This window comes from Cajanus cajan, chromosome 10 (genome assembly GCF_000230855.2).
Source record: "Cajanus cajan strain Asha chromosome 10, NIPB_CcT2T_4, whole genome shotgun sequence".
NCBI lineage: Eukaryota > Viridiplantae > Streptophyta > Magnoliopsida > Fabales > Fabaceae > Cajanus > Cajanus cajan.
In genome coordinates this window covers 17,739,028-17,811,116 of record NC_138526.1, presented here as the reverse complement: position 1 = coordinate 17,811,116, position 72,089 = coordinate 17,739,028, and the positions used below count along the sequence as shown (strand labels likewise).

The following is a 72,089-nucleotide window of genomic DNA, read 5'->3' as shown; positions in this document are numbered from 1 at the left end:
AACTTTTTGATGTCTATAAATAGCATGCTCGGGCACAGTTCTCAGGGCCACAAAAATTCGTCCAAAACTCCTTAGAGCTCGAAATTTCTCTCTCTCCCTCCTATTGTGTTTCTTGAGTTTTGTGAGGCATATTGTATTGTGAAGGATTGCCACAAAGCACCTAAAAATATCCATATTTGAAGATTCAATAGAGCTCATTCAAGAAGTATTTCAGTCAATTTTCTTCCCTTCCTTTTATTTCTTATCTTTGATAAATCTTGTTACAATAAAAGCAATCGTGTAGACATTTTAGGATCAATCGTGTAATTTAAATTTATAGCATGTAAATAAATATTAATAAAGGGATCTAATATTTAATTTATTAATTCTTATCACATTAACTTCATGATAGGTACCGATTGAGGGCGCTTTAGGGGTGCTTAATACCTTTCCTACATGTAACCGACCCCCGAACCCAATTCTGGTTATCAAGGCCATTATTGGATCTTTAAAAAGCTTTTCTTTTTCTAATGTTTTGAGTAAAACATTGGTGATTCCTGATAAAATATTTATATTAGCTTTTATGAAAAATGGGGTGTTACAATTTGTTGGAGAGAAAGATACACACTAGAAGGGGGTCGAATAATGTATATAAAAAAATTCACATTTTTACAGTGAGGCAGTGAAAAACATAAACAAATGAAGTATTGGAAGGTAATCAAACAAAGTGGTAAAACAAATGAAATTACATAAGTATTTTTATATTGGTTCATCTCTACCCAGAGACTATGTCCAGTCCTCAATCTAACTAGATTGAGTTTCACTATTTTTAACAAGATACAAGTATTCTTTACCAAGCCACTTCTGGCTAAAACAATGTATTCTTTCACCAAGTCTCTTTAGGCTTAAACCCAAATATTCTTTAAACAAGTTTCTTTAGGCTTAACTACTAAGTATTCTTTTAAACAAGTTTCTTCAAGCTTAACCCTTACAAATACAATTGATAAGAGTTACAAAAATAGCTTCATTTTTTCTACATGTGATGTTATACAAATACAACACAAAATTTCTACAAAGAACTAGATACAAGATTTTGAAAATAAGATCTTTTTTTTGTAGTTCTTCAGCTAACTTGATTGACGAAGACTTCTTGATGAATATTGTTCTTTTATGTACAATGTTTTTCTTCATGAAGGTTAAGTTTATTTCTTTCTGATATGCTCATCCTCCTTTGTAGTGTGAAGGCTTGATCCTTATATAATAACTTTGGAGAAGGTGATTGTTGTAGCAACGTTCAAATTTAAACGTTCATATTTCTTCATATGTTGTTTCGCCTATTTTTGTCACTGTTCTTAAAAAGTACTACTGGTGCATTTATTATGAGCATTAAATGCTTTTAAGGATGCGTGTACATCTTATTTGATCTAAACAACTACTTATCATCATTTCCTTCAACTTTTGAGTGTAGTAGAGAGTATCAGTGTAAAGCAGTTGTGGTTGGTGCAAAGTAGTCTTTTTCAATCTTTTTTCCGTGATATCTGAGATTGTGTTTTTTTTTTTGGAATTCACGAAGATTTCGTCTTCTTTTTTATTAATGTTCTTAGAGACTTTTTCGTTTAATCTGCGGAGGAATAATATATTAAATGAAATGTAATGCCAGTCATAACAATGTTCATTTAATGTTAGTTAGACGGATTGTATGCTTCGTTTGATTTCTTTCATCTTATAAATGATATGTATTATCTTCACATTTCGTTTGATCTATTTTATTTTCGAAGAATGGTGACTTTCATTTAAAGAAAGTCTTCTATTTGTTAACATTAAAACTTAAGGAATCGTTTGTTGTCTTAAAGACAAGATTTTTGATTTAACACAATTAACATTTCAAATCACTCAATATACACTTATCAATCAATATCTTCACAAACTATCGCAACAAGTTCTCTTAGGATTCCCCATAGGAACCTTAGATCATACAATTACAACTTAAAACATACAATTGATCATACATTCAAACAATTCATGTCATTAGGAACATGTAAGAAGAACAAGAGACAAAATAAATGCATTTGGGACAAACCCCTCATACATAAGCATACAACATACACAGGTGCATAGGATTAATGATTTAATTAATATGAACTATTTATAATGAGAAACTTGAATTGTTTTTATACTAATATAAATAGGTGCATAGGATTGTAATAATTTGGTTCAAGTAGAAGAGTGAAAGCAATCCTTAGAGAGTATTGTGAGAGATAAAGAATTCATTGAGAATTATTTTTTGTAGTTTTATTCATTTCTTAAAAATAGAGATACTTCCTTTCGTATAATTATATTTCTACATCAAATATGATTTTACCATAATAAAAATTAATTTGTACTATCTATACCAACAAAATGTGTAACACCCCAGTTTTCATACTTTTTATTGAGGGTGATTTAGTAATTTTCATAAAATTTATTTAGGGTATTTTAGTAGTCCAGAACGGGCCGTTCCAAACTATTAAAAAGTTTGATATTTAGTAGTCCAAAACGGGTTGTTCCCAAACTGGAACGGGTCATTCCAAACCACCAAAATATCCTATAACCCTAGTTGGGAATGAGCCATTACAAATATGGACGTTGTGACTTAAAACTCATCTCCGGAACAGGTCGTTCTGCTTTGAGAATGGGTCGTTCCAGATGTGAATTTTTCACATGATGAAAGGATCCAGAACGGGCCGTTCCGGATCTGAAACAGGTCGCTCTGGCTACTCCTAAAATCTATAAATAGAGCACTCTGACACTATTTTTGAACACACTCTCTAAAAACCAAGGAGAACCAAGAGAAGGAGATCAACCAGATTCTGCTTGGGGTGTGGGAGTAATTGTTGGGTAGTAGGATTGGCCCCCAGTCCCTTGCCTGATGCATGCTTCTAGAAACAGGCAAAATATGATTATTTTTTGTTTTGCTCTTTGAATGTTCTGTTGTGTTCCTTGTGTGATATAGAGTATAAATATGTAATTGATTTCGAAAATAGATAAGTTTTGATATAAATTAGAGTGTTTTGTGGGTTCTTGTGTGAAACCCTGTGAGGAATAATTATAAGTATCACTATGTGAAATATGAACAAATGACATGAGACATGATGTGAATGAGAATGTGAAACGTGATGAAATGAGATAAGATATGATTATGAGAATGTGAAATGTGATGAAATGAGATAAGCTATGACTATGAGAATGTGAAATGTGATGATATGAGACATGAAATTCCATGACAAGTGAAATGTTGAGTTAATGAAATAGTGAATGTGTGACATGCATATGTGCATATATGATCTATTCCAGGTGTGCCGCTTAGGCCGCATACTAGTGATGTAACAAGCTAACAAGGTGTACCTTAGGGTCACCAGTGATGTAACAAGCTAACAAGGTGTGTCTTAGGGTCACCAGTGATGTAACAAGCTAAGAAGGTGTACCTTAGGGTCACTAGTGATGTAACAAGCTAACAAGGTGTACCTTAGGGTTACTAGTGATGTAATAAGCTATGTGATGAAATGACTTATTCCAGGTGTGCCGCTTAGGCCGCATACCAGTGATGTAACAAGCTATGTGATGAAATGATGAGAAATGTGAAACTTTCGTATGATGCCACATGCATACATTTATGAGTCGAGTCCATGACATCATTGCATGATAAATGAGTGTGCATGTGATATTAATTGTGTATGTGTATTGTTTACATGTGACTTATGTTTATTGTGTGTGTGTGTGCTATCTAACCTTTATTTCTGCACTTGGAACCGAGTGAGATATTTCTCACTCTCTTGTTGTTCTTTATATGTGTTTAAATTGTGTTGCAGGTGATCATCAACATAATGATGTTGATGATGAGGCTTAGGCTTCAGTTGGGCATGCTTTGATAAGATATGTGACATCGGGGCTTAGCTAGGTTTAGCATTGAAGTTTCATTACTATTATTGTGTTTTGGAAAGATTGATATTTTATTTTTGTTATCATTTCCGCATTGGATTACGATTTGCGAAATATGAATGTGAACTCTCTATCTATGTGTTTTAAAACCTTATTTTTAAGAAAGTTTTATTTACTCAAGAATATACTTTATATTTATTGTGTATTATGTATGTGAGGTAGAGGGTGTCACAAAATGCATTTATTTTTTGGTAACTTATCACAAAAGAACTTCATAGTATTATTCTCTCATCAGATTTTCTAAAAAAAAATTTAATTATAACAAGTTAAAATTGTAATGAAATAATAAAATAGTAATTTTATTAATTATTTATTATGAAAAATTTTAAAATTATAACTTCGCCATCAACTCTGTTGCAATATTTTTTCTTTTTCTATATTATCTATATGTAATAACTTTTCTTCATAATATTATTTTTTCATGAGATTTTCTAAAACAGATATTAATTTATTTGCAGTATTATTTCTTTCCAAATAACTTCGAAGCATTTTTTTTCTATTATTACCGAAAAAAAAATTAAGTATAGGAAATTGAAATTGTAACATAGTAAAATAAAATCTTAATTATATTAAAGTGAATAATTTCACCATAAATTTTCATGCAATAATTTTTTTCTCTTTATTATCCATATATAATAATTCTTCTTCATAATATTATTGTCTCATGAAATTTACTAAAAAATTATTGTAGCAAATTAAAATTGTAATGACATAATAAAACATTGATTAAATTAATTATATTAATTATTTTTTATGAACAAGTTTTAAATGGATATAAATAATAAAATTAGGCTAATCTTTTCTCACAAAAGTCTCGTAAAGAATATTTCACATATAAGAAATTGTAATAGAAATTCATGTAATATAAATAAAAAAAAATTATGCTAAATTTTCTATCACAAAATTCAAGTAAAGAATATTTCACACATAATAAATTATTATGAAAATTTACTTAAAAATATTTAATTATAAAAAATTGAAATTGTAATAGTATAAATATTGTTGTAAAAGATTTGATCTAGATTTGATAACAACTGAATTATGATAATTTTAACCTTAAAGGACTTGTAACATTTTTAAAATGTTGTTATTAATATATAAAAATATTATTAAAAGTCTTTAGAGACAAGGTATACAATATTTGATAACATGTCACAAAAGTAAATTAATAACATTTATACATAATAAGCCAATATTTTTCAAATGTAAAAATTTCTTTTGTTTGTAGTGTCTTTTTGATAGCATGTACTGACATTTGTATGATTTTCTCACTCTTAGGGTTATATCCACTTCTACTCACTACTCGCACAATATCCACTCACTCTATTATTTTTAACTTATTTTATTTTTTAAAAATAATTAAAAGTATGCATTGTCTCTTTTTCTTTAGTTACAATAATGGTTAATGTTATTGTCATTTAAAATAGAATTTAATTTTAATTTATGTGTAAAACTAATAAATATGTTTAAAATTTATTATTCGTTAAATAATTATCCGTAAGTTAAATATTTAAGCAATTAAAAAAAATTGTAGCTCTCCTTTAATTGGTTTTTGGATCCGTTTTCATACATACAACTAGTATTTTAGTTTGTAAAATGCATAGGTTAAATGTTTATTATATATAGCTAAAAGTTAAAATAAATTATGTTTATAAATATATACCGTGTTTGCATAGATAATTTATATTTAAAATTTGAATAAATAGATATATTTAAATATATAAATTATGTTTTAGATTTATAATAAATAATTTATATTGTAACACACTATTATTTTATTTATTAATAATTTTTTAAATATTAAAATTTAATTTATAAATAATTATGATAAATAAAAATTGAATTATATATTTAGTTAAAAGAATTCCCAAAAATCTTTTTATTGAAAAAAAATACTACCTAAGAATACTTTCATACAAGATAATTGTTCATATTTTATATATAAAAATTGATTTTTGATTGAAACGCAATGTAAAATAATTTTCATATTCTTAATTGATAAATTATTTACTAGATTTTTTTTATATAAAAAGTCAATAACAAAAATTAAATTTATAACTCAATTTAAATTACTTATTATAAATTTGAAGTAAAATTTATATATATTAAATACATATATTTCTTTTTAAATTTTAGCTATAAAAAATAAGTATTTATCTTATACGACATATTAAGAAATAATTTATAACGTTTTTTTATATAGTTTGTTAATTTGGATCAGGTTGTATCACCTGTTTCAATAAGATTAGCTACTAGTTAATATATATATATATATATATATATATATATATATATATATATATATATATATATATATATATTTCATAAGTATTCTACAACTTCATTTTAAATTAATCTAATTTGATTAAAAGATAAATAAAATCTGATAAAAGATTTTTTATCCGAACTAATTTTGAATTTTTGATGACCCTGAAAAATTTTATTGCAAGGGATGGATAAGGAACAAAAGATGACATTTTTACATGTTTTGAAAAGTCTTTAAGACTTTCTTTTTGTTTTTTTTAATAAAAAAAGTGTTTTCAATATTCTTCGTCTTAATTTTTGTTCCCCTTTAAACCTTTTCAACTTCTCGCCTCCATTTGGTGGAGGCTGCTGTGGCTGCGGGTGATGCTGTATGTGGCGTAGTGGTGACATTGCCACAAAGTGGCTAATTGAATGGAATTTATTTTGTGTACAATACGTTGGAATTTTTACTTTGTATTGCTTAGTATATTGCTAATTGAATTTATAACTATTAGTTTAACATCCACAAATATTTTATTTTATATAATTAAGATTTCTAACAAATAAATATTATTGAATATATAAATTATATTGCAATTAAATTTAGAATAAATTATAGTGATATTTCTTGATGAGATCTCATGAAATGGCATAAATATTCTTTACTTTTTTCTATTTCTAAAATAAATTTATTTAATTTTTTTAAAAAAATATTATACTAACTAATATAAAATCAAAATAATAAAGTTAATTGATGTTAATTATATGAGAATAATTAATAATTAGGCGATGAAACAAGTTTTGAGTAGTATTTAATAATTAAAATATAAATTAAGGTGTTAAAATAAAAAATAAAAATTCAATCTATTTTAAGTTATAGAAATTAAAAAGGTTTATTTTAAATTTTAAAGACTAAAAAGTTAAGTGAATATAATTATTGAGATTCAAAAAATATTTCAATCAAATAATTATAAAGACAATATTTATTTTAATTTGTTAATGTATATGTGCCAAAAAAAAAATCACACTGATAATTTCATAGTTATTATATGCGAGTATCCAATTACAAGAGTTATGATGAATTTGATTGACGAAAATCACCATTCATATTACAGTCAATGTGTTTTGTTTCTAATATGATTTAAATGTGTAATTTTTATATGTTATGCATAAGTTTCTATAAGCTTTGAAAATGAAATAATTATTTATTAGATATTTTTATAAACTATCTTAAATATTTATTTAAAAAATACTTATAATATAATATAAATTTATATAAATTGTTGATATCCAAATATGACATAAATTACAGTACAAAAAAAATTGAACTCCACTTAAATAAAAAAGTAAAAATAAATACTTTAAATTAAAGAAAATAATTTTTGTATACTAATTTTGAACTCCACCTAAATAATTTTTGTATACTAATTTTGAACTCCACCATTATATAAGTGAATATTAATTTTTGTATTTCTTTTTTTGCAAATTTGTTGAATTTATTATATTACAATGTCTGTTCTAAAATATTCATTGAAAATTACCTATTTTTAATGTAATTTTTAAGCATAATTACACTATTTATCACCTAAATTTTATAATTTTATAACAGTTTTTGAATTTACATATTTTATTATCTAACTTTTAAAATTTTCATACTCCACTAATTGACACTCATGTTTTATAACATGATATATTATGTTATATAAATAATTCACGTCAATAATTAATATAATACATCAATAATTAATATATTACATTAATAATTAATTAAAAATATCTAATAATTAACTATCAAGTGATATATTAAATATGCAAAAAATTTGAAATTTTAGTAATAAAATATATAATTTAAAAATTAAGTGACAAAATTTATAAAATCATAGAATATGAATATCTAACTTTTATAATATTTATTTTTTATTTTATTTTTAAATAATTATTTAAATTATGAATTACTTCAGAAAACTACATCCTAAAGATACAATGAAACATGCACATATATGTTTATTTTTAATTTTTAGGATTCGACCTTTCCAAAGTAAGGAGGTATACTTTAAAGGATAAAATGCACTCATAATTATTGATTATAAAATTAATGATTAATATTTTGGTTTAAATATAATTTTCATTCCTATAATTTATTATTTTTTCACTTTTGTCCCTATATTTTTTTTTATTTCATCCCTAAACTTTTATAATGTTTCAAAAATAGTCTTTCGATGACATATTACCTAGTACAAGACCTATCACAAGGGCAATGTTAAGCAGGATACAAGAAGAGTGAGACGATTTTTAATCAAACAAAATATATAGTCTATTTCATATACATTAAATATTTATCATTTATTACGACTAATGACAAAGTTCACTTTGAATGTTTCACTCCTTAACAAATCGAATCAAAAGATTGTCTCAAAACTTACATATCTGTTAAAGAGAAGAACCATACTTTCCACTAGAATCAAATCCTTGAAATCACGAAAAAAAGTAGATAAAGTCACTACTATAGCTTTTTTGTGCTGACATTGTTTCTACAAAGCTTCATTTGGTATAGAAAGTTGATAAGTAGCCTCCTTGATCAAATAAGAGGTACTATTTGGTGAAATGCGTTTAATGCTCACATTAAATATGTCAAATGGTTACCTACCACCATAAAGGAAGATTATGAAGACAGATAAAACAAACTTGTGAGTTAGGTTCAAAGTGTTGCAATGATCATCTTCTTTGAGTGAATATATAAGAAGATTCAAAGCTCAATATAACACCCTAGTTTTCATACCTTATATTAATAATATTTTAGAAATTATTTTTCACGTTTAATGTATTTATTTTAAAGTTTTTGATATTATTTAATTAGTTATATGAGCTCTACTTTTAATTATGTGACACGATTTTATGAAATGTATTTTATTATTAATAATATGTTTAAGTTATCTTATAAAAGGGATAAGATATGTTTAATATTATTATTTTATGGAAGGAAAAGAAGGGCGTGTTAGTCTTTTGTTTATTATTATTATTATTATTATTATTATTATTATTATTATTATTATTATTATTATTTTAAGAAGGGAGTTATCAGAAGTTACGTTACGCTTCATTCTCCTGACTTTACTTATTCATTTTCTTTCTACGCTCTCTAAAGACCAAGGAGAACCCAGCAACGGAGACAAACCCGATTTCGCTCGTGCTTCATCTTCTGTTCATCAAGGTAAGGAGGAAGTGAGAAATCTCGCTCAGGGGTGTGGGAATAATTGTTAGGTAGCAGGATTGGCCCCCAATCCCTTGCCTGATGCATGCTTCTAAGAACAGACAAAATATGAATGTTTTCTATTTTGATGTATGAGTTTTCTGTTGTGTTCCTTGTTGGATGTGATGTGTGAATATGTGTTTAATTTTGAAATTAGATAAGTTTTGATATGAATTAGAGTGCTCTGTGGGTTCCCATGGGAAACCCTATGAGAAACAATTAGGGGTATGATCTTTTGACAAGATTTAAGGTATTTTATGTAAAATTGAGTATGGATTTATGTTCTAGGTGTTATTTGGAGGATTTTTACGATTGATTTATATGATTACATGTTTGTTGTGAAAAATCGTCTGATTTCAAAGTGTAGGTTCGCACTAAGTGCGCTGGGCGTAGTTCTTTGTGTCGAGCACAAATTCATAGTTTCCTAGGAAAGTTGCGCCAGGTGCAAGAAAATTGAGCTGGGTGCAAGAAAGTTGCGCCGGGCGTAGGAAAGTTTTGTTGGGTATAGGAAAGTCACATCGAACGTGTGTGAAGCTACGCTAGGCGGAATTCTTCGCTTTAGGTGCAACATTAAATTCGCCTGGCGCGCTTAGGGTGTGTCAAGCATGATGCTCCGCTTTTGGTGCGACATTTAATGCGCCGAGCGCGAGTTGGGGCACGCCGGGCGTGACCCCTATGATGTTTTACATGCTTTATGTCTTGTTTGATGGTGCAAATTGTGTCGGAATTGTCTTATTACTGTGATTACATGAGTGATGTGTTTTATGAGACATGATGTGAAATACGTGTTATTGTGAACACTATGACTATGAGAATGTGAAACGTGATGAAATGAGATAAGGCATGAAGTCCATGACAAGTAAAGTGATGAGTCCATGAAGTGTGAATGTGTGTGACATGCATCATGTGCATCTAGGTGACGGGTACGATATGGAGTACACCGTTAGGGAAGGCCCTCCTTGTGTAACAGCTCGGGGGAGTCCTAAGGGATAGTGCGGTTTAGATGTCTTGATTCCGCCCGTTTGTGAGCACGAGACGTATCTTGCACAGCTTCGCTATCCCAACCAGACCCTAGCAGTACATCCTTCTAGTTGAGAGTGTATGGGTAGCTCCCTACATGTGCTCCTAGACTATCTTAGGTGTGTTGTTTAGGCAGCACACCAGTGATATGTGATTGGCGCCACATGCATGCATTTATGAGTCGAGTCCCTGACATCATTGCATGATAAATGAGTGTGCACGTGATATTGATTGTGTATGTGTATTGTTCATTTGTGATTTGTGCTTGTGACTTGTATTATGTTTGTTATGTGTGTTACCTAACCTTTATTTCTGCACCTGAACCTAAGTGAGATGTTTCTCACTCCCTTGTTGGTCTTTGTATGTTTTTAAATTGTGTTGTAGGTGATCATCAGCATGAAAATGTTGGTGATGAGACTTAGGTTTTAGTTAGGTGTGCTCTGATAGGATATGTGACATTGAGGCGTAACTAGGCTTAGTTTAGGATTTCATTATTGTTATTTTAATTTGGTTTGAAAAAAACTCATGTTTCATTTTCTTATAAATTCCGCATTTGACCATGATTTAAGTTTACGAATGTAAATTCTCTACTCTTATGTTAGTGGAACCATTGTTTTAATTCTAAAGATTTTATTTAACCCAAGAAGATGTTTTTATAATTATTATATGTAGATTGGGGTAGAGGGTGTCATACTCAACAAAGACAGAACATACAATTTACAAGAGAGACACCAAATGTAATTGATACATATACATTTGTATAGAAAAACTCTTTGAAAATCTATTCTTTCTTATATACATTCATTGCTCTATAATTGGTTGTATAACGTTTAAGTGAGACAAACACAACATTTGAGTAACCTTTATAACCATTGTTATAAGGTTGAACTTGATGAGGTTTGTCTGTAAAAGAATACTTATTTTGAGCCCAGAGAGACTTGACTATAAAAGAATACTTGGTTGTTGAGTTTGGAGAGGTTTGTCTGTAGAAGAATACTTGTTTTAGACTTGGAGAGACTTAATTGTAAAATAATACTTGGTTGTTAAACCTGGAGAGAGACTTGTTGTTAAAGAATACTTAACTAGTTGTTTGAAGAGGCAAGTCAAAGAATACTTAAGGTTGAGTTAAAAGTAGTTTGCTAAAAGAATACTTGTATCTTTGTTTAAAAATAGTGAAACTCAATTTGGTTGGATTGAGAATTAGACATAGTCTTAGTAGTTGAGGCGAACCAGTATAAAAATACTCAATGTTTCATTCAACTGTTCTTCTTACTTCATTTGACTAACGTTATTACTTCATTGTAGAAAACATGCGAGTTTTTGTCACCAACCCCCACTTTACCATGGAAGAATTCATCCTCCCACTTAATTACTTTCCCATCATGTAGGAGCTCATGCATCACTGGAGCATCCACCACTTTGCTAGCACTATCAGTCTACCACCAATGTTGCCTCCTTCAAGGCTAAGAAGAGTTGTGGTGGTTGGCTCAAGATCATCAATACCTTCGCCACCTACTGCGATCGCTATAATAGTGACGAGTGAGACACCTCATTAGAGAAAGGAGGTCAGTGATTTAGCTCAGCCACCAACAATAGTCAAGAGGAGACATTCCATATTTTGGATTCGATACACGTGAAGGGTATGACAAAGTGATAACTATGAAATATATTTTTAAATTTTATCTAAAAAATTAAAATCAATTTACTTACAATAGTGAAATAGAATATAACGAATATAATATATATTCCTCATAAACTATTTTTGAAACATTATAAAAAGTTATAGATGAAATAACAACAAAATAATTTACAACTAAAAATAAAATAAAAAAAGATAAATTACAAAAACAAAAGATATATTCAAACTTAAAATTTATGTAAAATCAAATTCTTTCAAAATAAAATATAAACTTAATTACATTATCTATTTGACTAGTGAAATTCGTGGGAGCTAAATCCGATTTTGTATTTATACAAACCAATGTTTGGCATGTAGGTAATTTTAACTTGGAAGTCTGATCCATATAAATATAATAAGGTGGCACTGAAACGGCATGCAAATACTGCCAGGGACAGTTACGTCCTCCTCACTTGAGCCTCTGCCACGTATTTCCAAAGGCACCACAGCACACCGCACCACACCACTGTACTTGCTTTTCTCTCTCTCTTTCCAATTCCCATTCCGCATTTTGTCTCACTGCAAAATGAACCCTCACAGCCTCATGGCTTCTGCAGCCATAAACATAGGGTTAGCATTCGTAATTCTCTCGCTCTTCTCCGTCCTCAAGAAGCAACCTTCCAACGCTTCCATCTACTACGCTCGCCCTCTCGCTCGCCGCCTCCACGTCCCTTTCCACTCTCCCTCCTCGCCGCTGCACCGCTTCCTCCCCTCCCTCGCCTGGGTTTCTCGCGCCTTCCGCGTCACCGAAGACCAGATCCTCGACGCTCATGGACTCGACGCTCTTGTCATCATCAGGCTCTTCAAATTCGGGTCAGTTCCCGGTTTCTCTCTCTCTCTCTCCCTTTTTCTGCTCTTTCATTCTTAATTACCGTTATTGAATAATTCAAAAAGATGTTGAAATATGAACTGTTAATTTTTTAGGTAAATGTCCAGCCAGTGTTAAAGGATTTGCAAGTGGCGTTAAATAATTTAATTTTGTCTCGGATAAAATATTTCATAGCAAGTTTTACCGCGATTAGTAAAACTTGTTATTACTTCCTCTTATGAACAAACTAAAATTTTTGTAATATAAGTAAATTTTTATTAACTTTATATTTAATGTTTTTATTTTAAAAATATTTTTTTAGATTAAATGTGATTACTATTTTCAATAAATACTTTTAAGGATAGTTTAGAAAGTAAAATTTAATTTTTATATAAAATTAAATGAATTTAACTATTTTTTTTTTAAATATGTGTGAATTTATGTAATTATGTTTATATACGAGTGCACAGGCAGTATTATCTTATTTTAAAATGGCTTATATGGACCCATAAAGGTGGTTGCGGCACAACTGGTTAAGTACTCCTACTAGCTAGGACATGGTCTCGAATATGAGTTTTCTTGTATTTTATATCATTTTATGTAAACCTGTGTTGAAGATAGGGTAAATTATTGTTAATTCCTCCGAAAATTCTGAAATAGATCAATAGTTAGCTCTAAGCCTCTAATCTTGTTTGGATAGGCTTTACCATACTCTAAACATTTCTATTACCCAAAAAAGGAAGAATGACTTATATGGGATTAGTATTTGGTGCACATAGTTAGAGATAATACTTTAGCAGGAAAGAAAAAGTGGCTTAAATGTATTTTTAATTTAGTAAATCTGACCTATTTATTTTCTTTTTGAATTTTTTTTCTGGTATTTTAATTTACAATTTTAATGTTTTAAATATTAACATTAATTCAATCTTTAGTTAGTGAAATGTTGAGATAATATGTATAAAGACATATTCAAACTTTATTGGTCGTTTGGACCAATAACAAAAATACATTCAATATTTGCAACACTTTGTTGTATTAATGTATTGTCAATTTGTTATGGTAGTCTTTTTTTTTTTTTTTTTTTTTTTTCCATTTATTTGTCGGGATTAAATTGATGCCATCGCAGTTTAAACTCATGACTTGTACTACTCAAAGTCTTCACCACTAGACTAACTTGTCATGTTTCATGCTAACAACTGCCATGTTAGCTTTTCTACAAAATATTAAATATTAAATCTATAGATGAACCTGAATTCCACAATTAAAATAGCGGATACTAAATTCATGAAGTAAAAGACTAAAAATACAATTAAGTCTAAATAAAAGCATATAAAAATAAATTGTTATTTTAAAATCAATTTTAACCTAAATTAATTTTATAAAATCTATTTCATTAAAAATGTAAAATGTCCATTTTTTTTACTGGTAATGCCAAAAATGCTTCAGCTTTTCCTTTTGTTTACGGTAACAAGTAACTAAGTATTATCGTGCTGTTTTCATCTATACCTATATATTTGAAGTGATTTTTAAAAAAAATCAAATTGGGATTTTCTTTGAAAGTAAAGGAGGCCTTGATATTTATTAAAAAATACAAAAACATAAGTCGAGGTATAATATAATTTCTAACATTGAAATTGATAGTAAAATATGCTAAATTTAAAAAAAAAAAAATTGATTTGTAAAAATTAAAAAGGGAAAGAACAGAGGTTTATCCTATGGAATATGGGGAGGATTCATGAAGTATTCACTGTTCTACATCCATGATGTTAAATTATATGCAATTATGTGACATGCCTTGCTTAATTTTACTATTCTATCCTTATTTTTATTTATTAACTTTTGGGTTTGCAGCCTTAAGTTTTTTGCGGTGTGTTCTCTTGTTGGGTTGGTGGTTCTTCTCCCGATTAATTATGGTTCCCAGGAGGTTCAAAATGGAAGCTACTTTACAATGGATTCTTTTACAATATCTAATGTTAGAAGAGGATCTAAAAGGTGAGGCTGTTTCGGAAGATTTACAATATCTAATGCTAGAGTTGTATGCAGTACTTTGATTTCTCACTCCCCTCCTATAGATGTCTGTCAATTTAAGAAATAGTTTCTGTGAATTGGGTATGATAATTTTGAATCATTATCTTCAAGCACACAAGTTTAATGGATGTGTTTAAACTTCAAATCATAGCAAAGCTAATAAAAAAATGATTTTTCTGTGGGAAAAGAATAACATTAATGAAAATTAAATGGAACGATTTGATTAGAAAAATATTCAATTTTGTTCAGCACTAATAACAATTTAGTATTCTTTGGTTAAAATAAAAATAAAAATTTAGTATTCAACCACTCTGTTCCCCATGTGATTTTTGCTTTTTTTAGTTAACTTCTTTTTTCCCTTTTAGTTTCAACTTTAGGAAATTTCCTACCAAAAAAGTGTTCAATTTTCCTTACTAATGCTCTTCTGTTTGATAATTCACAGCATGGCCTAAGTATTTCTAGGAACACAGTTTAGCTTAAATTTCTGGGACTTTTTTGCCCAAGCTCTGGATATAAATATCCGCCTGTTATGGATTATATTTCCAATTTATGATTTATAATTGTTAATAAACCATTTTTTCTTGTTAATGTATCCTAAATTTGAAATACATTCATGAATCACCAGGATATCCGAATTTGTAAGTCTCCCATACATGTTACTGATTCTTTGGTAAAATGGGTAGGAAAAATGTTTATTTTTGAGTCTTTAGTGGATGTTATGCAAGCTAAAGAGACATGGCTAAGAGAAGGTTTTTGAATTAAAGATCCAACATCGACTAATATTACAAGAAAATATATTTGTAGAGGCAACTCTCACTTAATGCTAGCTATTGTGGTTGAACTAGACCCAACCTCAAATTCTAAAATGGTTTGAGAGACTATTGTAGTGGTTGTTGTTAAGTCTATTGAATTACTTATAAATGTTTAGTTCTACAAACTTCATACTTAAGATGTCTAGTTCAACTCAGTGTGAGAGGTGTGTGTTAGAAATTCCAAGTGATATGGTCAACAAATTGTGTACATAAGTAGGGGGTAACCTCACTTCATGAGCTAACTTTTGGAGTTGAGTTAGGCCGAGACCAAAATTCTCATAAATTCCATGGGCCATTTCTTTTGTGCTAGCAAATTTGGTTTCTTCCATTATGGCACTAATTGATTTCAAAGTCTCTGCATAATTTCTATTTTGTTTATTAGAAAAGGAGAAATAAACTGTTTATCCCAAATAACCTAATAGATGAAGTGAGATTGATTGCCTCATTGGACAGCTGTTCAATCATCATTGGTTTGTAGTCTTGTTATCATACCGGAGATGAACACTTAATTGCAATATAATACTTGCATTTAGAAAAACTTTCAATCAAAACATTTTTAAAACTTTGTTATGGTGATGTATTTTTATTGCACACGTTTGAAGCTGAATTCCCCACGTTTCAAGCAGATAGTTTTCAAATGTACAGTATTGATGTTTGATTTATTTTGTTGCGCCAAAACATTTTTAAAACTTTGTTATGGTGATGTATTGCCTGCGTTTGAAGCTGAATTTCCCATGTTTCCAGCAGATAGTTTTCAAACGTACAGTATTGATGTTTGATATATTTTCTTGTGCCAATACAGAGGTGAGAGGTTTTTGGAGCCTCTGAATCTTTTCTTCTTTGATATATTGTGGAATCTCTTTAAATAACCTTAAATCCTGGACAAGGTAGCAGGTCATTATTTATTGGCTGTTTTATTGCACAATTTTTTTTTAGTCTTGTTGTAGTATTTGTGATTTAGCCCAAATGTTATTCTGACTGTCACTTTTAAGTGATACACATAGCATTAAAACTGATCTAGTTTTTATGATTTTCTAACAGGCTCTGGGTGCATTTTGCATGCTTGTGTTTTATATCTTTTTATGGGATGTTCCTACTGTACAAGGTGAAGTTTGGCATTGTTGTCAAAAAACGCTTATTAGAATCATTGTATATTTTTTTCCTAACAATAATGCTCAGAGACATGGTTGTAGTTTTAGAGCATTAGACTAACCTTGTTGCTCAGCAAAGCTACTGTTTAATCAAATTAATGTTATTATTGCCTCCATGCATAATCAGGAATACAATGAAATATTGATTCGAAGGATTCAGCAAATTCAAAAGTTAAAGGATAGACCTGATCAATTTACTATCCTAGTTCGTGAAATTCCATTATGCATGGAACACAAGGTTCACTGTGTTGATCATTTCTTCAGTAAACACTATCCAAACACTTACTATTGCTATCAAATGGTATACAACACTGAGGATCTTGAGGAGTCAGTGGTAAGTTATGCAATTATGCCCTATTACAATTTACCATTAAGATTCTTTTGCGTGATGTTTATGTGCTACTTGATAGCAATTTATCCTTATTTGCTACATGTTAATCTTGAGCATTGGATAAACAAATTGTAAAAGAGTATTATTTCAGATGCTCCTATTGAAGATTCTACATCGACTAAAGACATGATCATACTAGTGTATATAAGTAAGAGACGACCTTTAACTTACTAGCCAGTTTTGTAAAGTTGAGTTAAGCTCCAGACTACTTTCTTAAGAGCTCCTACTTCCCAATTTCGTGTTTTATAAATCATATACTTAGTTTTGGGAAATCATGATGCTTTTTTTTCTTTTCTTTTTAATCAGGGTTAGTAAAAAAACTAAAACACTCACCCCACCAGGATTTACTAGGGGGATAACATATGTCCTGTCACTGAGAGAAACAGAATACTTCTAGAGTTCTAGTGGCCTCAGCTATGTAGAACATAGGCAATTTATCGAAGGAAGCTTTAGTGACATTGATAGTTCTGTAACGTCTGCTGTGACAATTAATAGCTTTTTTTGTCAAATTTCCATAAATTATATAATTCAAATTCTGATTTATACAAAAGTAGATGGTGATCCGGGCATTACATGAGTGGAATTTAATATTAATATATTAATATATGCCTAAATAAATTTATAATTATAGTGCAAAAATTGTCTCCTTTTATATCTTTTCTTCACTTTTCTTCTTAAAACAATATAATGGGTGTAACAATATTATAATTTGGGTCATATAGATGAAATAACCCTAAATTATTTGATAAAAATGTGTCAAGTAATAATACATTGTCATTTCTCTTTTAGAGTTATATAGGTAAAATGCAGTGAAATTTAGATTAGGCAGCCAAATTTTCACCATTTTAAACATGAAATTTTTTTTCTTCTTTCACGAGGCACTCCATCTTGTCTCTTTTCATGTCATCTACAAAATCATGTATGTAACAATGCAAGTCCGAGGCACATATTTAATTATATTTTTGTTGTTTGTGAGACACTAAATGTTCTCAACTTTGGCCTTTCCTTATTACATGACAACTTTTTCCCATGTGTATTCCAAAAAGTGCATACTCCCATCCCATAATCTGATTCAGTAGAGCATTTATCTGCAGACTTTAGTCAAATTTTATTGTATTTTTTTCACCATTTAAAAAAAAATGTAGTGTTGTTTTTATCCATCGAAATTATAATTACAATACTAAGATTTGAATGCAGGATTTTGTGTATAATACAACTCCCCTCTACTAGGTAGGCCGACCCTAGTGGTTTAAAAATGTAGTTTCAGTACATGTTACGAATATTATTTTTATTTCGAGTAATAAAAAATGTTAGATTAATGTAGTTGAAAAGTTATTATAAGACTATCATGTACACATTTTATTCAAATGGATGTTTGCAAATTAAGTTTTAAAAAGGAAAAATAAAAGTTAAAGATTGAAAAGTCAGTGAAGGAATGATTTAAACTTCCTATTAGACAAAAGAAAAGTTTATAATGCCATCCATTCAACTGTAAGAAAAGGGGTTATAAAAGTTTTTAACGTAATTGTAATGAGTTACGAAAGAGTTTTAATCTTAAATTAAAGTCATTGAGTAGGTAAAAGTTGAGAAATAAAGAGACATATAAATGGAGGAAGCAGAGAATGACACATCAGCAAAATTTGTGATGTCGCATCGTATAACTATAGCTGTATTGTTTTACATGTGTTGACATGTAGTTCTGTTGCTCAACTTTTATAAATAAATAGATAGAAGATAGATAGATGGATAAATAGATTAGAATAACATAACTTCTTCCAACAAAATCTCCATATTTTGAATTTTGCAAACCAGACAGTACTTTTATTTGGATCTATAATATAAATGTATCAAGATGAAATATGTTGAACCTAATTTTTAAGTGGCAAGATATTATTTTCCTGTGTCTAACATAGTAATGATTATAAAACACTTCATCCCTCAAGACCTTGAGATTTATGGCTGTGCATTTTTCACCGGCTACCTTTCTTTTGAACATATATTTACATGAGATAAGTGTATTAATTGTCCTCAAAATACATACACTCTTTTTACATGTAATGATTTAATGGAGCATTTTCCTGAAGTAATGGAATAAATTATCTTCTTATTCAGTCATGGCAGGAACACTGATGTTAAGCATTTGTTCAAAGCATCAGAGAAGAAAAAATTAGTTTGATTTTTCGTGTGTAATGGATCCTCTCACAGATATTGTTACATGTAGAACCAAGCAAAGTCCCTTGCAAGAAAAATAGAGGACTTGAGAGAGAGTTCTATGGCCAAGAAACGTAAGAACAAGTTGCCACTCTTAGGTTTATTACATCAAGAGACTTCAAAAACTGCTTTTCTTGAGGAAAAGCTTGAAGCACTTTGTCACAAGATTCATCAATTACAATGCAAAGACATGCTCCAGAGAAAGGTAAAAGTTTAATGTGTGATGGTCATTTGAGCACTTTCAAGAGGAATTTATCATGTAGAAATACACCCTTCTAATTGTACTAATGTGTTTTCATATCTTATGTTAGAAGTATTATGAAACTGCTATATTCTTTTTCATGGAAAAAAAAATAGATGAGTCATGAGTCACCTCTTATAATTTTCTTTTAATTTTTAAGCTTAGGCAAGCTTATGCAAAATAGAAAGGAAAACAAGAAATGTGGATCAAGTTAAGAATTAAGATTTGGTTACTGATGAAGATGTCAAAGAAAGATGGGAGAATTACTTTTATAAGCTTTTCAATGACGAACAAGGTTTAACTTAAACATGAAAGAGCCAGAAATCTAAAAAAAGAGCAAAATTTGGATTACTGTTGTAGAATTCAGGTTGGAGAGGTAAAAGAAGCCTTTAAGAGGATAGATAATGGTAAAACTGTTAGTCTAGAGGGTATTCCTATTGAAGTTTGGAAGTGTATAGGAGAAGAAAATATATTATTTTGGTCTCATTTAGGAAAGCATTCCAGAAATGGGAAAATAAGGATATGAAAGCCAAATTTAAATCACGGTGGCTGATATTCTTGGGTTGAAACTTGAAAATAAGGTGCTTTGTTTTTTGGTAATATAAACCAGGTTTTTACATTGCTCTTCCAATACATAGGAGAGCAACAGGAGTAAACACGAGTAGTGAAGGCGGGACTATGCCCTTCCCCCAAAAGGAAAATCAGTGCCTTCTATTATAAATTTTTCTGCTCACAATTTATCAATTAAAGTAATATTCAGAAAGGACTATTTTGAGAAATATAATATTAAGTAAGTCATGCAAATATAAAGGAAAGTAAGCAATGTTCAAGAAGATTTAGTTTGTAAAGATTCATGGTGGTCTGAGGGATTCACATTTCTGTGCTATGCACTTGGTGTACTATTTTAGCATTTGGATGTTTCAAAAGAAAATATCCTCCGTACATATCTAGGAATATTAATTTCTAAGACAAATGAAAGGTGGCTTTTAGCTATTAGAATTCTATGTATGCGAGACAGAGAATTGAGATAAACTGTATATTTTGTATTATGTCAATGGAGTACATCAAGCCTAGTATATATAGGCAATTGGATTCTGTTCCGATAAACCTGAACCCTAACAGAAACTTGTCAGAATTAAAAACAGAAGAAAGAAAGATACAACACAGCATGTCCATTGAAGTAATTTGGGCCACCATGAATTAAGCTAACTAAAAAGAATACAATCAATTATTTTATTGTAACATGCCTCCCTCAAGCTATAGGTGGTTGAGCAAGATTTTGAAGAACACATTCAGCTTGTTCTGAAGATATTTAAACCATGTAGGAAAGTGAGCCTTAATTAGGATATTTGCACATAGTTCATCAGATGGTATGTGTAGGACTTTAAGGCTGTTGTTGATGACTTTCTCTAGAAGAAAGAAGTTATCTACTTCCATGTGTTTGGTTCTTGCATGGAGAATAAGATTGTGGGATTAAACAATTGTACTCAGGTTATCACAATATATAGTAGGGGTTAAAGGAACATACACCACCCGGAAACATAGCTTCGAGTGTCAAGACAACTTGCCCAATCCGCATCACTATAAGTGTCAGAATCCCTGGAAATATGCTGAAGATAATATTTTCTAGTATAGATTTAATTACATTTAACAATTAGGAGGATAGGCTGAATATTTTTTTTGTATTTATTGTACAGGATCATTGACCTTGAATTATAGGAATAGACTGTGTCTATCGTAAATTGGGGTTTCCTTAATTAAGTTATTTGTATTCTATTTAAGAGTAATTGCTCTGCCATGAATAAAATAAGAAACAGTTTTTTGTAACATGGTATATCAGCGCTCCAAAATTCTTGGGAGCTTGTGTAATCTTTTGCGTAGCCTGCATAGCTACAAATCCCTATCTTTCTTTTGCTGTATTTAGCTTTTGAACTTCTTCTAGAGCTTGGTCTTTTTGGTGGGTGATTTCTCTAAGCTGCTTGAGCCTTTTTCCTCCCTTTGTTGAAAGTTGAAAATGGTGGCAACTCTTTCTTGGGTTATTTCCCACCAAACCTGGACCTCATATTGGGCCATAGATAGGCTTCTTTGTGCATGTTTTGTTTCCTGTGCTTGCTCGTGGAGCTTGACTTCGAGTTGTGTTACCTTTGACAAAGCTTTCGTGAGTTGCTTATGTGAATCAACTCTTGGAGTCTTCATTGACTGTGTATTACAGTTGACGCATTCATCCTTCAATCATTCGATCTCCATGTCCTTCTTCCTGCACTACCTTTGTAGACTATTGATGTTAAGTTTGGATGCCTCATCCTTTTCTTCTAGGGCCATTACATGGGCTTCCAAAACTTCTATCTTCTTAGTCAAGGTATCGACTTGTTTCTCGTGTTGGTTCACCGGTTTGGTTTTGTCCTTGACTCCTCTTTCACTTCTCCATTGGTGGTAATCGTTTGAAGAAGCTATTCGAGGTCTACCAAGTTTGTCGTCTCTAGAGTAGAATGACTTGTTTCAAGCTTCCTTGATGGTGTCTATCCATTGATTGGAGGAGTAAAAGAAACAAACCCCTTTGAGGTCTCTCGGATTTGGCAAAGTCTGCATCCTCCCAAGCTGTCTTAATGCTAGTGTCGAAGAGTAGGCTATGCATCCTCTTAATCCCATCAAAGGTATGTTAGGAAACGTGCCACATTGGATAAGTACTTGACTTGGACGAAACCATGGACACATTCATGTGAAAGAGTCTTTGGTGTAATCTTCCAATTTGGCTTTCCAAGCCATGGCGTATTTCCTTGACAAGGGGATTCTAGGAAAATTTCTCAATGGGTCGGGTAGCCTTTCCATATGTCCCTTGGTGAAGAAATGGGTACATGCCCAAACATAAAGTAGCGGGCTACAACATCTCATTTATTTTCTTGATTTCTGACTATAGAAGTTCACAGTAATTAGGGTGTCAGCAAGAATGGTAGGCACGAGACTCTTCAGGTGTGCATTCAAGGCAAAAAAGGCGTCAATTGTGATTTGGTCTATTACCTTCTCATGAAATGGAAAAAGTATTATCCCAAACATGATTAAGGCGAGTGTCTTATTGAAGTGCATCCAATCCTCTTGCTCAGATAGGAGGGAAATGTGGCCTTCAAGTATAGAGAGTTTCCATCCTTTGATTGTCTCATTGCCCTCTAGAATGGATAAATGAAGGGGTAGTTTGATTATTTCAACTACCTTATCTGAGGATATACGTCCTTCAATCCCTTCGGATTTGGGCCATCTGATCATTATGTCGTATTCCTCAATGGTGGGTACTAAGTCAAAGTATGGGAACTGAAAACAACGAAGTGCCGACTTCCAGAAGTGTACAAAAAATCTTATAAGGCGGGGTTAACAGAAATCTTCAATAGGTCAAGGATTCTTCCACAATGTTTCTCGAAATCCGCCTTGACCTCTCTTGGCATTAAGACGCACAAGCTGTTGACTCTTGACATTGCATAATTTAGAATATTCACTTTCCTCAATGGTCCATGCATGCAATTATCTATGCCTTCCATATCTAAAGAAAATGAATGCTCGATTAATTACTACCCTAGGAGAAATGCATGACATGTGGTTTTCTGCCTAAGTATTATCATGTTTTAGCTAAGGGTTATGATGCATATACATTTTTTGAAATAAACTAATCTATATGATGCTTTTTGATAATGTCAGGGTACATAGAAGGGTGTTAGTTTTATTAGTATCGTTCATTTGCCTATAATCCTTATCTGTTTGAAATGAACAAAACACATAACAAATGCAACATACATATGCTCAAGCAACGTATACCTGTGAACGGTCACATTCAAATTTATGGACTGTGTTCCCTGTCAAAGAAAGTGCTTAGTATAGGAAGGTATTAGGCACTGATATTTTACTCAAAACATCAAAAAAAGAAAAAAGGTTTTTGCAAATCCATTATGGCCTTCATAATCAGAATTGAGTTCGGGAGTCGATTACGTGTAAAAAAGGTATTAGGCATCCTATAATGCCGTAAATTGGTATCTTATGATGAAATTAACATAATAAAGAATAATAATTTGAATATTTAATCCCCTTTATTAATGATTATTTACCTATCGATTTTACACGTTTGAGACTAAAAATCTATATGTTTGCTTTTTATTGTGGCAATATAATATGGATAAAAGCGATAAAAGAAGAAGGGAAGAATTTGATGAAAATACCTCCGAAGCAAATTTTATAAAATTCCTTCAATGATGGTTTGTAGGTGTGTTTTGACAGCCTTCTCACTAATAAATATCCTCCCAAACTCTAGAGGTACAAAAGGGAGAGAGAGAATTCCTTAACTATACAGTCTAAAATAGGCAAAATTTTCGGTCCAACTTCGCTCTTTTTGCATTGTGCACGAGGCATCTATTTATAGGCCTAAAATCTAACTGGAATGGTTGTTCTGGTCATTAGAACGGGGCGTTCCAGATTAGTTTGTTATGGCCAAAATTTTGAATTTGGAACGGTCTGTTTCGAAATTGGAATGGTTTGAAATGGACTATTCCAGATTATTATTTTGCTCATAACAACCTAAGTCAGAACGGCCCGTTTTAAATTTGAAACGACCTGTTTTGACCTAGGGTTTTTAGGTCTTTTTGATGATTTGGAACAGTCATTTCCAGTTTAGAAATAGCATGTTCCGAGCTCCTATTTCAACCCTTTGTGCTTTTGAGTCTCTTAATGCTGTTCTGGTCTGTCCAAGTGTCATAGGCCTTCAAAGTCTTTTTGTCTTGTTTTGGATACTCAGGGCGAAATTGGGTGTCTATAAGTCCCAACATATTGGATAAGTTATTAGGTCCTAAAGGGGGGGCTTTTTCACCAGCCATGGATGAACAAAGTAAAATAAACAATAGGAAAGAGACAAAGAACTCCGGTCTACATTAAAGAGGAAGGATATGGATGACACCACCCCTTGGAATGGGCTGGGGGGTTGTTGACGAACCTTTTTGGGTGGTCGCCGGCGAGCGGGTCTTGCTGGAGATGGGCGCGTGTCCTACAGTCGGAAAACGGGATGAACTGTGGCAATACGTGGGGATGTTTCTGGCTGTGTGACTCACAGCATTGTGATCGCCGACGATGGATGCTTCTTCCTGGCTCACTGCTAACTTCAACGGCGGTAGTGGCGGCAGCGGTGGAGAGGGTGGCAGCTACTCTAATTTTTTTGATTTTGGAATAGCGGAAATAGTGATCCCAAGATCAAGTGAAAAGAGAGGGTTTTATTAATTTTTTTCACACAAATTACATTCTTCTCTTACCCAATTATAGAGATACATTTGTTCTTAAAATAGGTAATTATGAAAATAAACAAAAATTATGGAAATAATAAAAGATTATAAAATAATATTAAATCTCTTTAAGATATTCTTATTTACAACAATATCATTATAATAACTTGGGTATCTTAGCAGTTATGTTTGCCTGATATATGAAAGTTTTATTCATTGTCTGATTGCAAAAGCTGAAAACAAAGTATCTTTGAATTTTCTCTTTCATTAGGAGTTGCCTGTTGCTTTCGTAACATTCAAGTCTCGTTCGGGTGCTGCAGCAGCAGCTCATTTGCAACAGCATTCACACCCACTTCTTTGGATCACTGAACTTGCCCCAGAACCAAGGGATGTTTCATGGAGGAATATGAGAGTATCCTACAGAGCAGTTCCACTTTATAAACTATGTGTTCTCATTGCAGCATCACTGCTTACAGTTTTCTTTGCCATACCAGTTACTGCTGTTCAAGGAATAGCCAAATATGAGAAACTAAAGAAATGGTTTCCTCCAGCCATGGCTGTGCAACTGATGTGAGAATCATGTGCCCTTTTGATAATTAATAAACATAAAACATTTTCTCGGACTTTTATTCCATTTTGGTTAAATATCGAACTATTGCATACATTTTATTTATTTTATAGTTCAATAAATTATTGGGAGTTTTGATGCAGGTATGATTGGAGAAAATACTTGTGAACTGGCAAAACATAAAGTGAATATTGCTTATATGTAACATGTTTTTTCTCTCACTGATTATTATGAAATATGAATCTTCAATTGGCTTCTATTTGAATTGTTGACTCTAACATATGAATAAGATAATTAAGGTGTATAAATAAGGGGAACCTGTCCTTCCTGATGCCTCTCTTCCTAGTACATCGGTATAAATATTCAATGAACACATTTTCACGTTTCTATCGAATTTCTTCCTTAACTCCTATTTCTACATAGAATTTCTTTATTCTACAAGTTCTCTCATGATTGGTGAGGACAATAGTAAAACTATTAACAAAAGGAAGGATATGTAAATGGAAAATGCTGTATACCAAAATAGTTTTCAGAATGAGTTGACATTTTTTCAATTCGATTTATCCAACAACCATCTGTGAATCTTGACATATTATGGCTGGATCTTGTCAGGTTTTCCAATTATGTAGCACTACTCTATGCAAAAAGATTCCAGAATCTTTAAAGAAAATTTTCCTGTAACTTCACAATCAATTAATATATAAAAGTAAATTAAGTTGGAGCGTATGATGAAGAAATTGAAAGGTTTTGTCATTATTGAAAAGATCAAAGAAAATTTACAAATAATTTTGTATACAAGCATGCATCTCTTCATTTATGTTTCAGGTCTTATACTATGTAATATATTGACTAGATTCTTGATGTAGAAAATAGAGTTTACTTATCTTTTTTCTGACATACAGTTTATTGCTCATTTATCAGACCAGGATTAAGCTCTGTAGTGACAGGTTACCTTCCGAGTGCTGTACTCAAAGGATTTATATATATTGTGCCGTTTACAATGTTTGCTATGGCTAAAATAGCTGGATGTATAGCAAGAAGTAAGGAGGAGATCAAAGCCTGCAACATGGTTTTCTACTTTCTGGTTGGAAATGTGTTCTTATGGAGTGTGTTATCAGGATCACTTCTTGATTTAATTGGAAACTTTATTAGTCATCCCAAAAATTTTCCAGGTCTTCTTGCCAGAGCAGTCTCTGCCCAAGTATGTTGTTTTCATTTCTGTTACTCCGACATATTCTGTCTAACTTGCTTCTTAACCTTATTTCTTCCCTTCGTAATGCTTTTGAATAATGTTGAATATTGAAGCTTTAAGGCTGTTTCTATCAATGACTAAGGCACATTTTCAAGAATTATTTTATCTTCCAATAATTTTTCCTAATTTGCTTACATTTGGATAGTCTTCTAATGAGTTAAACTTTTCTCTACTTGTTCCAGGCAGATTTCTTTGTGACATATATCTTGACTGATGGTCTGTCTGGGTTTTCTTTGGAGGTTCTCCAGCCTGGCCTACTAATTTGGGATTTTTTAAAGTCTTGTATTTATGGCTGTCAACGAGAGAAAACTCCTTACCTTTATTCATTGCCTTATTTTAGAATAATCCCTTTAGTCTCTCTCTCATTTCTAATTGGCATTGTATATGCAGTAGTGGCGCCATTGTTGCTCCCATTTCTAATCGTTTACTTCTGTTTAGGCTATGTTGTCTATGTCAACCAGGTGAGTTTATCAGTATCTTCAAACATCCATTTCTTGTGTTCTATAAAACAAATTCACAGGCTCACATAAATGCTCTTTTACAGATTCTTTAATGTGTATTCTGTGTCAGTCTACAATTGTTCACACTGAAAAAAATGCATCTGAATGAAAGTTAGATTGTATCATGCAAGTTGGTAATAGATTCTATACATGCAATTGTTGAAACTTGAAACCTGTACAAGTTTCTTTTTTTGTACTTAAGAAATCTCATTATTTAGAGTTTGATTCAGCAGTCAGATCTCCCTTTTGATGAAGTATGAAAAGGCATCCATTAGCAAGGGAAAATCTGCAATTAACACACACACTGGCACTACCTATTTTGTTTTCTATGAATGTTGTCTTAAGCAGTATAAAACTTATCTTTGCAGATTCAAGATGTGTATGAAACTACTTACGAAACATGTGGACAATATTGGCCACACATTCATCACTACATTCTCCTTGCAATCATTTTCATGCAGATTACCATGATTGGTTTATTTGGGCTGAAGCTAAAACCAGCTGCTTCTATATCGACGATTCCATTAATTTTGTTCACATGGATGTTTAATGAGTACTGCAAGATGCGTTTTCTCCCTTCGTTTCATCATTATTTTATTAAGGTACACTTCCAACTCACAATTAACAATGAGGACAAGGCTATATATACAATGGTTTAAAATAAGGCAAATTCTAACGAGTGCCCCTTGGTTGAGCAGCCAAAACAAAAGTAGAAAAAATTTATTAAAAAATGTTATTAATACATCCCGACATAAAAAAAAAAAAAAAAAAAAAACATTATTGATTTCATAACCAGTTCTGTTAAGGGCATTGGTTAGCAAAAACCCTTTAAGATGACAAATTTTAATGAGTTTTTTGAAATTGATCATTACATGTATGAATATGATGTACATATTGTGTTATTATTTATATATGAAGGGAATTGCTAGATCTTACTGAAGTTGTATTTAATGTTACGGTTAGGATGCTGCTGAAAATGATGAACTTGATGAAAAGTATGGTCTATTGGAGTTGAATTGCGAGAATGCAATCAATGCCTATTGTCCACCAGGTTTACGATCGGTGAATTTCATGGCATCAGAATCCAGCACCACACCATTAGTTTCTTCGTGATCTTTCATTTTGCATTTATGTTTTATTTATTCTCATTAAAGGAAAGAACAATTAAGGTATAAAGAGAAATGCTAAAGATTATGGTCAATTCAAGGAATATCAGGAAAATGTGTTAGAATCCATGCATTAAATTTTCCTTATCAAATTTTAGCTATTGTGCTTGTTTGGATTTATTTATTTAAGAAAAACAACTGTTTTCTTTTTGTGACAATTTTTGAAAATTTTCAACCAAACATGGGAGCTTAGCTTGACTTGCATAAAATGGGTTTGGTTAATCATTGTCCAGGGGAAAATTACCTGATGAGTTAGTTTAGTTAGCTATTTAGGTTGAATTAGATCCAACTTAACTTTTAAGATAATGCTCTTGTGGTAACGTTAGCAAAACTTTGAATTAGGTTGGTTAAGGATAATGATTATTAATTAGTAGAGCAAACATATACATATGCATACCTTTTGTTCACAAAACTATCTTGTCATAAATAAGCTAGAAATGAATGGAACGTTAAATTTTTCCTAAGAAATTCAGTGTGCATAAGTTAGAATTTAGAACTAATAGAAATTTGACAGTAGCAGTAGAAGTTAGTCAAGTTACAAATAATGTTGGTCATGTTAGTTCTTAAACATGCATTGGATCCTTTCGTCGATTGACATTGGTGGACATTAATGCGATTTATATATTCTTAAGAACTGGCACGTTCGTTGTTGGGGGGGATATTTTGTCCTAAAGGTTATGCATTATTGTAATCTAATTACAAAACACTATATGGTAAATATGTTGTTTTTTGCGAAACTAATTTAATAGTCACTATATATGGTAAATATGTTGTTTTTTGTGAAACTAATTTAAAAGTCATGCTAACAATGATTTTTAATTAACCTAGCATAACCATTAAAACTAATGTAATGTATTTGGTTGCTATGTAAACTTTACGTAATCCCATATTTCAAAGTTTAAAATCTTTATCCTCAAAAAAGAGAAAAATTTAAATCTTTACCTTGGACTGAGTTTATGGATGACGAGTGACCTATATGATATTTATAATAATTTTGTAATTTGTGGCCATACATATATCTAGATAAAGGTACCACGTATACCACCAAGCCCATTGATAAGCTAATGTGAGATTATTTTATCTTAACCAGGGGGAATATATGTGGTTTTGACAAAAAAGAAAGTAGATAAGATAAATTCCATACTCATTTGAAGAAATCTACATACATTACTTTCATTTTTTTTGAATGAAATATAGAAAAGTTGTGTTTTAGGGCTTGTTCTGATAGAACGTGACTTCAAGATAATAAGTTTTAGTTGTTAAGTTCTATTTTTGATATAGATATGTTTATTTTATAATTTAGTATTGGGTTTATAAAAAGAATTTTTATGCACTTTAGAGTGTCAAATCTTATTTATTGTTTTTTAGCTTTTCCTAAATAAAAACGTTTAAATTTAGTTTTGTTGTGAGGTGATAATCTTTACTTTATACTTTAAAAAACATTTAAAAAATTCTACAAGTTTTCTTTTAATTTTGCAAATATATTTATTGATATTAATTAATTAATTAATTAATCAGCAATCAAACTGCAATTAATTAGTAGATTTAAAAGATAATTGAGATTATGAACATTAAATGACCAAGCAACGAAATTAATTTTCCAGCCTTTTGAATTTAGTAGAGCTATTTTTTTGTTTTTTTTTTTTAAATTAATCTTTTAAATAGCTAAATAGGGGTTGTTTTTGGAGAAAAGATTTTCAATGAATGACTAAAAATCAAAAATAATAATAAGGATGGAATTGTTGGCTTTTAAGTCGAGCATCAACTAATAATTGAATAAGGGTAAAGTGATTCAACATATAGGTAAGTCATAATCTTGGGAAGGACTGTTTTTTAAATCTCAATATAAATTTACAGTTGTAACAGGATAATTTTTATATAAAATATTAGTTAATTTTAGATATATGATTAATTCATATATAACTAATTCATATAGGATATCACATATTTATAAATTTCTTTTATGTTGTAAACTAATTATTTGTTTTTTTTAACTAAAATTAAAGTTAAAATTACTGTTTGAAATCTCCCAAACCAAAACAAAGAAAGAATTATCCTATATTTGATTAGATTATATTCACTCAATTTGACCCTTTAGTGGGAAATGTGGGGTAAAGCAGAAATATTTAGATAAAATCAAATCTAAATGTTGGTAAGTTAAACGTTTAAGATTTAGAACTTAGATTCTGTAGTAAGAGTAGTAGTTATGATCATCCACATGGAGGTGGTGAAGGGAGGACTCCAATCGGAAGAAAAAACCTGCAACTTAGCTTGAACAAAAAATCTTATAATTTATGTTTGCTTTTAATTTTACGTACTTTTCATTCTTTTCAAATAAAAAATTATTCTCTTGGACCACTCCTTAGAAGGTTCCATGGCGCTCCACAAATAAAATAAAATACAATGTCAAAAGAAGTCCTGCTTGAAGGATAATTGAAACGTCATTGGATAATAGGAGACACCTAAAAAGACATATTCAACATGCGTGGTATACGTGAAACACATATTTAAAAAAATTCACATCTAAGGGGAATTATCTAAAAATAAGCAATTAAAATATAGATATTCTAGTGAAGCATGCATCCATTATTTGTACTTTGAATAAACGAAAAATTGGAAACAAGAAGAAAATAAACAACATAGAAAAAGGCAAAACTTCCACACTAGAAAAGCCAAAGCTGAAAAATAGTAACGAACTCAAGGCTCAGAAGAATCCTCATCACGGAGACTCAACCATAGGCAAGGGGAAAGGTTACCCTACATCAACAATCTCATCTCATGATCAAATCAAACAATCGAATGGAGATTAGAACCATCCACATGTCAACCACGATATCCACAAGTCACATCTACCCTTAACACCACACCAATATCTCAGGAGCTCTCCTGCTCCCACAAGTAGACAATCAGTAGAAGTCCTCCAAAAACTCCAACATCCACGATAGATGCCTGGAGAGACATCATAATACTCACCTTGGCAAGAACAACACAAGTTTCTTGCCAACCAATCAATTAGAGAAATCCCTAGAACACGCTTGGAGAGACATCACAATACTCACACGATAGGAATAACACCAAAATCATTATCACACATTTCATCCCCAAATGAAGACACTTGAAGAGGCATTACAATACTCACATGGTAGAGGCAACATTAGAGTCTCTACCATCCATCCATTCCCCAATACCAGATGCCTAGAAAGGCATTATAATACTCACCTAGCAGGGCATCACCAACATCTTACTAATCTCACCCTAAAACAAGGGTATTTCAGGCATTCCTTACTCGTCAATCCTAGGGACACTCCATAGACATCAATGGGAGGACTCCACCGAGTTCCTCAAATCAACAAATGACTCCAAGATTACCAGAGTACAATCCTGTCAAAGGTTACTACGTCCACCTTCACAAAGGGCATTGACATCTACACACTTTAGGTTTGGAGAGGACGTGTAGAAATACTCAACCTTGTAGGCCTAAAGAGGCCGCGTAGAAATACTCAACTTTGTAGGCTTGGAGAGGTCGTGTAGAAATACTTAACTTTGTAGGCCTAGAGATAGAGAGGCCACATAGAAATACTCAAAGGCCAGCTAAAGCCTTAATATCAGTCCAACCTGGAGAGGTTGAACTTATAATATACTCATTCCTTAACAAGCTTTGAATAAAACCTCAATCACACCATCACTGAACAAGTGACCAAGGGCATCAACATGGAGCATCTACACCAAGCCAAAAGTCTAGATGATAGATGCTGGTGGTCTCTCCAAGTGCCAGATTGAGGTAACTAGTTATCACCTTGAGCGATAATTTATGACAATGACCTGTGAGCAGCGAAGACCCGTCTACAACCGGCAGTATGTTATCCACTCCTTAAAGATTACCACTTATGCCCCCGGGTATAGGAGGAATTGTTCTGTGCAAAGGTTGTATAGAATTTTTATTTCACAAAATATAAAAATGTAACAAATAACAGTTTATTAAAGCCAAACTAACAATAGTTATTTACAAATAATGAAGGGGTAAAAATTTAAATTCAAAATTATATTTTTTTAATAAAATTGACATTAAATGGTCTGACCCTCTTAGCTTGTCCCAAGTGGAGTCGCCATCTGTCGTGACCAGATCCCCAAAAGAACATACATGTTGATTTATCATGTTTCTTCCTAGGGAAGGTTCTACATGAATCGATGGTTAGGCCCTAAAAATCTCACCAGTTTCAGAATGCCCAATAACTGGATTAAACCTCCACTGGTGGTTTTCGAAAAGGTGTTTCAGGTTCACAGAGTCACCATCGATATTTTACTCAAAACATCGAAAAAGAAAAGATTTTTGCAAATTCAGCTTTGGCCTTCACAACCAGAGTTGGGTTTGGGGGTCAATTACGTATGGAGAAGATGTTATCCACTCCACAACGCCTAAAATTAGTACCCTATGAAAAATTTACTAACAAAATAATATTTTAGTTTACATTTTTACCCCTATTTATTAAAACATGTATAAAAATTAATTATATTATGCCTAAAAATTCTAAATCATACTTATCACATATAAAGCATTTAAACAAATAAATAAAGTGATAAACAGAGAAAAGATTAAAAAATAAGAACCTCCAAAGTAAGACTTTTATAAATCTTCAAAACTTGAAGGTGCAATTTGGCAGCCTCCGACACTCTACAATAGTAACTCACAAAACTCTCAAAAAATTTAAACTAGAAGACTCCAAAATCCCTGTAATATATCAAGGATCGCTTAATCAAAAATTCTCATAGCACTGTTCTCAATTATTCAAAGAAATTCAGAGGGGGAGAGAAGTGTGTATTCCCCTTGCCAAGGGGTTACTTATATAACCATCTAGGAGGCAAAATCCTTCGAGAATCGTTAGATGTGGGACTTAGTCCTTTGAGTTTTTTTAGATGTGGGACTAAATCCACAAAAACAAATTTTTTAGGTGTTGTATGGGCCTCTAGAGAACTCATTAGCCGTTGGATCGTGCTGGTTCTTTGGTGGTATCTTCTCAATACATTGAGTTTTAACTTCAATGGTGGGATGATTGAAATTAGGTCTATAGCGAGAGATACTATCAAAACAAAAATGTTGTCCAGAATAAAACCCATTTTTAAGGTGTCGAACAAGGCCTCTAGAGAACTCGTTAGCCATTGGCTTGTGCTGGTTCTTAGGTGGTATCTTCTCAAGACATTGATCTTTGACTTCAATGGTGGGATTGTTGAAATTAAGTCTGTAATGAGAGGTACCATGAGAGAACAAACGTTGTTCAAAATAAGATTGTCGTGCACAGACTAGTGACAATTTTGACCCTTAGTGAATTTATTAACTGTTGGGTCGGGCTAAATTTTGGATGATAGTCTCCTAAGACATTTTTATTCTATCTCAACGATCGGATTAAGAAAATCTAGTCTAAGGTATGAGATGCTCTCTTCTTTATTCATCTTAGACATTTATTGAGCTTCCTTGAAGTCTTTTATGGTCACTCTATAACTTAGGAGCTTCAGAGTGTTTATTTTTGTGCCTCAAACAAAAACCAATGTTTACACATTTAAGGTGAATTTGCGAAAAATTTACATAAAAAAAATTAGAACTCAAATACAACAACAAACACATAGATATACTAAATATAATAACAAGGAAAAGAAAAAGATCATTTTAGAATAAGATTGAGTTTAACTTTATCTTAGGATAGATAAATTTCCTACTCAGAAAAAATCTAAATTCAACCCAGGATGGTGTTTTCCAAATCTTTCATATTATTAATAATAATGTATATTGATTAGATATCTATGTGATGATTATGGAATAAGTAGGAGGAGGTTATTGATTCGAGGAGATGGTCAGTAATTTAATTCACATGTTCAGTTAATTTTAGAGATTATTAATATAGATAAAAGTTGTTTTTTAATAGAAAAATTTAATTCACATGTTCAGTTAATTTTAGAGATTATTAATATAGATAAAAGTTGTTTTTTAATAGAAAAAAGTCATAAACGCGTATTTAGCACTAATTCTTGACCGAAAAGGAGATAATTTCTAAGTTGAAAGTGAACATATGACGTGTTTGTAATGTGAAAAACTACAACGAGTGCTTACTTTTCCACGAGCCAGTGAACATATGACGTGTATGTAATGTTTTCGTGTTTCCGTGAATCTTCTCCGAAATTACTAAATTAGCATTATAGCATCTTCATTGACTAAAATTTCATGAATCACCTTTCAGCCACAAGAGCAACTTCTACGAAATGTAAAGAAAATGTTATATATTAAAATATTGCGTATATATTTATTTACAGAAATGTTAGTTAATCAAAAATAATTTATATTGGATTTTTAATAATCCATGCGATGCATGAGATAAACAAAATATGTTAATATAATGGTTGATTCATTTGCTAATTAATTTTTTAATAATATGAAGAATGGATTTTAACTTTAACAAATAATAAATTGTGTTGAAGTTTTTAAATTTAATGTTTATGATTTCATGAATTATGGTACTCTACATGCATCTAGTAACATGTTTTATTTGTCCAAGATCTTGTTCATTTTAGATCTGACCCTTTTTAAGCTTCTCTAATGAAGTTTTCATCTGTCTGAACTCGAAAATTTTTGATCTTATCCATAAATGGTTTAAACTTCCATTTTGAAAATCTCATCAATTAGAGAATGTCCGGATAGTAGACTAATCTCTAACTAATGATTTTGAAAAGAGTTCATAGAGTCTCCACCGATGTTTTACTCAAAACATCAAAAAAAGGAGAAAAAAAAGTTTTAAAATTGCCAAAATGGCCTTTACAACCGGAATTTGGGTTTTGGGTCGATTACATATAGGGAAGGTGTTAGGCACTCTACGAGGTCCTAAATCGGTATCTTATGATGAAATTAGTGCAATCGAGAATAATAATTTAAATATTTGGTTCCCTTTATTAATGGTTATTTATATGCTTGCATAAAACATATGTTGGTCTTCTCATCATCTGAACTGTTGCAATTGCATCCAAATCCTCCCAAATAGCCATTAGACTCTTCTTACCCTTATTTTTGGAAGACCACCTCTTTCTTTGAGAAAGGCTGTCTATTTTCATGTGGCCAGGCTTCTTACATTCATAACAAATAACTTCATTGTTGCCGGTTTGACTTGGCTTCTAAATCTTTCCTTCCTTTTGTGGAAGTTCCTTAATCTTCATTTCTTCTTTAGCATCTCCTTTAACTTTTTAGACATGAGAGATATCTCACCGTTTATAAAGTTCTCAGAACTTTCATTAAGTTGTTAAACTCAGATTCTGCTTTCAGTGTTTTCCTTTTCTATTTCTTCTTGTTGGACTTGCCACCCTTCAAAGCAATAGTTTCATTTGCTTTAGGGTGATCTTTGTTGTTCAAGTGAACCTCATGAACTCATAAATCTCCAAGAAGTTCAACAAGAGTGAGAACTTTAAGATATGCACTTCTAAGATAGTTGTGGCTTTGGGTCCCCAAAACCTTAGGAAGGTTGTCCAAGATCTTGACCCATTTAGAATTGTTTAGAATCTTCCAAACATTTCATCTATGGATTCACTTTCCTTCATGGAGAACAACTCAGATGGAACACTGGGGTTTTTGTATTGGTTTTTCTCAACCATCATGACTACATCCAGTTCTCAATCCAACTAGATTAAATTCCACTATCTTTAAACAAAAATATAAGTATTCTTTTAATAAGTCACTTCTAGCTCAACCCTAAGTATTCTTTGACTAGTCTCTTTAAGTAACTACCTAAGTATTCTTTTAACAACAAGCCTCTCCAAGATTAACAACCAAGTATTATTTTACAGTCAAGTCTCTCCATGCTCAAAATAAGTATTCTTTTTAAACAAGCCTTTTTAGGCTCAACCTTATAACAATAGTTATAAGGTTACACAAGTGTTGTATTCGTCTCACTTAGACACTATACAACCAATAGAGAACAATGAGTGTTTACAAGAAAGAAAAGATTTACAAAGAGTACAACCAATAGTTTATAAGTTTGCTTCGTCTGTCATTATCATCTTTCCTTGTCATGGCAAGTGATCATTTGGCTTAATTAATGCAAGCATTAATTGCATTTCACCAAATGGTAGCTCTTATCTGATTAAGGAGGTTACTTATTATATTTTCATACCAAACTGAGCTTACAAAGGTAATGCCATCGTATTGTAGTAGCAGTAGAGACTTTATCTACTTTTCTTTGTGATTTCAAGGATCTTTGTCTTTGGTCCTAACGAAAAGTATGATTTTGTTCTCTTTAATAGATTTGTGAGTTTTGAGATAATCTTCTAGGAATGATGATTTTTTTGTTTGTGGGAGATAAAGACCTTCATGAAGTGATTTCAATAAATAATAAATAGAAAAAAAATGATTTCTTAAGAACAAAAAATGAGCATTCATGGTTTTGGATTACAGGTGTGGTTGTGCACTGTTTAGTTTTTTAAAAAATTAAATGAAAATGAACTAGACCATTGATGAAGTTATTTTATGGTATTTTTCCGAGAGGATATTTTATAATAGTTATTTTTTATCAGAGGAACATAATCGAATTTTACTTATGAGTTCTCTATTTATAGAGAAAATTTGTTATGAAAAATCAAATATTAATATTGTCTTATTCTAAAAACAAGGAAATAAATCATAAAATAATAAAAACAGGTTAAATCTAACAATTTGAAATATAAATAAAAATATTCTTATAAAAAATTAATTTATTCTTCTAAAGATATTTAGGCATATTTCCAACACTCCTCCTTGACTGAATATCTTTATCAACTAATTTAAATTTGAATTTCAAAATCTGTCTTTTCTCTTTTTAATCAGTTTCTTCTTTTTGTAATTTTTGTTGCAATTCTTCTTGAGTGGAACCACTTTAGCATTTGTCTTGAACTTCTCTTTTGAAGGTGGTTTTTCATCATCTTCATTCTCCTCTTGATCATCAAACTTCTTTTGAAGACATGTATCTTTGTGCTCTTCTCTTCTATCTTCATTTATAAGTGGCTCCTCCTTCTCCAAAATTTGAAGTAAAACTCTTGCCTTTTATATGAATATTGAACACTTTTTGTTTACATCTTTAATCACACAATTATTATCTTCAAATAACACTTTATAGCCTTTTCCCAACAACTGAGCAACACTCAATAAATTTTGATTAATATCCGGAACGTATAAAACATTAGATATTAATTTCAAACCTAAATGACTTTGAATAATCAGTGTTCCTTTGCCTTTTACTGTAAGGTGTGCTTCATTCCCCATTTGGACTTTAGAGATATCAGTTTTGTTGAGTTCTTTGAAGAGTTCTCAGTCATAAGTCATATGGTTTGTACAACCACTATCAATAATTCAAGCTTTTGAGGGTTTTTTGGTCATAAAGCATGACATGAAAGTAGTTGTTCTTCTTCCTCTTCTTGTTGATCTTCAACAATGTTGGCTTCTTCTTGTTGCTCATGAGATTTGCATACATATTTTTGGTGTCCTAATTGTCTGCACTTGTCACATTTTGAATCAGGGTCTCCACCAACATCTCTGTTATGGATGATTAGTCTTTTTGCAATAAGGACATGGTGGAAAAATTTTAGTGCTATTATTTTGACTATTCTCTTAGAACAATTCCTTCTTCTTGTTTTTGACACCATTGTTGTTCTTCCATTTGACTAAATATACACCCTTCATAGATTCTTCTTCTCTCATAAGCCTCTTTTGTTCTAATGTTTGCAATACATGTAACACCTCTGCTAAAGTGATCTTACTAAGATCCTTTGTGTTCTCCAAGATCGTTATTGAAGCTTCATATCTTTCAGGTATAGTTACTAGATTTTTTTCAACAATTCTAGAAGCAAGAAATTGTGTTCCTAGTAACCGTACCTTATTAGCAATGCCAAGTAATTTGTCTGAGTATTGTTTGATTGTCTCAATCTCCTTCATTCTTTGTATCTCAAATTCTCTCATTAAATTTAATACTTGCATGTTTCAATCCTTTCATCTCCAACATATTCTTCCTTTAGATAATCCCAAATTGCTTTTTCCAATTTGAGAGTCATGATCCTGGTAAAAACATTTTGTGAAACACAGGCAAAGAGACAACATTTTGCCTTTGCCATCTTGATTTTCTTTTCCTCGTGAATTTTCATTTGGGCTACGGTAGGATTGTTTGGTAACGTGGAAACATCATAATCTTCTTCTATGACTTCCCAAAGTTCTAAAGCATCTAGGTATGCCTCCATTCTCACTGCCCAAAGATCATAACTTTTTCCATAAGTGGGGAAATTTTTGAAAAGTTTATTTTTGCTTCCATCTCCAAAGGTCGTAACCTTAGCTCTGATACTAATGATGGTGTTATTTTATGGTATTTTTCTGAGAGGATATTTTATAAGAGTTATTTTTTATCAGAGAAGCATAATCTAATTTTATTTATGAGGTCTCTATTTATAGATAAAATTTGTTATACAAAATCAAATATTGATATTATCTTATTCTTAAAACAAGAAAACAAATCATAAAATAATCAAAATAGATTATATCTAAATATTTAAAATATAAATAAAATATTCTTATAAAAACTAATTTATTCTCTTAAAGATATTTAGGCATATTTCTAACAACCATTTAACTATTTTTTAATAAGGTGTACCTCGTCGTGTTTTATTTTAACTACACGTTATTTGTATGAAATATCACCTATTCTATAGATAATAAAATCTTTACTGAAAATTTGATTTATCTTTGTGAAGTATCATCTCCTTACTAAATTCGATCTAGTAGTGAAAATGTGGAAAATTCAGTACTTTGTACAATGTTTTAATTAAGTTCTAACAAGTGAACATGTGAATAAAGAGGCGTAATTTGTTTTACTTTAATTAGTTGTTTTATGGTTGAGTTTATAATAAAAAGTATTTATATATTAACTAATATTTTAATTGATGTGATACATAAACATATTTATTATATATAATTAAAATTTATAATAAAATAATTTTTTAATATGTACATTTTGTATATTAAATATTTATTATATATAATAAAAATTATGGTAAATTATATATATAATTTTTTTATATGAATATATAAATTATATTTAAAATTTGTTAGAAAGATATTATTAAATACATAAATAAAATTTTATATTTAAGATAAATAATTTATATTATGATAAGAAAAATATTTTAATTATTGATAATTTATTTTAAAATATTATAATTTAATTTATAAATAAATATGATAAATAAAAAATTGAATTAGATAACAAAAATTAAAATAGAATCTTTAAAATAACTTTTTGTCAAAAAAAAAAATAGTTCCTTAGAGTGATTGCCTTTTAATATACATGAGTTAAAAAGTATATTTAATATTTCATTCAGGTGATTGTTTTTTTGTTTACGATGAACGTGATGGGGTTAAAATTGATGACGTTATTTATCCATCTTCTCCAATGCCTATCCTAGTGGATACCTTTTTAATTTTTCCTTTTTTATTTTTTTGCAGTCTACTTTATTCCCATGGATGGGTGAAGTGAATTTATATCTTGAAGGAATACAAGACAAAAAGTATCATTTGCCAAGTACTATAGTACATGATCGTTTAAAGCCTTGTACAGTTGAGGTTTTGTTAAAACATTGACAAAGATTCCATGAGTAGGTGGACCTATGATGTTTTCCTCAGTTTTAGAGGAGAGGATACCCGCTTTGGTTTCACTGGTCATCTCTACAGTGCTTTAATCCAAAGGGGGATCAAGGCTTTCATGGATGATGAGGGGCTTAAGAGAGGGGAACAAATTTCACCCGCCATTTTCAATGCCATTCAAGAGTCTAGGATGGCCATCATTGTGTTCTCCAAAACCTATGCATCCTCAACATGGTGCCTTGAAGAGCTTGTCAAAATCCTCAATTGTAAGAGAACCAAGGAACTTGTAGTTTATCCACTGTTTTACAACGTGGATCCTTCAGAGGTGCGGCATCAGAGGGAATGTTATGGCCAACAATTGGCTATGCATGACAAACAGAAAGTGCAAAACTGGAGCCTGGCTTTGCATGAAGCTGCCAATCTTGCAGGGTGGCATTTTAAAGAAGGGTACAACTATACCTCTCTTGTCCCATTTCTTTTTTCTTCTTAATTATTTATTTTCTTAAAATTTAGTCTTTAACCGAGCTGATTTCTGATTTATGTACTCACTAGTCACTACACTTGAGAAACTTCTCCAAAAATACTTATCAAAGAAAAAATAAAACAGTTTTTTGTGGAAACATCAAAACTCTCGGGTATAACTTTTCCAACAAAACTCTCGGGTATAACTTTTCCAACAACAAAAAAATTACAAATTAATTTATGTATAAGTTGATTTTAACATATGAAAAAGTTTATTTCATTTTTTCTTTCTATTTTCTTTTTCTAAAAATGTTTTTAGTGATGTTTATCCGAACAAAGTATATAAATTTTGTTATTGACTTATTGTTTTGTGTAACATCAATGAAGATGAAAAATGAAATACACCACTTGTGATCATAGTTGCGTATACAGGAGAATTGATTTGTATTCAATTAACATCTAACAAACCCTATAGTAGCTAGGTAATGCGCGCTCACATGATGTTGGGACGATTCATTTAGCAGGAAATTCCATGTTTGATTCCCGTTGTGCAAAAGTTTTTTTGGACCAACGATTGTTACAATATAGCTAGTGAAATTAGTCTATGGCAGTTAATTGGGGATACCTGTGGATGGACAAAAAAACTTAACATCTAAACATAATTAAGGAAGTAACTCTTACTCCTTCCTTTCCTTCTTTATCCCCTACTTAAAAGCTTCCAGCCATACCATAAATGAAGTAACGTTTTATCTTTTCAACAATTGTCTATCTAGCTTCTTTCTTTATTTGTAATAAATGAAATTCAAGATGGATTTTATTTGAGTATCTACATTTTTGTAATTTCACAGAAAAGAGTATGAATATGAATTTATCAGACGGATTGTTGAAATGGTGGACATGTCAAAGCGCAATCTTATACCTATTGATAAATATCTAGTTGGACTCGAGTCACGTGTACCTAAAATAATATTCCGTTTGCAACTCTCTGCTCCCACTGTGATCATGGTCGGAATATGTGGAGTTAGTGGAATAGGTAAAACCACTCTGGCTCAAGCTTTGTATGATTCCATCTGCCAGCAATTTGAAGGTTCATGCTTTCTTAGTGATGTTGGAGGAAATTCAGCCAAATATGGGTTAGCACATCTCCAAGAGAAAATTCTTTCCGAAATAGCTGGTGAGAATATCAAGGTGGTAAATGAGAACAAAGGAATTTCAATTCTAATTAGGAAGTTGCAAGGCAAAAGGGTTCTTTTGATACTTGATAACGTGGACGAGCCTGAGCAATTGGAGTATTTAGCAGGAGAATGCAATTGGTTTGGTTTGGGCAGTAGAATTATCATAATTAGCAGGTACAAAGATGTTCTAGCTGTTCATGGAGTTGAAAATATATATGATGTACCTAAATTAGAAAATCATGAAGCTAAGCAACTTCTAAGTTCCATGGTATTCAAGGGACCTATAACTGATTATTGTAATTCGTTTTTGGAACGTGCAATTCACTGTTCCCATGGCCTTCCATTGCTTTTGAAGGATATTGGTTCTGCTTTGTCAGAAAAAATGAAGGTTATTGGTTCTGATTTGTCAGAAACATCATTGGATGAATTGGAGATTACACTAGACAGATATGAAGGAGTTTGTGATGGAGAAGTTCAGAGTATACTTCGTGTGAGTTATGATAGTTTGAGTGAATGTGACAGGAGCATTTTCCTTGACATTGCATGTTTCTTCGTTGGAGAGCCACTATCATATGTTGAGGAAATACTATCAGCTTGTGGTTTCTATCCAGAATATAGTATTAGCAAACTTAGTGAAAGATCTCTCCTATCCATTGCTCCCGGTGGCAGGTTGATTATGCATGACCATATGATAGACATGGCCAGGAAAATAGTGCAACAGGAATCACCCCTGCATCCTGGATATCGAAGTAGATTATGGTTTCCTCAAGATGTTCTTCAAGTTTTAAATGAAAATGAGGTAAGAGCTATATTCATTGATTTTATGTATTTTAGATTTAACTGATTATATGAGAAACAAGCCTTTATGTTGCCTCCAATTTAACATTTATTATGTTAGCATATACTGGTATGCTTTTTGCTTTACAATTTGAATTTACATTTATACGTTCTTCTCTTTGAAATTTGACATATAAAGTTGCATTTACTATTTAACTTATTCTTGCTTTGAAAGGGAACGGATACAATAGAAGTTATGATGTTGGCTGACATACCCCAAGGAAATGATGTACTAAAGTTGAGCGACAGAGCCTTCAAAAATATGAAAAGCCTGAGAATACTAATTCTTAAGGATGACATATATCATGGGGTCCCCCAACATCTCCCAAATAGCTTAAGAGTTCTGTTATGGAGTGGATATCCTTCAGGGTGTTTACCACCTGATTTTTTTAAATTGCCTTCTGAGTGTCTCATTTTGGACAAGTTCAAGGTATGTATGTGTGTGAATTTGTTCCTTTGGCCTAAAATAATAGTCTCTAGTATATTGTGTAACTATTGCACTCTTCTGTTTGCAGAATATGGCATATTTGATTAAAATGGATTTCACTGATTGTGAATTTTTGTCAGAAGTACCTGACATTTCTGAAATTCCACACTTGAGGATATTGTATCTAGATAATTGTATAAATTTGGTTAAGGTTCATGATTCTGTTGGATTTCTTGGTAATCTTGAAGAGCTGACTGCAACAGGATGCACTAGTCTAAAAACAATTCCATTAGCATTCAAGTTGGTATCTCTCAGAGAGCTCTCTTTTGGTGAGTGCTCAAGACTAGTGAGGTTTCCAGAAATATTGTGTGAGATAGAAAATTTGAAATATCTCAACTTGTGTCAAACTGCCATAGAGGAATTACCATATTCTATTGGAAATCTTAGAGGGCTTGAATCTTTAAATCTAATGGTATGTACCAGACTTGATAAGTTACCCAGTAGCATTTTTAGTCTACCAAGACTTAAGGAAATTCAAGCTGATTCATGTAGAAGGTTTGACATTTCTATTGAGTGTGAAGATCATGGACAACTGACAATAACTGTTTCTCCAAACAATGTTTATCTATATCTGAGCTCTTGCAACTTAACAACTGAACATCTTGTTACTTGTCTTAGTGGTTTTGCCAACGTTATACATTTGGACATATCTTACAATAATTTAACAGCTCTTCCAGCATGCATTAAAGAATGTATCCATTTGAAGACTCTTCTTCTAAACAATTGCAAGCAGCTTAAAGACATTTTAGAAATTCCCCCAAAATTACAAGACATAGATGCATTGAACTGCACATCATTGACATCCCAGTCATCAAGTGTACTATTGAGCCAGGTTTCAATTTTCTTCTTTGATTTTTCCTGTTTGAATTTTCTTGTATTAACTAATGTAATATTTTTTTGCTGTTACAAAATTTTTGTGTGATCAGGCACTTCATGCAACTGGGCAGAAAACTGTAATTCTTCCAGGGTCAAGGATTCCAAGATGGTTTGATCACTGTAGCAGCGAAAGATCCATAACTTTCTGGGGTCGTGGGAGATTCCCAGGGATTTGCTTGTGTGTTTCTTTTGGGATATTGGAAAATCCACCTTTTCATTTTAAAGTTGGATTGTGTGTAGTCATCAACGGGCACAAAAGGATTTTCTCTCAACGTTGTTACAGTTGGTCAATTGAGACAGATCATGTGTGGCTATTTGATCTAACTGCCCATATTCGTAGTGAAGATCTCAGACAGACATTTGTGGAGAGTGATTGGAATCATGTGAAGATTTCATACTGTGATTGTCAAATGGAACACAATTCATGCATACGAGTTGAGGATGGAGCAAGAAGGATGGCCATTGTGAAATGGTGTGGAATACACGTATACAGGGAATATAGTAGAATGGAGGATATCTTATTTACGAAGACCAGAAATGTACAAGAAAATAATAGAAGTAAAAGGGTTGGTAGTGAGGTTTTGGATTCGGAGAAACGTCAAAGGAAAAGTTGAAAGCAATTTATCTAACTGGGGATGAATCCATTGTTGAACCATCAAATTGCCTATGTTGATTGTACAAATCTACTTGATATCATTACTTTCTATTTTCTACAGGCCAAAAGGCAGTATACATACAAATTCTGAAAGTTTAAGGAAGAAACAACATGCTAAAATTATTTCCAAATATTCTCCCCTCCCCAAACCCACAAATAATCTGAATCATGATTTCCTAAACATGTACAGAATATGTTTATGCACTTTCACAACGTCCCCTTTAAAATTGAAGCATGAACCACTGGTGTCTACCTAGTGGGAGGGGAGATTGGAGTAATATGCAAAGGATTCTAGATTTAAATCTTGGCGTCGTTATTGTAATTTTGATAAAAACCAAAAAAATGCCCCAACTTTGCAAAAAGAATTTCAGTGTCAACCAAGTTGACACTTGATAAATTTATATACAAGTTGGTTGTATGTGTGAATGGGAGGAATAGTAATACCTTGTACTTTTTATTGAAAATTAGAGAAAGGTTTGTTTGTTTAAATTATTTTTCTTATAAAAACCTTTTTTTAATGAATCTTTATGTTACAAATTTGTGAGTTGTTCCCTTATAAAGGTGCTCTGATCTTGAGAATTATTAACGAGTAGAAAGTTGTAAGAAATGGATAGTAGAGGGCTTAGGAATGTGATGTGTGTCGCTATTTGTGTTGAGGTAAGTCTAAGTTATGCTTAGTTGTGTATAAAATCTAAGCTTTGCTTAATCATTGGTGAAGTCTAGACTTTGTTTAGTAAGCATTAAGTTCAAGTATTGCTTAGTCATTTGACAGTTATGCATTGTATTGAATGATAGAGTTCATGCATCTATGCATCTTTTGTTGGAGATATTGATCTGCAAATCCAGTTAAGAGGGTCTCTTTGATCTCTTATCTTGGCCTTGGGGTTTTTAATAATAGAGAATTTCCTGTCAACACATGTGATAAAGTCATAATCATGCCCGGGTAGGAAACCTCGATTAGCTCCGGGTGGATTTTCTTCTTAGTGAGAGTTGATGTGTTGCTTATCCATTATGTTCTAATTTGTGTTTTTCATGTAATCCTAGGATGCCTTGTATGCGCATTGTGCTAAGAGTTAATTGTTCCACCAAGGCTGTCCCTGGACATCATCTAGAGGTGTGACTGTCTTAGGCCCATGACTAAAAGGGATCCAAATTTAAATATATATATATATAGTTGTGAAATTTTTTACATTACTTTCAAAAATAAATTAAACTTAAATATGTTTTTAATTTATATAAAATGAACATGTTTTCATTTTTATCCTTATAATTTTTTTCTTATAATTATAAATAAACATTATTTTTAATCCATGTAAAATGAATAAATTTTAATTTTGGTCTCTATAAAATATTTTTATTTAGTTTTCATCCTTTTAAAATCTAACTTTATTGTTTTAGTCCTTAGTGTTCATTTTAAGATGGATAAATAACATAGATTACAAGAATATATAATATTTTTTAGAAACGTGACATGTTGACATGTTATTACAAGCAGTTATAGTAGTAGTTAAGATGATCACTTAACTATATAATAAATATATAAGTAGTTAAAAATGTTTACATAATAATATGAACTAAAAATATAGTTTCAAATTTTTAGGGATGAAAAATAATATATGTATATATAAGGATCAAAATCAAATTCTCTCACTTTATAGAAACTAAAAATATGTTTTAACCATAAAATTATTATTTATATATCTTTTTAATTTCTAAATATAAATTATGATATGATTATAAATTCTTTTTATTATTAGCTTTTTATGTATTATATTCATAAAAAGATTAAAATGTGTTCTTGCTCTCTATATAATATTTCAAGTTTAGATTTAGTCTTTTAAAATTTTTGTCCTATTTTGATTCTTTTTAATTTGGAAAAACATCACTTTTGGTCCTCGTAGTTATTTTTAACACCTTATAATAAACGATAGTATAGAAGTAAGTTGAATGAAAAATATAGTTTAGTTTTTTAAGGTTTGTTATTTCATTATGTTATTTGTTTAATATAATAAAACCTGTTATTTTTAATTAAGTCATGCATTTAATTTTATACTATAAATTTTTAAAATATTTATATATAAGGACTCATACTAACAAGTCATTAGTTTGAGTCGTATTGGATTCGATTCTTTTAAGTAAGGTAATTGGATATCTAATCAGGTTATTTGATAGAGGTTAGTTATCGGTAAAGTTGATATATATTTCATAACATAGCATATTTATCATTAAATACTTACAAAATAAACAACTCAACTTAGCTACCCTCCCAATATATACAACAAAAAGTTTCTTAAGTTAGGACAATAATATAGTAAACCTAATCCAAACCTGTTGATCTATAAAAAGTCAGTAAATGTAGATCGTCACCAAGAATCCTTTAAATCCACCATCTCCTCATTTTCATGCTTAAGTGTATGTTTGTTGGATAGCTGTTGAACACTATCAAAGTTGTTAGAACCAGATGGAGTGTAAAGCCATCAATTAACTATACCAGGCTCATAGTAAGGGATCATTCTAGTGCCTAAGTCTATTACATTAATAGTCATATTTTAGTATATCTTTCTTTATATGTTTTTGCCTTATTTGATTTCTTTTAGTGTCATATATTCATATATTAGTTTAGATTTGTGTTAGTGAGTCATTTAGGACTTAGTTGTAAATTTTACTAAATTTCTGTAATAATTTTCTCTTTTGACATAGTTTCTTATGCAACCCATATATGGAGCTATACAACTCGGAATTGAGAAAAATTGGTGTCTCTGGAAAGATAAGAGGGAGATCTACAACTTCTTCTTTGAGAGAAAAAATCAGTTCAGACGTTTTTAGACCCAACATCATGCCTCAAGCTCGCGGCCCTGCACTGAAATTTTCAACTTGTCTTGAAACTGTTTAGTTGTAGTTAATTAGGTTTTAGGAGTGTAATTAATGGGATGGACCCTTAGTTTAGGCCCATTACTTTGTCTTTAAATTCATGTAATGAATTTTTGCATTTAACTTGTACTCTCAGTTTTCAAATTTAGGATTTCTTACTCAAGAAGTTTCTCTTAAATTCTCTTTTCTCTTCTCTTCGCTTTTTTTTTTTCTCTCTCTCACACAAAATTTCTCTCTTCTCTACTGGAATTGGTTGAAGCAACATGATTATGAGGCAAGACTAATTCATCAATCGGTTTAGGGTTTTAGGAGTGTAATTAGTGGGCTGGATCCTTAGTTTAGGCCCATTACTTTGTCTTTAAATTCATGTAATGACTCTTTGCATTTAACTTGTACTCTCATTTTTCAGATTTGGAATTTCTTACTCAAGAAGTTTCTCTTAAATTCTCTTTTCTCTTCTCTTTGTTTTTTTTTCTCTCTCACACACAAAATCTATCTCTTTTCTACTGGAATTGACTGAAGCAACATGATTATGAGGCAAGGCTAATTCATCAATCGGTTTAGGGTTTCAAGAACTACGGCAAATTTGAGTTCCTAATTTTTTACTGAATGAATTCTCTCTTCCTCTTCTCTTTTCTGTTTAGGATAATTTCATTTTTCATGATATTTAATTTTCATTTTGAATCATAAACAAAAATGAGAAGATGCAATTTCATATTTGAAATAACCTAAATCAACCAATTCAATTCGATTACCGTTCTTGAATTTTGTTGAAACCTTGAGTTTGCGATTGCAATTCTTATTTCAATGGAATTCACAAAATAGATTTAGATTTCTGTATTAATTAATTTCGAATTAAATTAGGTTGGTTAAGAATTCATATTTGTTGTGAACAATGAAAATTACACCGTGGAAATTGAAACAATATTGAACTAATATTTGATAATATTGAAATTCTGTGTAGAGATTATATCTTCTCTTTTCTATATTGTTGTTTATAATTTGTTTGAAATAAAATTTCTCCAAACCTAACCTAACTCAATTGCATGATAAAAAAACAGAAATAGAATGAACTTGTGTCCTTGAGAGATGACCTAGGTTAGTTCTCTATATTACAAAATTTTTTAGAAACCTAGTTTTGTTTAATAATGACTCGGCAACGCTATCATACATCATTCATACGATGGTCAAGCTATTGAGCATCATCCATATCATCATTTGCTAGTAAAGGTGGTGGTGCTCTAAAATAATCGTCGAGAGTAGTATTAGATATAGTAAAATGAAGTGTCATCTATTAAAGTGGGAGCTAAAACTTAGGAATAAGTGACATAAAAGAGAAGGTAACTAGATCCTAGTAAGTAAAGAATTTGATATCCGCAATGAAACTCCAAGCACCCCATCAAAGTATAACCTATTTGCAAGTTCCTTATCCCATAAAAGTGGTCTATCTATCTGAACCGTGAGTACATAACAAAAATGAAACAATAAGGCAATGAGGTTTCATAAAGCCTTATTCATTTCCTTATTAGGCTTTGAAAATAAAACCTCTAACACATAAGTTTCAAACAAATATGCACAAGAGATCCCGAGGCATGACCTAAGTTATCATGATTTGAACCTTAAGTTAGGCAATTATATATCTTTCTCACAAAACATTGGTACACATCATATAATTTTTTTCTCTCGAGAAAACGATCAGTTTTTAGCCTTGGACCACTCTTTCCCACACCACACCAATTTGGGAAATGTTGAACACGTATCAAAGATTTAAGTTGGCCTATTAATACCCTAATTCAAGAGAGTTACTCTTGACTATTCAAATATCCATCTACTTGTCATTCCCTTACGCCTACCTATTTTCCTTGCCTTTTATTTTATAGTGTGCCAAATTGTGACTTCCTAAATAATTGTATTCACACTTCTAAACACGGTACAAATTCAAGGGATATTCATATGATTTATTGCAACAACCCGACAGGTTGCCATATTGTTACACACAACATGCAACACATAAATCTTCTACCCTAGAATTTTCATGCAATAGTTTTGGGCATCCATGCAAATAACTAGTACACCCAACTAGGTTCAAACAATTATTGACTTAATTACAACTTTTAACAGTTCGAAGAAATAAACTTGGGATTGAGTATGTGATGGAAATTTTGCAAAGCAAAGAATTATAAATAAAGAAAAAGAATGTTATTAAGATTTAGAGGTAAAAACCTAGAGTTGTGATTCATTGACCTTGATCCCTTCAAGTTGCTTAAATTCTAAATCTTTGCTGCCAATTTTACTTTTAAATTGTTAATAACCCTTATGCAAGGTAATTAATAGTCTTTACCTTTAGAAAATCCCTAAAGTGATTGTAAAGACTTATATCAAAGCAAAGCATAAAAATAGAGAAACAAAATGAAAAAATTAATTCTATTAAAAATAAAGAAAATTAGTATAATCATGCAAATTTCAGTGTTCAATTATTTTAGGATTCTATTAATTATTTTCCGGAAAACAATGGCATTATACAAGGGTTCGCTCCGGGAATAAAACTCCTCTTAAGGAGACTAAATTAACTAATAATATATAATATTATATCATAAATGATTCATAATAGTTTTTACTTATATAATTATTAAAAAATATTAAAAACATATATATATATATATATATATATATATATATATATATATATATATATATATATATATATATATATATAAAATCAAATCTTTATTTTTCAAGACTCATTGGTTAATTTCAATTGATATTGATCTTTGGTAAGTTAGTGCCACAGTTGCAAGTTCGGAACATCTAGACATAAAAAATGTTGAGTTTATTAATTAGAATCATTTCACGTGATATGTAAAATAATATGAAAGATTAAACCATTTTGGACGAAACTGTGTGATAGTGGAGACAAAGATCTTTGCCCGTGACTTCCTATTTCAAAGAAAACAGCTTTGACTAATATTCTGGAGGGAGAAAATAATTAGTAAATTGATAAAGATAGTGAAAACTATTAATACGTAAAATTAAATATATTTTTAGTTTCATAAATTTAGAATAAATTTAATATTAATTTTTTAAATTTAAAATTAATTTTTTGTCTTTATAATTTAAAAAAAAAAATCTTATTTTATTTTCTTTGCTCAAATTTCGTTAATAAATATATTAAATATTATTGCATAACATCTACATACTAATATTTGTAATTTTTTGTTTGGATTGGTTTAATTTTGAACACCCTTAATATTTAATAATAATTAGAGTGACATTTTCTATCTATTAATTTAAGCATTAAAAAATAGAATTTCATAAATTTTATCTTTTAGTTCCTATATTACAAAGAGTAAAAAGATATGAAAATAGTATATATAAAAATTAAAATAGAACATTTTTAATTATAAACATTAAAAAATAAAATTTATGAAAATATAAGAAAAATAATCAAATAAAAAGTTTTATATCACTCTATTGTAATTAAGTTAAAAAAATTTCTAACAAGTAGTTGTGTCGAGTAATATTGAATTCATTTCTTTTAAATAAGGTCTCATATTTAATTTTGTACACAAAAAAATATTTCATAAATTATTCATAATAGTTTTCAGTTATATAATTATTAAAAAATATTAAAAACAAATATATAAAAAAAAATCAAATCTTTATTTTTCAAGACTCATTGGTTAATTTCAATTGATATTGATCTTTGGTAAGTTAGTGTCACAGTTGCAAGTTCGGAACAAGGATGACAAAAATACTCGTATTTGCGGGTAAAATTCGTTACGGATAATAAATGGATAGATTAATTAGGTACCTGCAGATAATGGGGACGGATAATTTTTTACACATTTATAAACGGGGCGGGGCGGGTATGATGATATCCATACTCGCAGGTACCCGTTTAATAATATTTCTTAAATATCCTAATTATCCTTGCACCACATAACCCTAACTAAAACTACATTCTCTCATCTTTTTTTCTTACAAAAGTGAGGTTGATGAAGTTACCAACATGTGTTAAGCATGTTATAGAATTATATTGGATGTAATTTGATTAATTTTCTATCTTTGATTGGACCAATAAAATTTATGTATTTTAAGTTGTTTACTTTCGTTTGAAATTATGAGATTGAATTATTGTAGCTTTCTGATGAGACTTTAACTTACTTGTGAGATTGATGTATTTTAAGTTATTGATTATTTTGCATTTTTCTTATTATTTCAACAAAATTAACGTTAAATACAAGTTTAAAATTAACATTGAATTTTTATTTTTAATATTTCAATGACATTAAATATAAAGCTTAAAATTATTTGTAATATAATTTTTTTAATTTCTTAAAAAAATTATAAATATCCATGGATATCCGCGGATATTCAAGAAATTCATGGATACTCGCTTAATTGATACTCGCGCGAATATGAGGTAAGTATGAGACTAATTTTCATCTATCAGGGCAAGACAGATTTACTATTACCGCTTTCATAGAACCTCATTACCATCCCTAGTTCGGAATATCTAGACATAAAAAATGTTTGAGTTTATTAGAATGATTTAACGTGATATGTAAAATAATATGAAAGATTAAACCATTTTGGACAAAACTGTGTGATAGTGGAGACAAAGATCTTTGCCCGTGACTTCCTATTTCAAAGAAAACAACTTCGACTAATATTCAGGAGGGAGAAAATAATTAGTAAATTGATAAAGGTAGTGAAGACTATTAATATGTAGAATTAAATATGTTTTTAGTTTTATAAATTTAAAATAAATTTATTTTTAATTTCTTAAATTTAAAATTAATTTTTTTAGTCTTTATAATTTTTTAAAAAATTATTTTATTTTCTTTGCTCAAATTTTGTTAATAAATACATTAAATATTATTGTATAAAATTTACTTATTAATATTTATAATTTTTTGTTTAAGTTAGTTTGATTTTGAACACTCCTAATATTTAATAATAATTAGATAGACATTTTCTATCTATTAATTTAAGCATTAAAAAATAGAATTTCATAAATTTTATCTTTTAGTTCTTATATTACAAAGAGTAAAAAGATATGAAAATAGTATATATAAAAACTAAAATATAACATTTTTAATTATAAACATTAAAAGATAAAATTTATAAAAATATGAGAAAAATAATAAAATAAAAAATTTTATATCACTCTATTGTAATTAAATTTAAAAAGTTTTTAACAAGTCGTTGTTTCGAGTAATATTGAATTCATTTTCTTTAAACAAGGTCTCATATTTGATTGTTGTGAAGAAAAAAACAATTATTAAAAGGAGACCTCACAAAGTTTGTCAGCTAAATTTTCTAACAAAAGTTAATTATAAAAAAAAGTATATACATCACACCAATAATATAAAACAAATTCTCTTATAATTCTGATACATTTTAAAATTAAAATGTGAATCTAAGTTAAGTGAATGCTACCATATCAATTTTGAAAAATGAGATTTAATTATTTTATTTATGGGAGATGTGACAATTGAGTTTTTACCCATTGATTCAAATAATTTAAATTTATTTATAGTTGCCAAACACTGTAACCGAGTAAAAAATCATAATGGAGTGCATCACATGAAGCGAAATTACTTTGAACTTCTCCTTTCACGTCTTCTCCAAATTCAAACTCTCTACCTCCTTTTCTATTTAAGTAAATGCTACGCTCCGATCACCCATGCACCCTTCTCCATCCCAATGCCTCACCCTCTCAGAGTCGCCGTCATCGGCGCCGGCGTCGCGGGCCTAGCCGCCGCCCGCGAGCTCCGCGGCCAGGGCCTGAACGTCGTCGTATTCGAGAAAAGCGACCACCTCGGCGGCATGTGGAGGTACGATCCGAGGACCGACTCCGACCCTGTGGGCTGGGACCCGAACCGCGAGGTGGTGCACACGAGCCTCTACCGCTCCCTCCGCACCAACCTGCCGAGGCAACTCATGGGCTTTCTCGATTACCCGCTTCCCAACCGCGAGGCTGGGGACCCGAGGACTTTCCCGGGCCACGAGGAGGTGCTCTGGTTTTTGAACCGGTTCGCGGACGAGTTCGCCCTTCGCGGGTTGATCCGGTTCGGGAGCGAGGTGGTTCGGGTGGAGCGAGTCGGGGACTCGTGGGTGGTTGAGTCCAGGACTCGTGACTCGTTCACTCGGGAAGATTTTCAGGCGGTTGTTCTGTGCACGGGTCACTTCACTGAACCCAGGTTACCCACAATTCCCGGTAAGTGGTGCGTAGAGAATTGTGGTAAAATGTTTTTCTTAATTTTCATTCTATAAAATTTAAAATGATCGTTATTAAATTATTTAAATAACATTTATTTTAAAAATTTATAATTTCTTTTAATGGTTTCATACACCGTCAAAATATATTCAAGGCAATTGTGGATTCCATGGATGTTCGCTTGAACTTTTAATAAGCACATAACTAGTTAAAAAAAGCTTCAAATTTTTGAGGGGTTAAAAACGAAGATTTTTTTTATATATATAAAAACAAAAATCAAAATTTATTTATATTTTAAGAGACTAAAAATATATTTAAATTTTTTTATTAATATAATTTAAAATGTGTGTTTTAGTTTTTATTAATACCATTTTTTTTGTCCTTTTAGTTTGCTTAATGTCATAAATTTTACTTTTTAATCATCATGCAAAAACAAAAGTAATACGTATAAGGATTAATAGAGAATGATTATAAGTTATAACTATAAAAATTAAAAAGCAAAATTTATGAAACTATAAAAACTAAATAAAAATTTAAATTTATAATAAATAAAATAAATTACACCAACACTTCATGAGATATCCTAAAATTGCATTGACACTTCCTGCCTTTTAAACATTTATGGTAACCTATCTGATAGGTGTTTGTAACGTAATGCATTTCAAATAATTAAATAGATTCATGTAAAGTTTTTGGGGGTGTTAATGTAATATTTTTTCAAATAATTAAGGAAACTATTTTTCGGTAGAAAAAATACAGGTATTTGTGTAATCTCACATGATGTTTATGTAATTCACTCAAAAAAGTATTACAAGATTCTTGGACACCTATGGTGTATACACCTTGAGAGATAAAAAGATCGGAGATATGAATAAAGATAAAAGGAGGATAACTCACAAATAACTTTACAAGACTTTTGATGATAATTATTTATATATAATTGTATAACCTAATTGGCTAATTGTTTTCTTTAATCTTATGTGAAAATACTATTCTTAATTGATACATTTCTATGTGTATATATCATGTTAGATATTTATATTTTTTTGACAATAAGATTATTTTTTTCATGATAAAGTTAGAATATATAGTCTATGTACTGATGCTGTAAAATGTCATACAATCATCTAATCACATTTTGACGTAAATGATAAGGTCGTTGATTTTTATAATAACTACTTTTTTTTATAACATGATTTATGAATGATTCATATTGCAATTTTTTTAAAATCGAAATCCATACCTATATATAAAAGGTGATTATTTGTTTGTTTGTCACTTTATTTTGGATAATTTTAACTTTTTAAATAAAAATAAGAAAATGCTAAATGGAATTTATAAAAGATTAAAAAATTCTTTTAGTGTATAATAACTACACACTAGTCTATTGATGTGAGTAGTTAAACTGAGGCTCTAAATGCCTTTTCTCTCATTAGTTAAAATGAAAAGGTTATTGAGGTTCCTTCCTTGGATTGAGGGTCGTAATACTTGAATGGCAAACCTCATAGATTTTGAAAAGTAAGTGCATGAATTTGTATTGTTATGTGCGATATATGGGTTTCTCAGTTTGTGCATTGTGTTTCAGGGATTGAAAAGTGGCCAGGATACCAAATACATAGTCACAATTATCGAGTGCCAGAACCTTTTCGGGGTCAGGTGCTATAAACATGCAAGCTTTTTCTTTGTTATAAATGTCTTCTAAATCGTATTTTTAATTCAAAATAGTGTAATGTAATCAAATGTGTAACTGCTACATACTAGTGTGTTGTTACATTTTTCCCTCGCATTGTGTCTTGATTTGCTAGTAAGTTAATATTAGAAAACCCAATTACCTCTAATGTACTTGTTGATTTGATATCTTTGGTCATTTACCAGTTACTATATGTATATTTGTTTTTACCGGAATTTGCAAGTGCTCCCATGATGAGGATGACGTCTTGATTGCTCTGATATCCACGGTGTTAGGATGCACCGTGATGCTCAAGTTAGAGAGGAGTCTAAATTAAGAAACGAGATTAGGATAGAGTGATACTTGGTATTTTATATATAGGTGGTTGATCTTATCTTTAGGCTTAGAGATAATGTTGCATGATTTTATGAGATATTCTTGTTGATAAGCATAGATATTGTTCTTGATAATGTGATTCCAGATTTTTGGGAGAGATGATATGTTGAGATATTGTTGTATGATATCTTGGAGATATATTATGGTGATTGTATGTAGATATTATCCTTGATAAGCGGAGATATTCTTGTAGTTGTTGGAGATATTCTCGTAGTTGTTAGGTGATATCTAACTTCTACTTCATGGAAAGTTCTATTAATGAATTATACTAGCCTCTATAATTTTTCTTCTTGAATTAGGGTTGCCTGAATCGCCCTTTCTATGGTCGTGAGATATAAAAGAAGGGGTGTTCCTCTTGTGGGTTTGCATAGTATGGAAGGTGTGGTGACAAAAGTCTTGAAATGTCCAAATGCCTCCTCACAAGCTTCATTCCAAATGAACTTTGTTGGTTTCTTTAAGAAGTTGAAAAAGTGCTTAACCTTTTGAACTTCCTTTACTATTTGTGGGCTTCTCATGTTGATGAAGGCTTCACATTTGTTAGGATTGGCTTCAATGCCCATGTGGGTGAGCATGAAGCCTACGAATTTTCCACCATAAGCCCCAAAGGTGCACTTTTCACCGTTGAGGCACATGTTGTGCTTTTTGAGTTGGCTAGGATTTCAACTAGGTTGGTAACATGGTGGTCGAGTTGTGTTGATTTAAAGGCCATGTCGTCGACGTAGACTTTCATGTTATGACTAATCTGTTCTTGAAAGATTTTGTCTATTAGTCTTTGGTATGTTGCCCTTGTGTCTTAAGGTCGTAGGATATCACTCTATAACAATAGTTTGCATTGTTTGTAATGAAAACTATTTTCTCCTCATCAAGGGGTACATCATGATTTGACTATATTCGGAGTAGGCGTTCAAAAAGCTAAGTAGTTGGTGGCCCGAGGCACCAACAATGAGGTGGTTAATGCTGGGGAGTGGATAAACATCCTTTTTAAAAACTTTATTTAGGTTGGGATAATCGACGACGCACATGTGCCACTTCCCATTTGGTTTTTTGACCATCACTACATTCGCAAGCCATGTGCTTTATGGACTTCTCTCATTGCCAGAAAGTTGAGTACCTTTATTGATGAAGCCAACAACTTCCAGCTCTCTTACTTCCTGCTTAGTTGTAATGCGTCTCTCATCACCTAGCTTCCGCCTTCTCTAAGCAACTGACTTGGCTTCTTGGCAGATGGAAAGTTTGTAGCACATGAAGTTAGGATCAATCCCTGACATATTAGCATTGCTCCAAGTGAATAGGTCGATGTTGTTGAGGAGAATGTGTAATTCTCGAGCGGGTCTTGGGTGGTAGGTGTTTGCCAATTTTGGTTACTTATTGGTTGGACTGAGAGTCGATTTGGGGGTATTGATTTGGGCGTCTTATCGTGCATGGTGGTGATGTTGTTGATGGCTCGAAGGTGCCTTTTGTGTGTTGAGCTAATGGGACCGCCACTTGCGCACCCACCAACAATGGCGTATATGATGGGTCTGTTGTTGTCCTTGTTGTTTTGTGGGCTGGTTGGCCCTTCAGGAGGGCTTTGATCATGGTTGTCTTCTCGACGTTGGTTGTTCTTTTGACACTGCTAGTTGGGGATCATTTGGGGCTCTTGTTGTGCTTTTGCATGGTTTCCATGCAATGCGATAATTTGACGTCAAATGGTGCAATGGGGGTTGTAGTGGCTACTATGGAAAGTGTAGGTTGCAATACTAGGATCGAGCCAGGGTTGATAGTTGTTGTAGAGGTTCCTACTACATTGATATTCCATGTTTGGTTTCGGGTGGAAGCTGTACATGGTCGGAGAATAGCTTCACTTTGGTCCCACGGTAGGCGCCAAATGTTCTCATTGGAATTTGCAAACACTCCCACGACAAGGATGACATCTTGATTGCACCAATGTTTATGGCAGTGGGAAGTACCTGCAAAGACACTCAGATGCTCAAGTTAAAGGGGTGTCTAGGTTAAAAAAATGAGATTAGGATAGAGTGATACTTGATATCCTATATATAGGTGATTGATTTTATCTCTAGGCTTAGAGACAATGTTGCATTACTTTAGGAGATATTCTTGTTGATAAACATAGATATTGTTCTTGATAATGTGATATATGATTTTGGAAGATATGATATGTGGAGATATTGTTGTACAATATCTTGGCGATATATTATGGAGATTACATGTAGATATTATCCTTAATAAGTGAAGATATTCTCGTAGTCATTGGGGATGAAGCACCTAGGGTTTCACCTATCTTGTGGTGCTAATATGCTGGGGGCCCAGTATGGGCGAGCTTGTGCCCAGCTCGATCGGGTCATTAGAGCTAGACATGAGATCAGTTCGGCTTGATGATGTTGGACGATACAATATTGATTTCAATTGATTTCTTACTTCCATGCTCAACAATTAAAGTAATATCATAACTCGTCTATGACAAAATATCCAATTCAATTGGATATGAAATATAATTATATAACACTAAGAGTTTTACTTTAGAATTTCGAAATACTGATATTTCCATTTTGACAGGTTGTGATTGTCATTGGATTTGCAGCTAGTGCCTTTGACATCTCAAGAGATATTGCAAAAGTGGCTAAGGAGGTTCATATAGCAACCAGAAGTCCAGATGTAAAGGTTATGAAGTTGGCAAATCATAGTAACATATGGCTGCATAAAATGGTATATTAAATAGTGACCAATATAGCTTCTATAGTTGCCTTTTTATCAGAAAACATCTTATTTACATTTTTTCTGCTATTAATCGTTAAAAATAGAGTAGAAATAAGAAAGAAATAAAAAAAGAAAAACAAAATATTTTTAATGTTTTTTTTAACTTAATAGATTAAATAAAAGTTTTAATCTATTGAATAGAAAACAGTTAAATGATTTAACGTGAAAAAATGGATATAATCGATTAAATTCTATATAATCGATGAAATGCAATGCAGTTCATGATTTCATTTGCATTTCTGCTCAGTTCAGCAATGAAATAAAAAGTGATGGGTGTTAGGAACCAAGAATTAGGAAAGAGAAAGAAAAGAAAGATTTTATTGAATATGTTGAAAAAAACAAAAAATAGGAGAGAAATATCTCCTCTAATGATTTCTCCTTTCACAAAGAGCTATTGCTCAATTTACAAATGTGAATAAATATGAATCCTCCCCTCTACCAAGTAACCTCCTATTTATAGATGTGATGTGCCTAGCCCATGATATCTTTCTAACTAATAACTATTCTAATTCCTTTTATTCTATATCCTAACAACGGGCTTCACAACTTTTTATTTTTCTCTTCTCTTCCCGCATTTTCTCTATCAAACACATTCACTTTTCTATTTCTCACCCTATTTCTTCGTTGTTTCTTCTTAACAGATGAACCATTAAGTACACGAGGAATTTAAGATTTGTACCTCCGAATCCATTACTAATTTTTTGGTTCACAATAAGCCTCTGTATTTAAGCATTCATTTCAAACAAAAGAAACTAGCATATCGAGTATTCCAATCAATTGGTTTCATTGTCCACTGCCTGTGTCAAGTCATGCAACTAATCTGTACAAACTGCTGTCTTGTTAAAATCCTTTCTACTGATCTAGATTGGCTAATCAAGTCTGGTCATTGTATCTTGTGACTTTTTTTTTATCTTTTGCTTGTTGCTGACTGCAATGCCCAACTCCCATCTTCAAAAATTTGAATTTATGTAATTTTAAATTACGTAGCAGTGTAAGCTAATGAGGGAAGAAGAGTACTACAGGCACTGTCTAAAACACTCTAAAACACTCACTAACACTCTATTATTGGTTGAAATATATTGAAAATCATAAATTTTGTGTCACATCTTATTTAAAGGGTTATCTCTCCTGATTTAGTGGTAGGACTCTCAAAAATTTGTGATTTTCAATTAATAAGAGTGAGAGTATTAAGAAGAAAGTATTAAAGTGAGTGTCACTACTCACTAGCATTTCTCAAGAGGGAAAACCTCGGTGTTACTGGTTCAAATCTTAAAAACAGCCTCTCCACATGCTGTGGTAAGGCTGTGTTATCTACCTTCTCCACCTCAGCAAGTGGGAAGCCTAGGGCTATGGCGGTATGGCCTGCCCTAGATATACTAGTTTAACTGTACGCTAAACTGTGTGGATATATTGTGAAATATGTTTCATATTGATCATGTTTGTACAGGTAAAATGTGTATCTGAAGATAGTATTGTTGCTTTTGACGATGGATCCTCTGTGTATGCAGATGTCATATTCTACTGCACTGGGTATGCATATAATAAATATATTTATTTAGCATTATCATCAATTTCTAAGAAATCTGCAATGGTGCGTGAATATAGGGTTTATTTGCTCTCCATTTTCTTGAGCAGTTTTTCATTCTTTTAGATTACATGTTTCAAGAGTGTTTTCTGCTCTTAGTTTTTTAAACTATTGAACTAGGTAGGTGTTTCGAAACTCGAAAACATCTTTACAGTATTATTATTTTCTTGCTATCGAATGAAAAACAGAGCTAAATAGGGCCTATATTGTGATGTGGGTTGCTTATTTTATGTTAGCAATTTATCTAGTAAATAAATGTGACTTATCAAGTTACTTTCTATGGCTTAATTTTGACAGCTATAAATATCACTATCCATTTCTTGAAACAAATGGAATAATAACCATTGAGGATAATCGTGTTGGCCCATTATACAAGCATGTCTTTCCTCCTGCATTGGCTCCTTGGCTCTCTTTCATTGGCATACCAGAAAAGGTAATTGTTATGATACATATACAACAAGCTTTTACGACTCATTTTTCTCTTTATCATTCTATCACATCACCTAACCTAACCTACCTCATACTTTTCTCTCTCCTCTTTCTTTCCCCCCTAAATTGTAAGAACTAGATGAATAATTAACATTGGCCCTAAAAAAATAAGCTTTGTATATAATTCGCAGTTTATGAAATGTACCTAGATTTTATTACCATAAAAAACATTGTCAGGTATGCAGCCATGCATTTTATCTACCATCAGACCTGAAATTCTTTTTATCAATTCCTTGACTTGTTTCCTTGCAATACTGCCAAATTGATGAATTGGTTTTAGTTGTTTTTCGATGATACAAGGTGTTATTATGAAGAAATGCACATGGTCTGTGCTGTCCTTCAGCCTGTTTGAAAATGGACAAAACTTAAATATAGTACTATAAATGAACAAAAATTTTATCTCGGTAATGTGTAATAAATAATTTCATTGAACGTTAACACATTTTACTGAGGTAAAATTTAGTTCTGCTTGAAGAATATCACTAATAGTATCTATGATAATACATCTAAGTTTTATCCTTTGAAAATTTTCCAAATTGTATTGCTTGTATGTTGAAAAACTTGAAATGCATATAATTTACCGTGATCAGGATGTCATCTTCCAAATGACGGAGTTACAATGCAAGTGGGTAGCGCGTGTTTTATCTGGTAAAGTCCTGTTACCAACTGAGAAGGAGATGATGGCTTATGTTGAAGAATACTATCAACAAATGGAAAAAGATGGATTTCCCAAGCATGTGACTCATCACTTGCATTTTAAAGAGGTACTTCTCTCTCTCCTGATCTTCTGCAGCAACATTTGTAGGATGAATGGTGAAATTTCTTTCAGCATAAATATATATGTGTGTTTTACCTAAGTGGTTATGGAATAAGACTTGATTATTAAATAGTCGCACATGCGGAGAAAAATATAATGAGACTTGAAATTTGTAAAACATCACTAGTTTTGGATTAGAAAAGAAAATGTTAAAACATGACTTCCTCTCTGTCCTATAATAAGTGTTGTTTAAAAAGAAAAAATAGGTCCTAATTTAAGTGTCATTTTAGTTTTTGTAACATTAATAATCTATCTCTATTTATATCCTAATAATATTTTCTAGAAAGTTGTTGTAAACTTATTTTTTTTCATTTATTCATTAACTTTTTATTTACCTGTGTAAAAAACCTGTGACAACACTTACGGAGGGAGTAATAGTTTGGAGCGGAAGGAGTAAGAAATAGTTTGTGAAACACAAAAGTATAAAACTTTTCTTTCTTGATTATGTTGCAGTTGTAAGCAACTTTTCTCTTCAATTCACTCAAACGTATCAGTCTCTTATGAAAAAATTAACACTTTCTCATGAAAATTCATTCATACCAAATGGTGTTGATTTTCCAAATTTTTGTTTCCTTTTGTTATTTCTATAATTTTTTTGAGATGGACAAAATTGAGATATTACCTAACAGCATGTTGAGATAATGTTATTTGTATGTGCAATTATTGTGTAAATGTGTTTGGATTGAGGAGTTTGTTGACAAAGCGAAGGAAGTAAACATTTTTCATATTTGAGAAATTGTTCTAATGAGAGAAATAAAAACGATAGGTATCATTTAGTAATGCAATCATTCCTTATTTCTTTTTAAATTTTTATAATTTTGTAAATATATAAAAATGGAAAATTATCCTACTTTCATTCCCTTTAACTCTGTATTCAACAAGAAGGGTAATAGGTAATAGTATGAATTTGAGCTTCCGTGAGTTTGTTTGTGACCCCCAATAACACAGATTTGAGGTTTTGTTCCCTGTCCTACTTTCTATCTATGATCTATGCATATCTCTATAAATGTAAAACCTGAAGCACGGTTGTCGTGCGAGCATCTTTATTTCTTATTTTAAAGCTACTTAAGCAAAATATTAACCTTTTCTTTTGTATCTTTCCTACATCACACACTTTCACCTCATGACATTGCCAATGTTATTAACAATTTATTATGATTATCACTTTTTCTTTGAATCACTTAGTTCTTTCTTAATTTCCTTTCCAATTTCTTTGATATAGTCATAGTAATCATTTACATTTCACTATCTCGTTTCTTTTTCTCTAGTCTCAATTAATCTTTCTTCTTTTTTTTTTTTCACCTATAATTGTAAAATATTTATTGGCTTTATTGATAATTATTTTAATCAGAAAATATGATTGCTTATCTTTATATTTGGAAAATAAATTTTAGAAACTCAAGGAATTTGACATTTTCAGAATTTAAATTACTTTGATTTCAATTTTCATCATTCTTTAAATGTTTTGTTTAAACAAGTAAATTCAATTTTTTTTTAAATTTTTAAAATTTTAAACTCTTAATTTAGATAGGAAAATTTGATTTTTACCATGAATAAAATTGATTTGAAACATGTATATATATATATATATGTGTGTATATATATATACATATATATTTAAAATTTTAAGATTAAATTTTATAAAACTAAATATTATCCAATTTTAAATATTTAATAATTTTAAAATTAATATTAAATAATATTTAATAATTTAAGAAAATAATTTTGAATATTTAATACTAAAAAAAACTATTGATATTTTTTTATGTCAACTTTGAAAGAGAAGAAAAAGAGGTAGGAGGAAAAAAAAAAAAAAAAAGAAAATTTTCAAATTCTTATGTTTTTAGGAGAGTTTGAAATTCTACCAATGTTAAAAATTTAACAAATGGTGAAATTTCAAATTTTTTGTAAATATTCCATCCAAATAAAACATTTCATTCCAAAGGAACTGAAATATTTTGAAAAAATTGAATTACTCTATTAAAAATTTTCATCCAAACATACTATTAGGAAAAAATCTCTTCTCATAATTGCATTTTTTTTTAAAATTTTGTGTGCAAGTAATTTCTTCTTTGACATGGTTAACATATCCACATGAGGTGAGTTTAAATTTGGTTTATTGGAAAATTAGATCCTAAAATTGGCATGAATATTTATGTATTTAAAAGTGTAGGGATTATGCAGAACATCAAGTTTCTGATTACTTTTGCAAATTTTTCTTGTAGATTGACTATTGCAATTGGTTAGCTGCTAGAGTAGGCTTGCCTCCTAGAGAGGAATGGAGGGAGGAAATGTATTTAGAGAGCATCAAAAGTATATTCGGCATGCAAGATAATTACAGAGATCAATGGGATGATGCTCATCAGAATGCAATGATAAAAGATGCATCCCTTCCACAAAATGTAGTATAGCAATTCCCTTGTAAAATTTCATCTCCCGTGAGGTGGCAGAACGTAATTTGGATTATGAACTAATACATATCAATTGGGTTATGAATAAATAAGCTTCTTTGGAAGTGTTAGTAACTTGTTGGAATCTTGGTTACTAATTTATGTACATTGTTAATATTCATTAAATCAGTGTTGGCGATCAAAATTTTTTATTGGTTTAATAAGTGGTTGGTAGAGGAAGTGTCCTACCAACATTAAGGGTAGTTTCGAAAAAAAGTTATAAACTTTGGATAACATTTAAAAGTAATGTTATACATACGATAAAAATTGTACAACATTCATTTTGTGTCTAGTTCTCTATTGTTAATATCTTTTTTTCATAATAAATGAAGCGATGAAAAAAGATAGAAACAAAATTGATGTACAATTTTAGTTGCACGTGCCAGGACCGATCCAAGAGGTAGACCAACAAAGCCCTCGTTTTAGGCTACTTTCAAAAAAATTATTTTATATTAATATTTATATAATTTTTTTAAGGTTCTAAAAGTTAAAATCACTTTTACATTCTTAAAAATTCACTTTTAAAGGTGTATTACTAAAAGATATAAGACTATAATTAATTTTTTCAATGTCTATCTCTAAAATATTTTTTATTAAAAAATATTAATAATTTTAAAAAATCTCACATTAAGATTTATTTTAGGCCTCATAATATGTTGAGTTAGTCTTGGCATGTGTAACACTACCCTAAATTTAATGCTACCAATTAGATTAACCATTTTTTTCAATCCTAAGTACTTAAAACTTGAAAGAAAAAAAATTTGCTTAAATATAAACCCACACATAAATTATTTTTGCTTTCTTTGTTCGAACAATATCTTATTATATTTAGTTCAAATTCTCAATTAGAATATCTCTCGTTCTCTCTCATAAACACACACACACATATATATGTAAATTATTTTTGCTTTCTTTGGTTTAACAATATCTTAGATCAAATTCTCAATTAGAATATCTCATTGTTAGATCAAACAATGATTTTAGATCCTTCGGGGAATCTATGTTACACACACTTATAATTTTTTTTCTTTCTTTGGTCAAACAATATCTTTTTATATTTAGTTCAAATTCTCAATTAGAATATCTTATTGTTAGATCAAAGGACGATTTGAGATCCTTTAGGAATCTATGTTTTAATGATAATAATCTTGGACGTTTTTGATAAAAAAAATTATACAAATAAGATGACAGTATAAGATGATTTTATATGATGATATGTCTTTTGACTAGTCTCTTACACGGAGCACTTTGTTTGTCTAATATGAATGCATTAAATATTTCATCTATTATGACTAATGATCATATCATCTATTTCTATGTTATTCCTTAATAGATAAAAGGAATTAAAACTTCTCTGGTACTTGAATTTCATAAAGGAACATATATTTGCTTTTTGGCAAAGAAAAGACAACCATATATCTCAAAGCGTGCAAAGACATCTAAAATGTCATTTATGAATGGCACATGCAACAGTTCCTCCCATTTTGTGCTAAAAAGGTGATAAGTAACCTCCTTGATCAAATAAGAAATGATTATTTGGTGAAACATATTTAATGCTCGTATTTAATGCACCAACAAACATCTTACTCTACAAAGAAGAAAGACGTAGTAAGCATACAAGTGAAATTTAAGGATTTGCAACGGTCATTTTCATAATGCACTCATATAAAGAAGATTGAAAAATTAAAAAAGGAGGGAATAACTTAAAGTATTTCATTCATTCTTCCTTCTATATAAATCTAAAAGTTGTATCATGTCTTGTGAGAAAAAGGAAACAATTGTTATCCTTGCCCAATTTTAACTATATGTTTTTGCTTAAAGCTTGAAAAAAAAATTTTTTGCTCAAAGAATACTTAGTTTTGAAGTTTGAAGAGGCTCTATTGTTTAAACAATACTTAATTTTGAAGCTTAAAGAGACTTTGTTATTCAAAGAATACTTGGGTAGTGATGAAAACCTACTTCCTAAGGATCCCTTTGAAGGAGATAAGTGCAAGAAGAGTGAATGTTGATAAAGTTGGTTTGAACAATTTTAGGGCACTTACCTTCATTTTGTAGGGTACCATACCTTTGGAGGCCTGCCTTACCTTAGAGGGCTCCTATAGTTGTTATATATATTTCTTGTAATTCATTTTAGTAGTGATTGTATTATGATATTTTTTTGATCTTGTATTTTGATCATAGTTGGTAGGGTATAAGAGCTTGATTTATAAGTCATAGTTTCTTTGGACCTCGTATTTTAACCGTTGTCTTCTTTTATGTGCCTATAGGTTGGGGGGATTCCTTTAGCATTTGAAAAAGGTTTATTTAGCATTTATAGGAGTGCTTAGTGGGCTGCATATCGGCTGCCACATCACTAGGTTGCATAGTTGTTACTTTGCATATCCTAATGTAGCCTAGCCTTGCCCACTTGTCACACCTATTATATGCTTCCTCTTTATTAATCTATGTTGAATTTGGACTGAATTTGAGTCTCATTTTTCCCTATTTTGGACGTGACTTTAAGAGGGAAAGATAATTCAAATTCAAAATCCAACTCATATGTAGTTAAACTAAGCTAACCAAGGTTATTTCTAACCTTAGTTAGCCAGCTTGCTCCACACACTATCCTAACCTATATATATCTATTTGAACGTGTAATTCACACACTTTTTAACTATATACAGATTTTGAGTAAGAAATTACTCTCTCAAATTCTTTCAAAGAGTTTCTAATGAATTTCTTCCACCATGGGAGGATAAATGACGTCCCAAGAGAGAAGGGGATCCTTTGCCACGGTCAAGGTGGTGACTTTAAGTTCTGGACGTTCCTTCAAGGGGTAAGAAAAAGGAGGCAAAGTGGAAGAGAAATGATGGTGGCCGAATAGGGAAAAAGGAGGGAGGAAGGTGTTTTGATGGCTCTAGGTTGGCTCACTTCACCAAGTGGGGATGAAGGCCACTCAAATAAACCCTAAAATCACTCAAGGAGGAGAGGAAGGTTTTGGTCGTGTAGACCTAGGTGATTAAGGAAGGATTTGAGGCAAAAATGCTCACTCAAATTCATATAATCCAAAGTGTGTACAAGGTGGTAGGCCAAGGGTATATATAGGAGTAGGAAAGCATCTAGGGTTGCATGGTCGTGTAATGCAAGCCCAAATGCAAGCTAAATGCAACATAAATGAACCTTAGATGATGTATGGGTTCCCTTCCTCCTAAAAGAATAAAATGCCCTTTGACCTAAAAATAGAAAAAGTGGACTTTCACCTCACAAGTCAAGGTTTAAATCAAAAAATAAATTCTAAGCTAATTTGCCCCATAATACAAAGGCTAAATGAAAATACAAATAAAATCCTATCATCTAAAGTACCCCCAAAATACAAGGGCAAAAAAAGGAAATAAAGCAATAAATCCTATACTACTCAAAATAGGCCTAGGAGAGGATCAATACTCCACACTCATGATGAGCATAGCTCTAGGCATGGTGTTTCCTCCATCTTCCTCCATTCTCCTAGCCATGGACCTAGTAAGGGGTCCCACATGAATCTTCAAGGGTGGTCCTCCATTAGTCTCCAAGTGTTCCTGTGTTTAAGAACTCTAAAACTCTTATAAAGTGATTCATCACTTATGGTGAGTTCTTTGTTTGATTTATCTTCTTCATATTGAAGGAGTGGCACCATTTCCAGCACCTTTCTTCAACATTTTTTAGTCAACATCCATTAGAGAAAGAGGAGTTAAGGTGATAATTGGAAGACTACATCAATTCATCTTCTCAAGTAATCCGCCATTATTTGGTATCATAAGGTAGGTCATCACCTAGGTCACTTTTGTCCTTCAATTTTCATTAAAACCTGTTCCTAACATGTTTATATGATGTTTTTTCATTTCTTGATGTTATTCTTATATAGATATATTCTTAAATGAATATAATCCAAAAATCTACTAATTGTCTTTGAAAATTGATGGTTCAATTTTTGCATTCCACCTTTTTTGAACCATAACTTGTATGTTCCTTAGGTTTCTTGTGCCTAGCCCATTTTGTATGTTTTTAATCTATTATTGTATTTAATCAAAAAACATTTTGTGCTAATTAAGTTTATTGGATTTTTTTAAAATTTTTTTTGAATTGATACATGTTGTTCTAGTAGTTTTGTGTAGTCATTTCTTGTCTATCTTTCCTTAGAGTAGTGCTTGTGCTTTTAATCCATAAAATTCAAAATATATGTTTTCACTCTATTTTGGAAAGAATATAATGATGTATGAATGAGCATGATGATGTATGGTGAGTGTTAGAGTTAATACATTCTTATAGACCTAGGCATGTTCCTTGTGTTTCAAGTAATCATTCCATGCTCATACTTTCTTTGTGTAATTTTTCTGGCACTTAGAAATCCGATATGATTCTAATTTTTAAACATTTGAAATTCAAATTTAAACTCTTAATTGGTGCCAAAAACATGAGGTGAAAAAAGTGAGGGAAAGTATTTGAACTCTAAAAGTGAATTACACCTACATCAGCACCTAATTTGAATTTAAATTTCATTTGTATTATACTACTTGCAACTCTTTTCTTGTCATAGTTTTAGTGTCTCCACTTCAGAAAATAGTTTCACAATTGACTTCTGAAAAAGAATAAAAAAGTTGAAAAGAATTATTGAAAAAAATAGTGCATAAAAGAAAAATGAAATGCATGTGAAATGAAATGCAAATGCATATGAAGCAATAATGAACAATTATTTGTGGTTGTTGTTCCTAGCCTAATCTATGACCATTCTTGACTTAATTGAGTTGAATTTGAGTTGCAATTGAAAAAAATTAAGTGGTAGACTTCTAGTTTTAATTTTGTACTTAAATCTAGAACTAATCCTTGGTCATCTTTTTTGTGCTCCCTTTCCTAATTTGCCTTAGTTTCTTGCTTTTCTGTCTTCTTTCATGATTCATGTCTAGATTTAATCCTTAGAGTTTTTTTTGGTTAATTGTATCTTTTTAGTTTTATTCTTGGTTCTTGGTTACTCCTTGGTGCTATTACTTTCAAGTGTAGTTAAACATGTTAAGGACTTCACATAAGGTTGCTTTACTTGGTGGTTGAGTACCTAGAGTTCTTGCATACTTGGATCGCTTGCTTACAAGAGAAATTCTTGTTGGTCCCAATTTACTAGAATCTAGAAGCGGGTTGAATAGATTCTATCCTAACATGACTCTAATTTCAAAATTTCTTGATTATAACCTACCAAGATATCCAATACTCAACCTTTACTCAACTTGATTTAACAAATTACAGGAGATTACAAGGTACAATACCAATATATCATAATTTCAATGTTAACATAGCTAATTAGTCACTTGTAATCAAGGTTGATTTTTAAGGTTGATTTTATATTACCAACTTCTTAATCAATTTCAATTATATGAATAATATTTATAGTATGAATGGAAATTGAAACAACATATCTCACAAATCCTTGAATTCTTTAATAAGATTCATAATACGATTATTAAAGAGATAAGGGTAAGAAGATAAAAAACACATAAATTTATATTGATTCAGCCATCCACTTGGCCTACATTTAGTTTTCTTTGATTTAACACCCCACTAAATCAAAGACCATTCACTATAATATTATTTACAAATACTATGCATACACAATATTACAAGAATGCAAAAATACATCAATCTTGACATTACAAGACTGAAAAACACACAAATTTCTGCACCCCACATAAATTATTTGAGAAATCCCACTCAAGATTTCAAGATCTCTTATTGAGATACCTTATCTCAAGAGATACACCATATATACAAAACGAAAATACAGTTTTAAAAGATCAGAAAGATATCACCTAATTTGTGTAGACATTGATCTTTCACAATTGAATTCACTTTTTGAATTTCTTCCTTCAAAAACACATGTTCAATCTTTGCACTTTTTGTATTTCAGAAAATATTTCTTTGATCAACCTTTGATTCATGTTTCTGAAAGTATTCTTTTTCTCTAATGTTGTTTTTCAAAAAGGTTATCTTTTAAATTCATAAAAGATAGGTATTTAAAGTACAAATTGTACATAAATTGAATTTTGAACATAAACAGTCAGGGTAATCGATTACCATTGATTACGAGACATGGTAATCAATTATCTTGAACTTCTTAGAACCCATAATTATATTTCTTTTTGTGGTAATCAATTATCTCCTATGATAATTGATTATCCTGAAGAAAATCTTGATTATTCAACCTTGTTTCAAGCAAGAGACACTGTTTTAATCTATTACCAGCTATATTAATCTATTAACACAGAGGACGTTTGGATATTCTTTTCTAGTAATAGACTTGGTAATCTATTAACACAGAAGACATTTAAATATCATTTTCCTGTAACAGACTTACATTGTGTTTGTTTTCTCGTTTGATGCAGGTAAACCTACATTTATTTTAATCCACCAAGACTCATATTTCTCCGTTTTATTGCTTTGGAATGCCCACTGCCAATTATACAAACACGCACTTAGTAATCTATTACCCTAAATAGTAATTGATTAACAATGTTACATTAAAAACTCTTGTATGAATCAAATCATATTTCTATATTTAAACATTTCTTTACACTCTTTTTTTCTTTAATCATTGGTTAATTTTAGCTTCTACATTAGACATATATACATTATATATATGCATACCTTCACAGTGAATCAACCAACAAAATCCAGACTAATCCTCTTAAAATCATACTATTATTATTTTTCCCTATTTTTTTTAGTATAAAACTTCTCATTATATTAATCTCTCAACAATTTGCATAATTACATAGTGCTGGAAAGTTTTAAAGATGGAATACTTATATAGTTTCTAACCTTTCATTCACATCAAATAAATCCCACGTTGTTGATTATGCTTGTGAAGCACATTTTTTTTTTTTTATCGTGTTTCCTTTTATTTATTTCATAGAATAAACTGAAGCACATAGATCCAATTTAGTCGAAACAATTTGGGTTGCACATAGGTGACCTGAGTTCTGTGGAACTACTGATAATAGCTTTGAACATGGAAAATAACAGAAAAAAATTTGATTGCTCTGCACATGCAATTGATATAGAAAAAACATAATTAACGGTATTACCTCAATTAAGTAAAAAAAGAATGAAATTAAAGTGAAAAAACGTATTATTCAAGTCGGCTAGTGCTTGGAATTCCAATCACAATTCAACTAAATAAATTGACATTTGTTTTCTATTCTCCAAATCAGTAACCCACATAAAAAGAAATGTGATGCTTGTTCTATGGTCCAATTATAAGCGCCCCAACAAAGATTATGTTCATAGCATAAAACTCTGTTACGAACTTAATCCTTAATAAATCAACTAATATAATACATTTTCTCTATTCTCCTATTATTGATTTGTTCTATCTTTCCACTATTTTCTCACAAATAGCCGCTAAACAGTAACATGCTTCGAGGATTAGAAAACAATAAGCAATAGAAAAAGAATGAAAAGTAAAGTGAAACGAATTAAGAAAACTACATAAAATAAGTTATTTTGCATTGTAAAACGTCCATACATTCTTTGTCACACATTCCATCCACAGTTGAGAATCTGCAAATTTTCGATTCGATTTAATTAGATAAACGACAAATGCATACAGTGCAGTAAACATACTTTATTTATTTATTTATTTAAGAGTAAGCATACTTGTTTTGAAGAATACCAAGCGTGTGGTTCAGCGGTAAGGGTTGATCCACGCTTAAACAAGGTCAGGGGTTTGAATTCTGTCTTATGTATGTAGCCACGCTAAATCTTGGGGTCACTGCTATCGGCCCTGGGTACTCCAGGGACGAAAAAAAAAAACAAAATACTTGTTTTGAAGACATAATAGAATGTATCATGTAGAATTTCCTATGCTTTGTTAAGTCCTTTGGATTCTTGGCTATGGTTATTGGGAAAAACCTAAGTCCCGCCAATCCTAGATCATTAAAAAGGGCCACCCACCATTTATCCACGTACCAAGCCCAATAGTGCTGGACGTGAGGGGGTGTATTGGGAAAAACCCAAGTCCCACATCGACTAGAGATTAGGCAATTGAATAGTATATAAGTGGAATGCAACCCTCACCTTATAAGCCGGTTTTGTAGGGTTGAGTTAGACTTAATCCACTATTCTAACATGATATCAGAGCCATTTAGATCCACTTTAAAAATGGGCCACCACC

At 31.0% G+C, this 72,089-nt stretch overlaps 3 protein-coding genes across 7 annotated transcripts; all 3 read left to right on the top strand.

Moving 5' to 3' along the window:
• Window positions 1–12,546: 12,546 nt before the first annotated feature.
• LOC109805632 (Early-responsive to dehydration stress protein (ERD4)) lies at window positions 12,547–28,687 on the top strand. 4 transcript variants are annotated; one of them, XM_020367801.3, is made up of 10 exons: window positions 12,547–12,962; window positions 14,809–14,949; window positions 16,839–16,902; window positions 17,076–17,282; window positions 19,561–19,755; window positions 25,315–25,613; window positions 26,533–26,812; window positions 27,046–27,324; window positions 27,825–27,965; window positions 28,327–28,687. In XM_020367801.3, exons 1-10 carry the CDS (start codon window positions 12,676–12,678, stop codon window positions 28,474–28,476), a joined length of 2,043 nt encoding a protein of 680 aa, XP_020223390.2. In that variant the 5' UTR covers window positions 12,547–12,675; the 3' UTR covers window positions 28,477–28,687. The 4 variants fall into 4 exon arrangements, with proteins under 4 accessions (XP_020223390.2, XP_082920668.1, XP_020223389.2 ...); XM_020367800.3 differs by having other exon boundaries at window positions 12,551–12,962; window positions 27,732–27,965; XM_083064543.1 differs by lacking the exon at window positions 12,547–12,962 and adding an exon at window positions 14,589–14,697 and having other exon boundaries at window positions 27,732–27,965.
• Window positions 28,688–40,007: 11,320 nt separating this feature from the next.
• Window positions 40,008–45,178, top strand: LOC109806450 (disease resistance protein Roq1). The gene is made up of 5 exons (XM_020368862.3): window positions 40,008–40,611; window positions 41,475–42,600; window positions 42,814–43,068; window positions 43,154–43,957; window positions 44,052–45,178. Exons 1-5 carry the CDS (start codon window positions 40,172–40,174, stop codon window positions 44,613–44,615), a joined length of 3,189 nt encoding a protein of 1,062 aa, XP_020224451.2. The 5' UTR covers window positions 40,008–40,171; the 3' UTR covers window positions 44,616–45,178.
• A 7,992-nt stretch (window positions 45,179–53,170) lies between these two features.
• On the top strand, window positions 53,171–63,988 carry LOC109806451 (flavin-containing monooxygenase FMO GS-OX5). 2 transcript variants are annotated; one of them, XM_029273046.2, is made up of 7 exons: window positions 53,171–53,750; window positions 55,336–55,406; window positions 58,372–58,521; window positions 60,020–60,102; window positions 60,455–60,590; window positions 61,237–61,410; window positions 61,815–62,025. In XM_029273046.2, the coding sequence occupies exons 1-7, from the start codon at window positions 53,237–53,239 to the stop codon at window positions 61,815–61,817; spliced, it is 1,131 nt and encodes a 376-aa protein (XP_029128879.2). In that variant the 5' UTR covers window positions 53,171–53,236; the 3' UTR covers window positions 61,818–62,025. The 2 variants fall into 2 exon arrangements, with proteins under 2 accessions (XP_029128879.2, XP_020224452.2); XM_020368863.3 differs by lacking the exon at window positions 61,815–62,025 and adding an exon at window positions 63,689–63,988 and having other exon boundaries at window positions 53,185–53,750.
• The last annotated feature ends 8,101 nt before the right edge of the window (window positions 63,989–72,089 follow it).

Excerpts from the sequence above, each read along its gene's own strand:
- LOC109805632 (XM_020367800.3), top strand. The coding sequence starts at position 12,676 with ATGAACCCTCACAGCCTCATGGCTTCTGCAGCCATAAACATAGGGTTA. Across the intron at positions 14,950-16,838 it reads GTTAGAAGAGGATCTAAAAG|GCTCTGGGTGCATTTTGCAT; the intron begins GTGAGGCTGTTT and ends ATTTTCTAACAG. Across the intron at positions 26,813-27,045 it reads CCAGAGCAGTCTCTGCCCAA|GCAGATTTCTTTGTGACATA; the intron begins GTATGTTGTTTT and ends TACTTGTTCCAG.
- LOC109806451 (XM_020368863.3), top strand. The coding sequence starts at position 53,237 with ATGCCTCACCCTCTCAGAGTCGCCGTCATCGGCGCCGGCGTCGCGGGC. Across the intron at positions 60,103-60,454 it reads GTCATATTCTACTGCACTGG|CTATAAATATCACTATCCAT; the intron begins GTATGCATATAA and ends TAATTTTGACAG. Across the intron at positions 60,591-61,236 it reads TCATTGGCATACCAGAAAAG|GATGTCATCTTCCAAATGAC; the intron begins GTAATTGTTATG and ends TACCGTGATCAG.
- LOC109806450 (XM_020368862.3), top strand. The coding sequence starts at position 40,172 with ATGAGTAGGTGGACCTATGATGTTTTCCTCAGTTTTAGAGGAGAGGAT. Across the intron at positions 40,612-41,474 it reads GGGTGGCATTTTAAAGAAGG|AAAAGAGTATGAATATGAAT; the intron begins GTACAACTATAC and ends GTAATTTCACAG. Across the intron at positions 42,601-42,813 it reads AAGTTTTAAATGAAAATGAG|GGAACGGATACAATAGAAGT; the intron begins GTAAGAGCTATA and ends TTGCTTTGAAAG.